Source organism: Panthera leo, chromosome A1 (assembly GCF_018350215.1).
Source record: "Panthera leo isolate Ple1 chromosome A1, P.leo_Ple1_pat1.1, whole genome shotgun sequence".
NCBI classification, from domain to species: domain Eukaryota; kingdom Metazoa; phylum Chordata; class Mammalia; order Carnivora; family Felidae; genus Panthera; species Panthera leo.
The window spans coordinates 234,039,848-234,111,051 of NC_056679.1; the positions used below are offsets into that span (position 1 = coordinate 234,039,848).

A 71,204-nucleotide genomic window follows, 5' to 3' on the forward strand; every position below is an offset into this window, starting at 1 on the left:
AAATAAACTTCAAAACATAGGAACCACCAAATGTCACTAAAATCTTGGTACTTAAATATTTTTGGAGATTCAAAGAGAGAAGTTCAAAGGGAGAGCCTCTGGTGGGAGAGCATCAAATCACCTGCCAACCCACAAGTCCCAGATCAGGCAGACTTCCGTCTGGAGGCTCTGAGGGACAATCCATCATATGCCTCCCTCCCAGGCTCTGTTTCTGTCTATCCTTGGTGCTCCCTGGTGTAGACTCATCCCTCCAATCTCTGCCTCCCTATTCACATCACCTTCCCTGTATCTCTGTGTTTCAATCTCCCTGTGCCTTTCTCCTGTAAGGATACGTGTCATTGGATTTGGGGCCCAGCCTGAATCCAGGACGATCTCATCTTAGGATCCTGGCCTAAATTACATCTGCAAAGACTTTTTGTTTTTCAAATAAGGTCGAGTTCACAGTTTCTGGGCTTAGGACTTGGACAGATTTTGGGGGGGACCACTATTCAACCCACTACTATGTATATATATATATATATATATAATTTTTTCCTTCACATTCTAAGATGGTCCTAGTTATTGGATGAATTATGTGCCATGTGCATATGTAGATATATTTTACACTCGTAAGGCAACATGACTAGAAGTAACAAGGCCCCCATCTCTGGTCCCAGATTTATAAGATACTGGATGAGGACCCTGGAGTCTGGATGTAACTTCCTGAGCTTTAAAACACCTCCTGAAAAAGGAGATCTCTGGGTTATAAAGAATTCTTTCACCATTTGAAGTTTTCTGAGTCACCTCGTTTGAAACCGTCTGTGTGCTGGGAAATGTTTGAACAGGCTCTGAGCTGAGGACCCAGCCTGGGACAGACGCAACCAAAGTAAATGACAGAGTTCTTTCCAGGGAGGCCCTTTCCAGTTCATTTGTTAAATAAACCTTTGGCATGAAAATTGGGAGTGGGGCCTTTGGTTTTATTGCCAACACTTTCTCCAGTCAACTTAGCCAACTCCAAGCTGTCATTTACTAGAAACAGCCTTTATTCCCACCGTTTGAACGTGGTGGGAAGGTCTGACCCTGGATGCCGTGGAGTCCAGGGGTCTGGGGACCAGGGACCGAGGACACAAGCTCAGTAGGTGACAGTAGGTACTCTAGTAGGGAGACTCTATTCACGGAAGAGGGAGGGAGGCAGCTTTGCCTGGAACTGTATCTTGTTTCGGAAGTTAATATGTTTTATGGGAAAGAAACAGCATAAAATGTAGAAACTACAGTAAAGTGGAAAGAAAACCCTCCAAACAATGAGAATAAGGCTGCATGAATCAGGCGTGTGTGTGTGTGTGTGTGTGTGTGTGTGTGTGTGTGTATGCATGCACGTGAATTTGGTAGTAGTTAAGAAGGACTGTCTAGTTAAGAGTGTTAAAAGGGGTAAACTTTGGAAAGTTGTAGCTAGAAATATTCCCTGGAGGTAGAGATCTAAAAGTTGGTTTAGGATTGACTTCATGTAATGTTTTAGTGACACAGGAAACTAATTGACCATGTTTAAGTGAAATCAGTTTAGAAAAATCAATTACACTTTTCACGCCCGTTTCCTGTCTCCAAGCCTGGTGCAGAAAGGCTGTTAAATCTATCTCACAGCGTTCCCTATGGAGAGGACGTGAGAACATAGTTCTAAAAGGTCTTTGAGAAATTAAAAGCTTTGCAAATGTAGACATAGAAAAAAAAAGGAATAGTTTCCTACGGAGAAGTTTATTATTATTTAGAATTATTTAATTGGATTTAAGCTTCAAAATTATTTATTAGAAAATCTTTCATGACCCTCCCCAAAATCTTTAAAAATTGCTCTGGGATAGGGGTGCCTGGGTGGCTCAGTCAGTTAAGCGTCCGACTTCAGCTCAGGTCATGATCTCACAGTTCATGGGTTCAAGCCCCTCATCGGGCTCTGTGCTGATGGCTCAGAGCCTGGAGCCTGCTTTGGATTCTGTGTCTCCCTCTCTCTCTGCCCCTCCCCTACTTGCACTTTCTCTCTCTCTCTCTCTCTCTCTCTCAAAAATGAATAAACATTTTAAAAAATGCTCTGGGATACATTTAAACCAAAAAAAAAAAAAAATTGTGGCTTCAAAATGCACTGTATCCTGACCCCGTTGCCTCTCTGCTGGCCAGTGCCTGCATGGCTGTCCCTACACCTGTAGGCTGAACAGACCAAGCTCCAGCCGTTTGACAAACAGACTGTGTGTACATCCACCTCATGGTCTCCTTCATGTCCCCGTGTCTAAGGCAAAATAACTTGTTTCCATTAACATGTCGCGTTCATTCTGGCAGGAACAGGGAGCTCTTTAAGACAAACAGACGAACAAAGCCGAGGTCCAGTGCACGCATCTTGTGCCTTTTGGCCACGCCCCTACCTACTGACTCAGAGCCCACACCTTAAATTCTTAGCGTCAAGGTCCAGGTGCAATCCTGTTGGGTCTTCAACTTGTGCCTTAAGAAACCTATGTCCCGGAACACAGACCACCCAATCTGCTGCAGTCAACTCTCCTACCCGGCTGGGCCCGAGTACGGTGCAGGGACAGTGTGCAATCTGTCCGACACTCACCTCCCTTGCCCCGGAGATATTCAGAGCCATCGCCCTGTGGAGGATGGATCTTCCACGCCTTCGCCCAAAAGGATGAAACTTCCAGGCCAGCCATGGACTTCATGCTTCCTATGTCATCACCTGCCTTGTCATAGCCACCCTCAACGGGACATAGTAATGTCCCAGGCTTAGTTAAGAAAATGGAGACTGAGGGGCGCTCGGGTGGCTCAGTCGGTTGAGCGTCCGACTTCGGCTCAGGTCATGATCTCACAGTCTGTGGGTTTGAGCCCCGTGTCGGGCTCTGTGCTGACAGCTCAGAGCCTGGAACCTGTTTCCAATCCTGTGTCTCCCTCTCTCTCTGCCCCTCCCCCACTCTCACTTTGTCTCACTCTGTCTCTCAAAAATAAATAAATATAAATAAAAAAAAGAAAGAAAGCGGAGACTAAGTGTCCAGGAGGGTACGATGCTCATCTGTACGCAAGAACATGGGGAGGATTCAGGGCTGTCTGATTCCACAGCCCTCGCCTACTACCTACCCAACACTAAAACGATAACATTTTCAGGTTTTAATAGAAATACGTGCTCTCGGTTGAAAAATGATTTCCAATATTGACACAAGTCCTGGGAAATTCCTCTGATAAATAGCTTAAAATAAAAACCGAAAGCCAATTTATATACTAGTGTGAAACATTAGCTATAGTCCCTTTTAAATAGATTGAACTTAGGGTGTGTGAAAATCGTCACTTTCTAGAATTGCTACTCTATAACAGTTTTCCAGAGACGTAGCTCTGCAATTCAGTATTAGTTTAGGCCACAGTGTTGTGCTAAGTACACAATTTCAACTTTAATGGGACTCTTTGGCAAACATGTTCAACAATCTTCATAATGCAAATGGAAGCTGAAGGAGAAATTTAAACCACAGTGAGGCTTAATTAGATTTGGTTCAGTTACATTTCATTGATTTTTATAGAGAATGCTCGTGATATGTTTCAGAGTTTTGATTTAGCAAAGCACAAAAGATCAGAGGCCACCACATGACAGGAAGCCATCTGCAATGGGCCACATTGGACGATGCATACGGAATCCCAGAGAAACCGCAAGAAATACTGAACATAGATAGACCACCCAAGGGCTCAACAAACATTCCATGCAAAGACATTTATTGGTTTTAGGGTCTTGCTTTCCTGAGTCATTGTTTTCCCCATTAGAACAGTGCCTCTAGATTATTTGACTCATACCTTCACCCTTTTCCAAAAGCCAACATTTCTTTCCTACTTCCTGTTTCCTCCCCCTCCTTTTGAGGACCACAGAATTGGACAACTTTTTTAGAAAGAGTATTCACCAATGGCTCAGTGTGAAGCGTGAGGACAGTCTGAAAGTTTGCAGGAGCCCAAGATGTGTAGATCAGAATCCTACCATGGTCAAAACGGAGACAATGTGCAGGAAACAAAGTCAGTTTGGTGGAACAGGCAAGCAGGAGTAAACCAAGCACACCCAGCTACAGTGGTTCTATTTTTGCTCATTTACTGACATTACCAGCGATTGCCCAAGATCTAGAGATACAAAGTGATTATATGTCTACAAACCAGACAGCCACTTAACTTACCTCCAGTAGGAGAAATGAGGACGCACTCTCCTTTACTGTTGTTATTATTATTAGTAGTAGTAGTATTTTTTTTTTAACTCTGTAGGAGAAACAGGCTTAGTATGCTGTGGGAAGCAGGGCAAGTATTTATTCTCTTAACACATAACTGCCTTACTGACCCAAGAGGATGACCTTGGAACCTGACTCTTCCCAGTGAATTCTGCCTTGAAATCAAACCTTCCTTCCCTTCATATCTACACTCTATTCAAGTACTCTGCCTTGGTTTTGTCTCTTTGGGCAGCACACTTTGCTCCTGTGTTTTTTCTGGAACCAAGGTAACATTGCTTATTGCCTTCCTGGATGTCAACAATGTTTGTTTGGCTTTTCCAGCTTGTTGGCCACATCCTGTAGGTCAGATGGGCCCTGGGGTTGAGTAATCCTCAATAGTATGTAAACTGGAGGCTGTAAAAATCAGAAAGATAAGGTGGAACTTGACATAAAGCTAAGGAGTGGAGCTGTATATTACAATAATGTCTCTGGAGAGAAAAAGTATTGATTATGATCACACCGGCTGAGTGCCAAGCCAGAGCTCCCCAGAGCACTCATGAGGGCAAACTGCCTTCTCACCAACTTGCTTTCATCGTGTAATGGATCATTCTGGGTGTTTCCCAGCCAACCTGGAAGGCCTGTGGCTCTGTTGAGCCAACAGCAAGCTAAAAAGTGTGGCTTGAATGTGGGCCATGCGAATTGCCTCGTGGTCCATGGGAGGCATCATGGAGAATCAGAAAGCACCAGAAATATGGCGGCCTTGGCTTCAGTCCTCCAGCTGACTTTGGAAGAGCCACACAACCTCTCTGGGCCTGTTTCCTCCACTGCAGAGAGTCCTAAGATAGACTAGGTGGCATCCCGGATTCAATGGCTCAATCCTCACTGCAGCTGGGAAGCAAGGAGTGTCCCTCTAGAAATGAATTCCATTAATATTTTGCATGGGGTTAGAAGTGTTCAGATAAAACATTGAATTAATGTCTGGGGTGCCTGGGTGGCTCAGTTGGTTAAGTGTCTGAGTCTTGGCCTCAACTCAGGTCATGACCTCACGGTTCACGAGTTCAAGCCCTGCGTTGGGCTCTGCACTGACTGTGCAATGCTTGCTTGGGATTCTCTCTCCCTTTCTTTCTTCCCCTCCTGCATTTCTCTCTCTCTTCAAATAAATTAAAAAACTAAAACTAAATTTAAAACTCACCGAAATACAATTCTTAGGGAAGGGGCCAGCCCCCCATGCCATGTTAGGCTATAAATTTAGTCTACATCTTGCTTCTTGAAATCAGATCTATAGAGAGGACCCCTCCAGGGCCAGTGTGGAAGAACATCATGTCCTCTACAAGGGCATGTTCAGCCCTCCCCAACTCTTACACCTGTCCTTCTTCCCTCTTGCTCAGCCATCACTCACCCCTGACTTCTCTGTGGAGTCTTCCCTGGAAACTTCTGGGCCCGTCTACAACTTCTGCAAGGCAGTGTAGCATGTAGCTGTGTCTGGTCTCTACTCATTTTTTGGTGACTTCTGCATGTTTTTCTTGTCTTATGAGTTCCTCTAGGGAAGGAGACACGTCTAACAGCTGTCCCTTGCCTACTATGTCTGAGTGAGTGGAGAGATGGCCGGTAATTTCGGTTGATTGATTGACTTCCAGTAGGAGACTGGGGACAGAAAACCAGATATGGTTACAAGTGAATTCTATTTGAATCATTGTAATTGTTCAATCTGAGCTTTTATCCAAGTATGTTCTAATTAAACCCAGTTGCTTAACACCAATTTCCCCACACTATCGAAGTGATACACAAAGTTCAGGTGACAGTTTCTGGTTTTTCCAAACACCTTCCCTCATGGCTTAGGTCAGTCCTCACAGTGACCCCATCGGAGTTTACAGCCCAGGAAACTGAGGCTCCAGCGGGTGGAATTATCTGCCAGCGTCAGTCACACCGACACGGGGGCCTCTGCCCTTCTGTTCCGGGTGTTTCTCATAGTCCTTAGATTTCCCTCTCAAAAAATAAGGTTGAATTTTGGTAGACAGAGTGAACTTGGGGAGCTAAAAATTGGGGTCTAAACCCTGTTTTTTCCCTGAGCAATGGATTTTAGAGACTGAGTCTTGTGGGGTATGTGTGCACGTGTGTCTGTGTGTGTGTGTGTGTGTGTGTGTGTGTGTGGAACCAGGGCAATGACCTTGCTCCTCACATGGAACTTCCTGAGGCATAAGTAATTCTTGATCTTGCAAACAGCCAGTAAACCGTGTGCAGGTCTAATCCACAGCCCGTGGCCTGTGGTGCAGGGGACCCCCAAGGCGAACGGCAGTCAGCCCAGGAAAACCGCTGGCTGGGCAGGAGGAGACGTACGTGTGAGCTCATACTTTTTCTTTGTCTCTGTGGCCTCCGGGGGACATGAATATCTGTACACCTGTCCAATCATCTCCCTGCTGTCTGTCTGAAGAGGGATTTCTTGGCCTGTGCGGAAGGGTGACCCCAGCCAGCCGCTCGCTGAGTCTCGAGAGAGCCTTCCTCCCACCTGGGACCTGGAGACAGGCATCAAGTTCAGAGGGGGGAGGCAGCCTGGTGGTGGCAGGCAGGACCCTCATGCGGGGTCAGCGGGGCACGGCCAGGCTCCCCCGTCTGGCCAACGCTGCCTGGTCTGCCTACGATGCCCCAGTCACTGCAAAGGGAGTTCTTCCAACTAAGAGTGAAAGCAATAGTCATGTTTTCAGTGACTCTCCACTGCTTTCAAACCACAAAGTCTTACCAATTTAAGTGAAAAATGGCATTTCTTTCACTAAAGAGTATTTCTTCCATAGCTTCCAGTTTCTAACACACCCAATGGAAATAACACGCAAAGGAAATAAAATTCAGGGTGTGCGGAGGGCTAGACGTTGGGCCAAGTGTCTCCACCCCCCACCGCCCCCTGGCCCCGGTCGCTATTGGCAGTGACTGAGGCCACCCTCGGGTGGGAACCAGCCTCCTGACCGCACTCGGCTGCAGTATATACCCTGAAACGCTGTGGACCCGTTCTTCAGTCAGTTAGCAAACAGCACGGAAGTGACAGGCTCTAGATATAGGTTACATACTGCATAGACACACATTACATACACTGTGTGTATATACACATTATACTCTATGTGTATCCAAATATATATACACAAGGTCTTAAAAGAAAGTTACCGTCCATGTCACATCAGAAGAGGAAAACATCTGGAAAGAAAGCGCGGGCACTTCCCCTGGCAAGCCGCTTCTGTCCCGCATCTGTGGTATCCACAGGTAATCCCATTACACAGGAGCCCAAAGGCTCAAGGCTGTGCGCTAAATGTCAGGTTTCCAGGACGGAGAATTCCCTGGAGAGGATCAGACGGAAGAACAGCTTCGGATCTTTGCCATCGCGTTTCGTGACTATGACTACTCAGAGGGAACATGAGCAGGCGGCCACGCATGCTCAACACAGTACCATCTTGGCCGGACAGAGGGCGCCGCGTGTGAATTACGGGCATAGGAGGAAGTGGCTTAAAAAAAAAACTAAGAGCAGCAAAAAGGGGGCGGATTTGGTGAACGGGCCAGTCGTGCTGGAAGCTGACCCTTGTCCTCTGAGGCCAGGTCTTTCAGACCCCTGACAACCCTGGACAAGTGAACAGGTCCCCGGGTTAGCCAAAACCGCCCACAGAATTTTAACCTAATCGGCAAAGATTTCTTGTCCTTCACACTGGTAAAATATAACTGGCAACACTCGAGTTTGGTCAAATCAACCCTTAATGCTTCCTGTTAGCTTCTAACTGCTTCTCCTTTTGCAAAGGCCGCGGGTCCCTAAGACTCATTTTTTTTTTTTTTTAACCTCACCGTAGAATGCCATCGTGGCATTTCAAATATTAAATTTTAAAAACAGATCAAATATTTTAAGTGGAAGGACAGCCCCCAATGATTGGATTCTTGAGGCAGGGCATCAGGTATGCATGATTTTATTTAAAATGTGTCCAATAAGATTTTTCCACCTGGAATGAACATTTTAACCTCTCCCCACGTATTGTTATAAACAGTATTTCCTCATTTCATGGAACTTCTTAGAAAGTTCTAAGGAACTTAACAGAAGAGAAAAATGAACTGTGGGAGATTAAATAACAGGAAGTTGATATCACAGCGAGGGTGCTCGCGCATCACGCAGCCCGGCCCCCCCTCCCCTCCCCGGGACACACAAGTGACTTGAAGGGTGAGGAAACAGACCCAGTCATGCAAGTCCTCGTATGGTCACTTGGTACCCTTGGCGGTTCTCGGATTCCCTGTCACTAGCACAGATAATAAAATGAGTCAGATGACTTCAGTGAATGGGAAATTGTCTTTTGCTTTTGGTGGTGGGTTGACGAGCTGAGAGAAGATAGGAGCACGATGCAGCGTTGGAGGAACGTTCCGGAATACTGAAGAGGCTGTCCCAACGTCGGAGCCCCGGGGAGCGTGCACCCGGCATCTGAACCGTTGTGCGCCCACGGTGGCCACAGCACCCCTGCCTCTCGTCTCGGGGCGCTGCGGACAGGTGCACACCACCGCGGAGGCAGAGAAAGCACATTCTCCCCGGGGGACATCTGTCATTTTCCATCTCTAGAACTTGGTGATATTAAGTTCGTGTTTTCAGGAGCCGAAGGTCATAGCACAAATGAGGTCTACATGTCGTCACACGGGGCCACAGAAAGACACGTCTCCAAGTTATGCTGACCTGTCGGGGAGAGAAACAGACACAGAGCACAGCGATGCGGGGCGTTCCTAGGAAACAAGAACGGTACCACGTACATGGAAGTGGGCGAGCAGCAGGCACTGGCTCTCCTGCCTGCTCTTCGGGGCCACTGTCTGGGAAGAAGCTAAGGGCAGTGCGAGGGGCAGGCACAGGGGCAGGCGGGCTGGGGGATGGCACCATCTCAACATGTGTTCTAAAGTGACTTCGAGATGGCCGCTCATTTACAATCGAAACCTAATCCCGAACAGCGTTCACTCCCTCGTTCTCCCTGTAAACACATCTGTTCATAAATAACTTAAACGTCTCCTTGGCATTCAGGATTCAGTTCCGGCTGCAGAGTAGAAAAGGGTGGGGGATGCTCGGCGTTGAGGAGGAGATGTCGGGAATTCGTGTGTGTGTGTGGACAGGTGGCTGAAGAGTCTACCGCACGTCGCCGGGGACATCAGCCGTCGGACACGGGCGGGGTGACCCAGCCGTACTTTTCATGCGTCTTCACCAAACTTTTAAAGGTAGCTTCGGCTTCCTTGCGGCTGAAGGACTTTTTTGATTTGCCGGCCTTTCTACAGATCCGTCCCTGCAAGAGAGGGAAAGGGAAACCAGGTTAGAACCCCTGCTCTGATCCCACAGGGGCTAACTTCTGCTGCCTTCACCTGTGGGACCCCCAGACAGGTGCCAAGCAAGCGGGGTGCTGGGCTTGCAGGGAAGGAGGGGTGCCGCCCAGCTCCCCCTGATGCCTCATTTCCAGGCCCGGAGAGCACCTGCTGGCTCCTCTCCACCCGGCTCCCCATGGCCCGGGAGGCCCCGGCCTGCACCAGACGAGCATCTGCAGAAGCCTTGGCTTGTCCCTCGGGCGAAAGGCAGCTCCCATGGCCTCTGCCTCCCACCGAGGACATGTTCCCTGTGACTTCCAGCCTCTCCTGTAACAGACTCATATTTGGATGTGTACACTTACGTATTCACACACACATTTTAAAACTCTGACTTTAAGGGGCACCTGGGTGGCTCAGTCAATTAAGCATCTGACTTTGGCTCAGGTCATGATATTGCGGATTGTGAGTTCAAGCCCCGTGTCGGGCTCTGTGCTGACAGCTCAGAGCCTGGAACCTGCTTCGGATTCTGTGTCTTCCTCTCTCTCTCTCTCTCTCTCTCTCTCTCCTGCCCCTCCCCCACTTTCACTCTGTCTCTCTCTCTCAAAAGTAAATAAACATTAGAAAAAATTTAAAAAATAAAATAAAATAAATGAAAAAAAAAAAAAAAAACTCTGACTCTTAAAAGTGAAGCCCAGGAACAATGAGTGAATTTCTTGTAATTCATGTCTCTTGGGAGCCATTTCAGGACAGGACGGTGGAGCCATTTTCCAGGAAGAGGAAGGCTGTCCTTGAGCCCCAAGAGGAGAATGATGAGAGGTAGGTGCCCCCTTACACAATCCCAGGGAGAGGCCCGACCCCTCACGGGGACCAGGTGTGTTCTGGCCGGAAAGGTGGGGCGTTGGCATCTGCAGTGGACAAGAAGGTCTAATCTACCTTAGAATGGGCACAGCAGGCTCTGGATCACGAGGGAGAAGGAACCCAAAGGCACTGCTGATGTGACCACCTCTCAGGTGGCCCCCTCCTTTCCAGAGAGCCCTGGGAGTGAGGTGTGCCTGGCATCATGGGGAATACTGAAGGGAAAGAGGAGCCTGGGCAACGGACCATCGGTCAGCAAGGCCTGTTGGGGCTCTTGTCCAGCTGCGCTGTCCTCCTTTACGCCTCACGGCCAGCAGGAACCCCCCTGAGCCTCTCCTGGAAGATCTACGTGTCTTCCTAAGCGTTGCGTGCGCACATTTTGCAGGTGGGGTGGAAGAGATACCTCGGAAAGACCTGGTTGAGTTTCACCCACCAACAAGAGCATGCACACTATTTCCAACAATCTCCTGATGTTTATAAACCTTTACTAACAAGCCCCTCTGAGTGGACCCTCGGACGAGGCATCCGGGGCGGCAGCCACCCTGGCCCATGTGGCCACAGGCAGGTCAGGTCCACCCAATCTTAGCTGTCTTAACCCACTAATCATTCTGGTGGGAAGACGGCTGCACCGGCCTCGTAATTCACAGGGAAAATGGCACCCAATCACCAGCCTCTGGGAATGGAAGACTATTCTGTGCACTTAAATTCAGAGCATACGGTTCAACATCTGTCTTTCCAATGGTGGAGATGGAAACCAAAGCCCAGAGAAGGAGCCAGAAATCCGGGTACAGCTGGGCTCTGCCCCCTCTGGACACCTCTCTGGCAGAACTTGCCCGTATGCCCACCAAGGGCAAGGCCACCTCATCCAATCTGCTGCTTGGTTCCCATCACACAAGCTGCTGAAAGGGCAGAGGAGGACAGGAGGAGAAGAAGGCGGGAAATTGCCACTGACTGACTTCCTGAAAGTTCCCCATGTCTCTCCGGGATGTGGCTCCTGGTTTTAATTTTGGAACTTCCCACTTTTCTTATGTGGCATAGTTATAGCTGATAAAAAGGGACTGTGAAAAGCTAATACATTTATAATCATCATCATGATGGGTTGAGATCAAAGTCCAAGGTTGTTTCATTAAACACAAGCAAATGCACCTTTGCAGAAATGTCAGCATCAATTTCTACATGGAGTGGGAGCAAACGTCAGGCTGTATTCTTTCGCACAACATGCAGATTCTAGCCATCTCGTATCATTCTTGTCTATAACACCAGAAGTCCATGGCAAGGTTTGAGAATTCTGAACCCAAAGCAGCCAAATACAAGCTCTCGAATATCTTGGAATATTCTGTCACTCTTGGCACGAACATAGACTTTGTCTATTCCCTGTGAAAAGTCCCAACTGTTACAAAAAACAACAGACAAAACCCCAAATGAACAGACCGCTCTTTGTTTCCTTTTCTTCCCAGGAAATATTATGAACATAGAGCCCCAGCACTCAGTCAATTCAGCAACCAGGAAACAGAGTCTGTTGTTGGCCAGCCGGAGGTTTCCGGACCTTCGCTGCCCTCAACGGAGACCTCTCCCCTGGTCCGCTGTTTCTCACATCTTAGTTTACAGTTAACAGATCTCTTCTCATAGATGGCCTGTCCCCTTCTGATTGGCTGTTTACATATCACCCAGCGAGATACCGAGCTTGAGAAACACCACTTACGTTGCCTGGCCCTGCCAGGGTGGCTGAGCTGTTTTGCTGAGATGCCCCTGCGATGCCCCCTGGATCAAGAAGGGGGGACATTCCACATGCCTGAGCCCCCGACAGTCTGATGTGGAGCCCCCTTCCATTTTCCACTCCCCCCACCCCAGGTACCATCTCCTAGAGGGTGGACTGTGGGAAAACCTTCAGCTCAACCGCTCTGACCCTCTGTATTTTCCTCGATAAAGTGGGAACAATATTCGCCACACAGCATCATTATGAATGTCAGAGAAGATCCTGCATTTGGAAGCACTTCAGAAAAATGTAAATTGTGTCTTACCATTACTTAAGAGCTGTTTTTCTTCTTGTTACAACATTCACATTTCTCCCTTGTCTGTTTCCATTTGCCTGATGACCAAAGAGTCCCTTCTGGAGAGTTTCCCTGAATAATTGTTGTTTCTCCTAAAATACCTCGACGTGTGTTTAGCTCAAAAAGACCTGGAGGGGAGTTTACGCAACCCAGTGTGATAGCTTTGCGCCATCATTAAGAGCTTAGGTACGTAACCTCCCTCTCTCCTGAGCCACAGACGGTAAATGCAGTTATGAGCAACCGTAGGATTTCCCCCCAACTGCCTTAAAAATCTCACCGTAACACGGATGTCGAGCAGTGCTAATGAGAATACAGTTCTCTGGGACTGTGTGTGTCAAACAAATCTATGATTTGATACTTTGGTTTGACTTTTTTTTTTTTGGCCACGGAGCTTTTGGGCTATCACAATCACAATAATTCAAAGTGAAAAATTCTATATGGCTACACATTTCTATCTAGCTAATAAGCAACTCCAAACTCGGGTCCTCAGTTCAATCCCCTGATCCTACATGGTTTCCATTACCCCAATGAGCATATTGAATTTCAGTGTGGCTTTTTCGCTTCTTTTTTCTAATTTTATTAATTTGATTTAGTTTTTAAATTTTTTTTGCTTGTTTTTGAGAGAGAGAGAGAGAGAAAGAGGGAAAGGGGCAGAAAGAGAGGGAGAGACAGAATCCAAAGCAGGCTCCAGGCTCTGAGCTGTCGGCACAGAACCCGAACCGTGAGATCATGACCTGAGCTGAAGTGGATGCCCAAACCAACTGAGCCACCCAGGCGTCCCTGTCACTTCTGCGTTTATTCCTTCATTATGTTGGGTGCAGGGCCTAAAAAGACAAAGTGATATGGCCCCTGCCTGTAGGGGCTGAGAGCCCATTATGGGGAGATAACGGGGGTGTGCTGTAGCTGCTGAGACAGAAGGCACACATCAGGGCTCCCAGCCTCAGTACCATCGGCATCAGGGGCCCGATCATTCTGCTGAGGGTGGCCCCGTGCACTGTAGGATGTTTAGTTTAGCTGCGTTGCAGCTGGATGCAGCGGTGGCCCCCAAGCAGATGACAGGCGAATCGTCTCCAGTCACTGCCAAATGTCCCCTCAGAGGTAGAATCACACCCTTTGAGCACAGCTGGAGTACAGAATAAAGACGGCCCGGACCAAGGAGTCTGTTCATTTTCTATCTGTTTAGCCAAGGATTGCTACAAGTCCTCCCCAAGTTAGCAACCGCTAGTCACTGGGATCGCACGACTTTCTAAGGTAGAGACGATTCTGGTCCTCGTAGGGGACCAGGTGGGGTGGGGGGCGGGGCGGAGGGGAGAGGGGGGTAGTGCCGCTTGTCTGTGCCTCGAGAAAGACTTCTGTGTTTGACAACAGTCGAGCTGACATATGGGTGGCAGGTGTTTTCCAGGCCATGGTGGCAAGGATAAGGGGTCCCACAGCAGAAGCTGAAACAGCCTGATGTATTCAGAGAACCGTGGAAAGACACTTGGTGAGTCTGGGGCATGGAGTGAGTGAGTCTGTGTGTGTGTGTGTGTGTGTATGTGTGTGTGTGTGTGTGTGCTGGGGTGAGGGTACACAATTCAACAGACCTGGCTTCAAATCCCTGCTCCAACACTTCCTGGCTGTGTAACCCTGGGCGACTTACTTAACCTCTCTGAATCTCAGTTTCCTCATCTGTAAAGTAAGCATACGAATAGTGTTACAGGACACTGGATTTTTCTCGGGGTTTCCTACGTTGAAACACGTGAAATGCTGGGCACAGTGCCAGGCACAGGTGGCCACAACAAACGGGGCTTTTGATTTTTGGAACTATCACAGAGGATCTTACCCCTTGACAATTACTTTCCTTCTGGCCTCTTGGAAAAACAAGACACACACAGGGGCGCCTGGGTGACTCAGTCGGTTAAGCGCGGCCCCTTGATTTTGACTCAGGTCATGATCTCACAGTTTGTGAGTTCGAGCCCCGCAATCGGGCTCTGTGCTGACAGTGTGGAGCCTGCTTGGCATTCTCATTCTCTCTCTCTCTGTCTCTCTCTCTCTGCCCCTCCCCTGCTCATGTGCATGCTCTCTCTCTCTAAGTAAACTTAAAAAAAAAATTAAAAAACAAAAGAACACACAAATTTCTGTCTTCCATACGGACATCACGATTTGGTTTCTTCTGTCACGGAATGTCTGTGGGCAAATCTAGTATTTCGCATTTATGTGGCTGATTTCCCAGCTTTTTTCAATATTGTCTGTTTTAACACCGTTGTCTCATGACAGTGCATGAGATAAATACACTCATTCTGCATTTCTCCCTTGATTAGGTTTTTCTTCTTACCGCTTTATTTTTCTTCACAAACCTACTTTCGTGGTATTCCTGTGTTTCATTTGCCCGTGAATTACAGGCTTCCGCTCTTTTAAAAATAGAGTTTCCAGACTCCTCATGTGAAGTTTTGAGGTTCTTTCACTCATTTCCTGGGCTGAATTACAGAGTGGCCACTTGTTTTCAAAGTCTTTGAACGTGTAATTGTTAGTCTGAGAGCGCTCACAACCCCTAACCCCTCCGGCGCGGGTTTCCAACCCATGGGTGGGGGGAAGACACGCTCCCCAGATCTTTGGAAGGAGGTCCACCCTGGAAGGCAGCCACGAGTCCACCGCTCTTTGGGGTCTAACGTGCAAAGCGGATCAACTCACAGAGTTCTAGAGCGCAGATAGGACCCTACAACAGACGAGGCAGCTTCAAAGACACGTTTTCAAATCGAAACAGTTACGCCAAGCCGCTGACCAGCGAGGGGGGGGACTTGAGCTGGATCCGGTCCAGCGAGGCGGCAAACAGCAGCTGGGGGCGGGGACACGCTGATGTGGTTCTGCAGCACTTTCCACGGGTCTGAGAGTGTGTGTGTGTGTGTGCGCGTGCCCGAGGGCACATGTGTGCCCGGGTGCACGTGTGTATGTGTGCACGAGCACGCACGCAGGTTCTCCCGTATGTGGCGTCTCCTGAGCGCGTGTGCATTTGTGTGTGCGACTGTGTGTGATGGTCAAGCTGCACGGAGAGATGTGTGGGTCCCTGAAGTGAAATGACCACCAAGGGGACCGACAGCAGCCCTGAGGGAAGCCTCCTGGCTGAGCTGGGGAAGCCCCAGGCTGCCTGAGCCAGTCCGGAGGGTGGTCAGTTTATGGTGGGAGACCCCCGCCTGTCGGGGAGTCTGCCCAGCGCCAGCCAAGGCAGGGAGGGGAGTCTGGTCTGGGGCGGAGGCAGTGTGGGTGGGGGAGAGCGGTTAAGTCCAGCAAAGGACAGGACAGCAGGGCTTGGGGAAGGATGGTTATGGTGGCGGAGGAGGCCCAGGGCGTTTCAGGCTTCCGACCCGGGAGGAAACAGGTTTCCGGGACCAGCCACTGAGTCCTCTGAGTCGGCGGGTTCGGAACACGCACCAGAAAAGCAGCTACGCAGGGCTGAAGGGGGCCGTCGGATGTACTGCGTGGGGCTCTCACATCGCGGGCTCCAAATCACAGACATGGGGAGAGTCCACGGCGGGGAGAGAGGAGGGAGGGGACACAGTCACTGGCTCTTGAGTGAACTGCCCTCCCTGCGCCTCAGCCTCCACACCCGAGTCCTACACACAGGGACACCTGCCACGGGGGTGAGTGAGCCTTTGGGGAAGGATAAAGGGGAACTGGTCCTTGTGCAGTGGCAAGATGTCTGACGGCGACTGGGGCACGGTGATGGCAGAGCCGATGGCACCGTCTTGGGAAGGGAGTGGGGAGGGGGCGGGCGTCAGGCAAGGGGGCATCGGGAAGCCACGGCTGGCGCTCAGGTGGCAGGTGAGCGCCGGGAGAGCACCCGCAGTGTGTGAGATGCTTCCTTGATTTGTCATCAGATCGGAGCTTGAAAAACTCCTTTTGGCCTCATGCTTTAGCAATCTCTGCACACGAAAACCCAACGAGCCTGGTTGTTAAGGACAGCTCAGCTATAAAAAAAGTTCCAAGAAAGCAACCTGTATTTCCCAAAGATTTATTAAGTGCCTGCCCCCCCAACAGATCTCGTGCAGGTTGCTGGAGATCCCAGACGGGGCCAGGTGAGCGAGAGGCACAAGGCTTAACCCAGGAGCCTGGCGGGCACAGCCAGGACCACTGACTAGCTTTCCTGCGGAATTGACTCTCACCGGGGCCAAGTTTGAGAACACCGCCCAGGATACAAAGCCACTTCACTCAAGGAGGACTGTTTACTTCGTGGAACATTCTAGAATTTTCCACTGAGAAAGCTCAGGTAACCTATGCTCTATTACAGTTTCTAAACTATTTTCCCAATGGCTAGGTAACGAATGTCCTCAGATATCTTCTCTTAAATTTGTAAACACCTCAGGATATCAGAGCCAGGCGGCTTTTATATAAACTTGGGTAACATTCAGTAGCCATGAAACTGAAGCTACCTTATTTAACGTTATCATAAAATATCCTCAAGCCACTGGCAGCACCGAAGGCACAGCTTGCAAAACACAAGCATCTCCACATCCTCTACACTTTAAAGAAAGTTCTAGCAATTATTGAATCTTTTTTCTTTTTTGAGACAGATGGTATTTTCCTGGAAGAAGCAAGCAGAGAAAAATAATTTTTTTTCCTAAAAATTTAAATTATTTCAGATAATCATTTCAAAAAAAATTTTTTTTTGGCAATTCCACGAATGCTGATACTTCTGCTCAAGCAGCTGGGTCCCCGTGGGTTTCATTAGCGGCACTGGAACACAGGAAGTGACAGCTCGACATACTTATTGAAGGCGGTCACGGCGGCTGTGTGCCCGGCATCGTTCTCGGGATGGGGTCTGAACGCACGCATCAAACCCTCCCCGAAAGCCCACCAGGTAGGCTTCGCTATAATCAACTCTGATTTACAGATGAATAAGCAGACACGGCGAGGTCACGTAATGTGGTCAGAGTCACAGAAGATTCCAGGGCCGTGCCGGAGGCCATGCTCTCAAGCCCAAGGCCAGGCCGGCCCGCAGGCACATGGAGGAGGGTTGCAGATACAGGAGAAAGGAAACACGACACTGACCATCTACTCCACGAAACGCCGCCCAGCCTGCCTTCTCCCGTGGGACTCAGGACGCGCCGAGGTCACTGAACGCCGCCACCGCCCTGCACCCTCTCTGTCGCATGGGGCTCCACCTCTGCCATCTCGCACGTACCAGACTTTTAAGCCCTGAGCTGGCCAGTGACCTAGACCCGTCTGGTCTTCCGGCCACAGCGCTGTGGACCCTGGTGCCCTCCTCGACTCCGGTCTGTGTGTGACCCGAGCAGGCAGGTCTTCCTTCGTGAGACACCTGCTTACTCACAGTTCCTGCTCCTCAAGACGACTGGCCACCGTAGCGTCCGCTGCTCCTGGACACCGAATGCAAACGGAGCCCGTGGACAGGCCAAGCCGAGGACCCCGTGTTCCGTTTGCAGCCGCTTCGTCAGCGTCTTCTACTTATGAGCTAAGCCCAGCTGCCTACGTGTGGGGTTCTGGGCCAGCCCCACAGCACATCTCTGTCTCTGGTATCAGGGTCAGACTCCCTGGATCTCCACACACTGGCCTGTCTCGGTTCACGGAAACCTTCCTCCCTGGGACCGGCTCCACTGGGACGAACAGGTGCGTGTTAACTCCATTAGCCTCGGCCACCTTCTTGCGCCGCATCCGTTCTGTGCTGAGTGACCGGCTGGCAGGAAAGGTGGCATTTTCCTGCGCAACTTGACCTCTCACGCCGGAATCCAGGCGCCCATCATCCCTACACACTGGGCCTTCCTTAGGGCACCGTATTTGCCCTTCTTCTTGGAGACACATTTAAAGAGGATGAGGGTCGAGGTTCTCGCCCACAGCGCCCACCGGTGCTTTCGTCTATCTGCTCGTTCTCGGTGGCTCGATCCTCGCTGCAGCCCTCCGTTTCGGGGCTGGGACTCCACTCACTCCGACTTGGGGCCACCCACCCAGTGCATGCACCCCGATGCCCGAGGCTGCTTCTGTCTGCCCCACGGCCCTGATTTAAGGACCGCGTGCTGGGCACACGGAGCTTCTCTGCTGCTGTACGACGTGGGGTTGGGGGGCGCTTGGTGGGAGAGGCCGGGTCATCCTCTTCTCCAGGGAGGCGGGGCCCGTGGGCATTCGGGAACCAGCCGACGGCTGCCAGCGTGGCGAGGCGCCCCATCTGCCCGCCTTGTGCCCTCTGCCCCACAGAAGGCAGGTCTGCTGGCAGGGGTCACTCACCCGCCTCTGGCCAGGGGTCTGCCTGATGTCATGACCCTCCGTAACCAGCTCCACCCCCCACCCGCCCCCATCGATCAGGGTCACGTGAAGAGTTCTGTCTTAGCACGGACGATAACAACGGCGATGCCACCGACGGGGACTCCAAAGACACAGAGGAGCCCGAGAACGTCACTGGAAAAACGTGACAGGAACTGTCACTGGGGATTAACCTGTCAAAACAGGGGGCGGCCGTGCTCCGCTCTCTGCACCTGCTGGCAGGGGCTCCGTGAGTCTCACAAAACCATCCCAAACTGGGCTCTACTGGACAAATGACGTCAAGAAGTAACCCAAGGCTGTCACAGGCAACCAAGGTAACTTACGCCTTGACTCGGGAGACGGTCTCCGGCTTCAGGAGGCACGTGTGTGTCTGCGGTTTATGGTGGCACGTCACAGCCTCACCACCCCCCCAGGCAGCGTAACTTGTGACGGCAGAGACCGCTCCTGCCCCATAACACAGGCGCCGCGGGACCTTCCCAGCTCGGAAGGAAATTCTGCCACGTGGACTAAATAAAGCCAACGAGACTTTGAAATCATTGGGAATCTTGAGATACAGTTTCTGGAAAAATTAAAGTGTGCAAAGGCCATGACTTGGGCTCCAATTCTCTAAACTGTCCGTGAGGACGGGCGGGGGCGGCGGGCATTTCCGAGTCCCCGGAGCTGGGGTCACTGGACTCCGGGGGAAGGGACTTGCTACCTGTCCCTAGAGGGGGCCACTCCTGCCCTGCGAACGGCACGTCCTCACCGGGGGCGACCAGCAGGCAGTGAAGACAGCTGTGGTTTGCCTTTACAATCCAAAGTACGTTTTCCTGCCGGGGAAATAGCTGGCACATAGGTATTGCTGATGTGGGAGCGGGTTTGGCCTCCGTGACTCAGGCTGCCCACCCCCCAGAGTCCCTGTCTCATGGGACCACCATGACGACCCAGCGCATCGAGGCCCCGCATGCAGGGGGCCCTACGACAGCAATGCCCGCTGGGCATCTCGGAGACCCAGAAGGATCCCTGATGTCGTCTTAAAATGGGCTGCTTTCCCCTGTGGGAATGTCAGCCCTCCAAGGGCTGAAGACCTTCTTTTAAAAATACTCATTTAAGGGGCGCCTGGGTGGCTCAGTCGGTTAAGCGGCCGACTTCGGCTCAGGTCATGATCTCGCGGTCCGTGAGTTCAAGCCCCGAGTCGGGCTCTGTGCTGACAGCTCAGAGCCTGGAGCCTGTTTTGGATTCTGTGTCTCCCTCTCTCTGACCCTCCCCCGTTCATGCTCTGTCTCTCTCTGTCTCAAAAATAAACGTTAAAAAAAAAATTTATAAAAAATACTCATTTATCTTTGGGAGAGCGCAGGCAAGGCAGGGGCAGGGAGAAGGGGACAGAGGACCCGAAGCGGGCTCTGCGCCGACAGGCTGACAGCAGTGCGTCCGACGCGGGGCTCGAACTCATGAACCTCGAGATCATGACCTGAGGCGAAGTCAGATGTGCAACCCACGGAGCCACCCAGACGCCCCAAAGTGCTGGAGGACTTTTAACATCCACACACCTTAGAGTAGGCTTGAACCAGACTTGCTACATTTGCCCTGAGAACACAATTTTGATTGTTTCGTGCGCCGGTTGTTAATGAGGCGCTAATGAGGTGCTCCCCTCCCACCGCCATTATTAGACGACCTGCTGCTGGAAAGAAGAGGAGGGTGAGGGAGACCGGCCCCCCTGAGATCTCCAGACGCTCAGCCACCTGACTCCAGGCCCCTGGGGTGTTCCGACCACTGCCAATCGATGGCGGGTGATGAACTCATCCCCTAACTCAAGCACTCCTCATGCACTTACTTCAAAAACGAAGAGTATTTTCATCAACCACACTTTTTGGAGGGGCTTGGTGAAATCCAGCACCCAGACCAGAGGCAGGCTCCGGAAAGCCTGTGCGTTTCCCGCGCCGTGGACACAAACCCGGCACACGTCAGCATTCTGTCCCCACGGCTGGACTCTACTGTTCCCTGTATTCCAGTCTCTCCCCCACCCCTGGCCTCCTGAGGCTCCCCGCCGGCTCCCACCCCTCATTACCTGACCCTGCCTTCCTACCCCCCACCTTCCACCGAACACTGGTCTCTCGTTCAGTTCAGCGCGCTCAGCATTCAGAGTCCGCTGGCAGGGTGCGACGCAGAACTGGATAGAAGGATTCCAACCATTCCAGGCCTGCACACCATTGTCCCACCTTCCCTGACTTGCCGGTGTTATGCAGGTGATGGCCCCAGTGTAGATGAGACCCAGCACACACGTTTTCTGTTTGCAAGAACACACAGGGCAAAGATATGGCATAAAATACCTTAGCGTTGAGAAAGCAAGGAGCAGGGATCTTTCTGGAAAATGCAGTGTTCCGTTATCATAAAATAGTCTCAAGCCTGCAATCAAGAACGGAAGTTGGTCCTAAATTCCAATTTCTAGGCTCTGACTCAACCGCGTAGAAAACCGAGGGACTGATTTTGGTTGACCTAATAAAAATTAAAAAGTGATGCTCTATAAGCAACTGGGATGGCTATTATTACTTTTAGGTCATTACTTTGGGGATGTTCTGATTTCCACTTTTATTGGTATAGTGGTGTTGTCACAGGATCTTCTCTTTCTGATAAAGTAAAAGTTACAATGAGTAAAGAATTCAATCAGTGATTTTTACATACCGTACATCACTGGGGATCTTCAAACAGTACATACTTTATTATTTTTTTTAATGTTTATTTTGGGAGAGAGAGGAAGAGAAAGAGAGAGAGGGCGCACATGGCGGAGGAGGGGCAGAGAGAGGGAGATAGAGGATCTGAAGCGGGCTCTGTGCTGAGAGCAGAGAGCCCAATGCGGGACTTGAACCCATGAACGGCTAGATCACGACCACGGTGGAAACCAAGAGTCAGACGCTTACCCGACCGAGCCGCCCGGGTGCCCCTACGTACTTTGTACTACAATATAAGTAAAGTTTGTGCCAGCCACTGTTCTGAGGGCTTTACGTGTATAAAATCACTCAGTCCTCGCTAGAGAGGAACTGCGAGGGCTTCCCTTATGGTGGGGAAACCGAGGCAGAGTTCAACTGCCAAGGGCACACAGCAGGTAGGTGGTCAAACAGGAACTTGAACTCACAAGGTTGGTCCCCAGTGTCCATGCTCCTAGCCGCTCTGCCAACAGGTGACGGAAATATAAATACGGGGTGCCCCCTGAAGCAGCCCACACCCCAAACGTGCCCAGATCGTGCGTAGGTTTGCACGATATGGGTGCAGCTGAGCATTTCATAATCGTATTTAAATACTAAATAGATTTTTAGGCAATATATCCGTTTTCCCTTTTGGAAAAACAAAGGTCACGTTATTTATCTACACCGGACTATCAAGTCCTTTCTTAGATCCACCCCACGCCCCACCCAATTGGGATTACGTTTGCCTCATTTCCTCTTTTCCCCAAACAAATTTTCTTCCTCTGTACCAGGGCACTGAGCTTTGGGGAAGAAAGAGACAGACCCTTCCGTGATGACGTGAACTCACCACGTGGGGGTTGGTAGGTCTTGCCTTTAATCGAAACCCACAGGAATGCTGAGACCAGCAGCCACAGAGGACGCAACGCATCCTTGCTGCGGAACGAGCACCTTAAAGCACCAGCGGCAGGGGTTGCAACGGAGGCGGAATCGCCAGGCTCACCCGGGCAGCACCCGCGGTTGCTTCCACCCTACAGCGCCAGGCGAGGCAATTCTGCTTACAGCCCGAGGGCCGTCCCTGCAAAGCCTGCAACAGTCTCTACGTCCTTTTCAAATGACCTTTCTTCTCCTCTGCATCTGGCCCTGTGGTGAGGCAGGGCAGAGTAAGCATTGCCTTCCCTGACACGGGAGCGGAAACAGGCTGGCTGGGGCGGGGGCGGGGAGCATGGTCACCCCACTAGCAAGTGCCGGGACACGACGGTTCCTACACACCCCTTCCGCATTATCCAACACGTGAAGCAGCAGCTTCCCAGATCCAACCAAACCCCGCCGGACTTTTAGGAACGGGACCAACGTGAACCTCTAATTTACACACGTCTGAATTTAGGGCATCAAGTTGAGCTGTGCAAACCACCTGCTGCTACGGGTCATGACGAAGACCTGAGGCTGTGGCAGCTCCCCCGTCATGTCGGGTGCCTGCGTCCTCATCCGCAAGGGTCGCGCCGCTATGCACCCAGCACCCCGTGGGTGCTCACGCACGCTTCCAGAGGAGCGAACGACCAAGCATGCGGAATTACCGACATCGACCTCAAGGCTGCTTTGTGTCCCAGCTAGAATTCCAAAGCAGAGGTAGTACCCACGTGTCGCCATTTCCCCAAAACGTGTCCCACTCAGTATTTTATACACGTTAGCTCATCTCCGCCTCACCCAGGAGGTGCCCTTGTTCCAACTTTGCAAGTGATCGGGTGGAGAACGAAGGGGCAAAGGACTTCTCCATGGCAGTAGCTGCAGTAAATGACAGGGTCCCCCAACAAGGCCAGCCTATTTCTGGAATTAGAGTTAGAACCCCATGATGCGAAATGTTGGGAAATGGTGCGCTCTGTAAACTATGACTGGATATTCCCAAGACATACCAGCATCCGGTCGGCTCCAAGGATTGTAATAACTCCGCGTAAGCCAGGACATGCCAACCTTACCCGACGTGGATACCCCGTTCCCACCACAACACCCCTTGCCCACACTAGTCGTTAAGAACAGCCCAAGAACCAGTGCTCTGTGCTGGACAGGTGACCTTCATGAAGTCACAGACTGTGGCGGTGGGTGGTGGCTAGAAACATCAGTGAGCACTCAACTTCCATCACAGCTGTCCAATAAGTGTCTTTAATAAGGTGAATGTGTTCAGAAAACCGGAATCTCAAGGTAAAGTCTCTCATGTTCACTGAAAACACCCCTTGCAACACGTTGTCCTGTTTGCGGTCAAAACTTTCGTGGGGGCCTGTCACGGAGCATGCTAACTAGATGTCAGGGGAGTTCGGAGCAAACCATCGATGCGCCCTTTCCCCGCGACACAACGTTGACCCCAGGCATGTTCGCAGTGATGTTTCAAATGGCAGAAGGACAATTTTTTCAACTGAATTTTCCCGGATTTGTTATTTGGGATTTACATTGGCTGGTGTTAAGATCTAAATATACAAATATCAAGCTTATCGTACCTTCATATTTGAGGTGGTAAAAATAATAGTTTGGCTCTGGTTTTGTCTGTCTGCTCTCACGATATTGTTAAGCTTTTCTGTGCCACCAGGATGCAGTGTTCTGCTGACCTCCTTATTTGTAGATGATACAACAGCCTACATAGAAAATCCTAAAGGCTTAGCTGTTTTTTAAACCACTTTATTGACGTATGATTGACATACAAAAAGCCATACATATTTAACGTGCACAATTTGGTGGGTTTCGGATGTGGCTGTTTTTGATGAACCTGATGTGGTAGACAGGTCAGTGCTTTGCAAGCACAAGTGTGCTTCCCAGCTCCCACCACCAGCCCTCGGCCCTGTGGCCAGTGCCAGCCAGTGGACCGGGAGGAGAGGTAAAGCGTGTCCTTCCAGGTGGGGGCAGTTAGGAGCTGATGTGCTGGCCCATACTCGCCCCCTGTCCCTGTGACCTCTGGGGCCACATGCTCTAGACAGACACACTACAAGAAAGGGGGGGCCAAGCCACCCGAGACCGTGTGCAGGAAATGCACGTTCACTGTGTCATGGTGAGATTTCAGGGGATGCTCTGTTGCAGAAAGTAAATCACCACGATGACAAAAACTCTTGACAAATCATTGAAAAAACTTACATGGGACGTTAATGATTCACCAAGAGCAAAGACGAGTAACGAAGAGGTGTTGTCCTCTCTGATATTAGAGTAGGAGGCGGTTCGTAAAGATACTATAGTACCTACACAGGAGCAGGAAGATAAGTGAGTCATGGGGACCTGTTGCAGGATAAAAGGAATAATAAAAGGCAGCAGAAGAGGGCCAGGTGGGTCAGTAGATGGGGCCAAGGAAACATGTTCATGACGCGGAGGGGAATGAAGGTGGACTTCTACGGAAAACAGAGAGAATTCCTGTAAGTTGACAAGAAAAAGCCAGGTAACCAGAAAGCCCAGACAAGGGTAGGGAAAAAATATGAAGAGGTTATTCGAAGAAAAAATCTGAACGGCTGACGAGTTCAGGAGGCAATGTCCAAATGTATTAGCGAGAACTGTACTTTATCATTATTTTTTTTTAATGTTTATTTTTGAGAGAGAGAGAGAGACAGAGTGTGAACAGGGGAGGGGCAGAGAGAGAAGGAGACACAGAATCCAAAGCAGGCTCCAGGCTCCGAGCTGTCAGCACAGAGCCTGACGCAGAACCGCGAGATCATGACCTGAGCTGAAGTTGGATGTTTAACGGACTGAGCTGCCCAGGTGCCCCAAGAACTGTACTTTAAAACAGAGATAAGAAACCACCCAAAACTCAGGATGGAGGATATTGCTGAGGGTGTTTGAGGAGGTGCATGGACTGGTCGGGGAAGCCATTCTGGAAGATTCTGGCAATACCCAGAAAAAGTCAGAATGCTTAGGTTTTATGCCAACAAGACACGCCTGGGCACAGCTCCCAGGAGAATCTGAAAACTCATTCCTAAGACGGCCAGTCTGAGGAGGTGAACTGCAGCATTTACATGAGGATAAGAGCCAGAGAAGCCTGGGGTCTTCCCCCGAGAGGGGATGAGTAAAAGCGGTCGATCACACTGTGCATACAATGTGCGCAGCAGCAAATACAGGCGTGAGAGCAATGAGGAAAAATATAAAGGGTTACATCGGCGGCTCACTAAACCACCGAAAACACATATATGCCCAGAACGTTACACACTTTACAAGGATCCAAGCATCTTAAAGAACATCTACTAAAAGCTGAGGGGTTTCCACAGATTGGGGGGCTGTGGGGAACCCACCTCTCTGCATCTGAGACAAAAGGAAAGTCAATAAAGATGAGGTAGGAGTTCACGTACCTATGTGAACATATACGTACGTACAAGAGTTTGATCGTTTTCCCATCTATCGATAGTAACAGGTTAGAAAACGTGAGGAAAGCAAGGCCCGTTGACACTATCAGCAAATACTCCATGACCCTGGGGCGGGCTGCCTCTACCAATGCCACCACAGTCCCCATCCCTGGCGTTCACGTCCTTTCCCTCGAGGGTGGACGGGACCTGTGACTTATGTCTAAGGAACAGCATAGGGTGAAGTGCTGGGATTCTGTCTAGGCCCCTCTCCTTCTCTCATGAGCTGCCATATTGTGAGCTGCCCCAGGAAGAGGCCTCCGGTCAACTGCCATCAAGGAACCCAACCCTGGCAGCACCACACGAAAGACCTTGGAAGCTGAGCTCCGCCACCTTTTGGCAGCCGCTCGAGGGGAGACCAGAGCCAGACGCGCCCGACCACAGAAACGGTGAGACAAGCACGCGCTTGTTGTCTCAGGCCACCAAATCTCGGGTTGATTTGTTTGGTAGCAATAGACCCCTGACAAAGATTGCTAGGACTCAGTTTGACGGCCAAGTTCCTAAGGAAAATAAGGCAGATTGCAATCCAAGTACAAATGGGCAAAGGACAAAATAAAAAATTCAAACGGCAAAGAAAAAGATCACGTGAAAGATGTGTTACGAACTGAATTTCATTCCCCTCCAATCCGTACATTGAAGCCTTTGTCTCTGCTGTGATTGTATTTGGAGACGGGGTCTGCAAGGAGGCGAGGAAGCTTTAACGAGGTCGCTAGGGTGGGTCCCCAAGCCGGGACGACTCACGTCCTTCTAGGAAGAGGAACAGACTCCAGAGCTGTGAGAAAATACATTGTTTTTTTTTTTAAAATAATTTTTTTAATGTTTATTTATTTTTGAGAGAGACAGAATGTGAGCAGGGGAGGGGCAGAGAGGGAGACACAGAATGTGAAGCAGTCTCCAGGCTCCGAGCTGTCAGCGCAGAGCCTGACGCGAGGCTCGAACTCATGAGCTGCAACATCATGACCTGAGCCGAAGTCAGACGCTTGACAGACTGAGCCACCCAGGTGCCCCAGAAAATACATTGTTGAAGCCGCCCGGGCTGTGGTGTCTGCTTTGGCCACCCAAGCAGTGCTGGTGCACAGAAGCAGACCTATAACTCAGTCCCCAACTAGGACAGCTCGCTCCTCACTGGTGCTATTGTCCTACGATGGCCACTGACCAATGCAGGGCTCACCGGAGTGTCCATGTGCAACGTCTCTCGTGTTCACTTTCACTGCCGAAGGGCATTTGACTCCTACTCAATAAATGCTGCTTAATTGAACCGCATTAGAGCAATCTACTTCCCTAAAAAATCATTATAATCGAGAAGGCAGATCAAAGTCGACAGACACAGAGAAAATCAGTTTCTTTTTCATTTAATTGCTTTTTTTCCCCATCAAATGCACGTAGTGGAAGAAAAAACCCTACAGACCATTTTAATTACAATACCGTGAGAGTCAGAGATAGCCTCCCGAAATTAAAACGTGAACATCTAAGGGTACAGTATGTGAATAAGAAAATTATATAAACACTTTGAATATGCCTTTTTATTTTATAAAAACCCTTGGAATACATATAATAAAGCACCTAGTCTTTTGGTATTTTGGGGGGCCCTGATGTTTGTGAAGTTTACGGAAAAGCCCTCTCATCACGGGACCTCCGGGGTGGGTGGGCATCTGTGGTCGGGCGTGGGCAAGATGCCGAAAGCCAGTGCCAGCTTTGAGTCTGGACGCACGGACATAAGGCGCTCATGACCGGGGAGCCGCAGGGAAGGCTCGGACCACACTGCCACCCTCTGTCAGTGCTGGTGACCCAGCCAGGCTGTTTGCTCCAGAGTCTACACTTCTGGGAAGACAAGGCAGGAGGGGTTAAGGGCGGACCGTAGCTGCACAAGAGGAGAGGCCACGTCTCCACACATCAAGTCTGTTATCTCTGCCAGGAGCCTTCCTGTGGGGGGGACCCCTGCCTGTTCCAGCGTCCTGGATGCAGACAACTGGAGGTATTTGGGCATATTTTAATGGATTCCTCTGCTCTGCAAAGTGCAAACGGCCCTCCCCCAAAACTCCGTGACGGATGTGGTGGACCACCAAAACCCGTGGCACCCTGGTTTCCACCAGTGATCGATAAAATTTACAACTAAGACTTGTTTTCTGACGGAACTGTAAATTCAATGAGTCAAATTACCGTACAAGTGAAACTGAGGGTTTTTGGAAAGCATCCTACATCGAAATCTGATAAGGATATCTAAAATGACAAAAGCAGCTTAAATTTTTTTTAATGTTTACTTATTTATTTATTTGTTTATTTTTGAAAGAGAGAGAGAGAGACAGAGTGCGAGTTGGGGAGGGGCAGAGAGAGAGGGAGACACAGAATCCGAAGCAGGCTCCGGGCTCTGAGCTATCAGCACAGAGCCCAACACGGGGCTCGAACCCACAAACCATGGGATCATGACCTGAGCCGAAGTCGGATGTTCAACCGACTGAGCCACTCAGGTGCCCCATAACTTCTTTTTTTAAAGTTTATTTTGAGAGAGGGAGAGAGAGGAGAGCATGAGCAGGGGAGGGGAAGAGACAGAGAGGGAGAGAGAGAGGGACAGAAGGAGAGAGAGAATCCCAAGCAGTCAGCACAGAGCACAATGTGGGGCTTGAACTCATGAACCATGAGATCATGACCTGAGCCAAAACCAGGAGTCTGACACTTAACTGTCTGAGCCACCCAGGTGCCCCAAAAGTAACTTTTGATCTTAAAAAATGCATCGACTTGGGTGTTCCGCCATAAAAACCAATTGGATTAAAACATATTCACTATCCTTTCGACCTTAGGCTGCCCACTACTGCTGAATTCTAGGACCACCGACCCTCCAGCGGGTGTTGGAAAAAAACCATCAACGGTCTGGTCCTCCTGGATTAGCCACACCACCGATGCCAGCCCCTGCATACCCGGTGTCCTCTCTCTCTGCGGCCCCAGGCAAATGCACGTTCTGGGCCTGGAAGTCCATAGCACAGTCTACACCGACACCCGCTTTGAAAGAAAGGCTCTGTCTGGGGCTCAACTGTGTCCCCAATATGTATGCTGATGTTCTCGCCCCCAGGAGCTCCGAATCTGACTGTATTTGGAGACGGAATCTTTCCCGAAGCGATTAAGGTAAAATGAAGCCATCCGGGTGGGCCCTCGTCCAAGGTGACAGGTGTCCTTGTAAGAAGAGATCAGGACACAGACCGCACAGAGGGACGCCCATGTGAGGACACGGGGAGAAGAGGGCTTTGACAGTCTAGGAGAGGCCTCAGGGGAAACCAAACTCGCCCACACGTAGAGCTCAGAGGTCCGGCCTCCCGAACTGTGAGGAAATAAATGTCTGCTGTTTAAGCCACCTGTCTGTGGTGCCTTGTGATCCCAGCATCCTCTGAATAATAATATAGCCGAATACAGCTCCGACCAGAAAAGTCACAGCTGAATGGAAGGGAGTGGGGAGGGGGGGGGGGAGAGAGAGAAGAGAGGAGAAGGGAAGGAGAGAGGGAGAGAAAGCAGAGAGAGAGGGAGGGAGGGAGAAAGGAGGAAGGGGGAGAGAGGAGGGAGAGAAGGAAGGACAGAGAGGGAGGGAGGGAGAGAGGGAGAGGAGAGACGGGGAAGAGGAGAGAGAGGGAAGGAGAGAGAGGGAGAGGAGAGAGGGGAAGGGAAGGAGAGCGAGAGAGAGGGAAGGAGAGAGAGGGAAGGACAGAGAGGGAGAGGAGAGAGGGGAAGGGAAGGAGAGAGGGAAAGAAGAGAGAGAGGGAGGGAGGGAGAGAGGAAGAGAAAGGAGGAAGGGGGAGAGAGAGGAGGGAGAGAGGGAAGGACAGAGAGGGAGGGAGGGAGAGAGGGAGAAGAGTGCTGGGGGAGAGAGAGAGGGAGAGAGAGGGAAGGAGAGAGAGGGAGAGGAGAGAGGGGGAGAGAGGAGAGAGAGGGAGAGAGAGGGAGTGAATTTACAGTGGCTCGGAAACTTCCAACAGGGACAAGGCCACGAAGAAATGAAGGAAAAGGTGTTTGCGGACAAGTATTCAAATCACACCCTTCACGCTAAAACTGTGTAAAAACCGAACCCCAAACCGGGACACCATCAGTCGGCTGGGAAGTGGAACGGGGTCCCTCCCTCACCGTCTCTTGGAGCCCAGATTCGGCCTCTGTCAGGCGTCTGCCTCGTGCTTTCTGGCAAGTAGGAGGGTGACATTTCAAGGGCACATGATTAAAAACAAAAACAATAAATCTAGTTCTCGTTTGCTAAAACACCGTGACCGGTAGATTTCGCGTTTAGAGAAAAAGAGAAAACACAAGTCATGTGGGATCCACACGGTGCTGGGGGTGAAATTATTTGGGTGCTTAGTGTCAACCGGCAATCGCCTTTTCGATCGAGTGTCGTTTTGTTGCTAAAAACGTCCACTGTCCCGACATTTACAGAGCACTCGACACCTGTAGTCTCTTTGATGATTCAGGATCCTGCAGTACCTGAAGGTCACCGCCTCAGTTATTCTGCCACAGTTGCGGGCTGACAGCCAGCTGCGAGGGCAGGGCTACCTTCGTGGGCCCCACGCGCCCCCACGGAGCCCCACCAAAATGCTCCCCCTGTGGGGAGGTGCTCCCCCTGTGGGGAGGCGCTCCCTTTATGGGGAGATGGTCCCCCTGAGGGGAGGCGCTCCCTTTATGGGGAGATGGTCCCCCTGAGGGGAGGCGCTCCCTTTATGGGGAGATGGTCCCCCTGTGGGGAGGCGCTCCCTTTATGGGGAGATGCTCCCCCTGTGGGGAGGCGCTCCCTTTATGGGGAGATGGTCCCCCTGAGGGGAGGCGCTCCCTTTATGGGGAGATGCTCCCCCTGTGGGGAGGCGCTCCCTTTATGGGGAGATGCTCCCCCTGTGGGGATCACATGGTTCTCCAGGCTGGGAGACAGCAGGGACCCGTGAGGAAGCATGTGCCCCACGAGCGGGGAGCAGGAAGCTCTGGGCTTGCGCAGGGAAGGGAGCTGCTCAGCCAGAGTGCGGGGCAGGGGGAGAGCAGAGGCTGCAAGGAGGAGGTGAGGCGGAGAGGGGCCTGCATGGATGCTGGGATTCCCATGGGGCACTTGGCCTTGGGGTGCTAAGGGGCAAGGCAGCTCCTCCCGGGGCAGCTCGCTGAGTCCTCCCAGGGATGCCGAATGGACTCCTGTTCCAGCGTGTGAGGAGGGGGTGGGGGGCTGAAGGGACCCGCAGACTCACTGCTGAGACACTGAGCCCAGTCTCCCTAGAGTCAGGTGCTCACCGCCCTCCGGCCTCCCTGCTGTCCTGGGGCCTGAGCAGGTGGGGAGCAGAGGGAAGACGGGGGAGCGGAGGGGAGGGCGGGGGGTAGTGGGGAGGACAGGGGAGTGGAGGGAGGGCTACGCTAGGGCCTGAACTGCAGAGGGAGGCCAGTGGTAGTGAGTGGGGAGGTGATAACACAAGAGGCGTGTTAGATAAATGTTCCGCACAGGAGAAACAAAAGAGTTTGAAAACGGGGAAATGATGAGTGGAGACTCCGTTTCCTCTGACGCCCGGTACGGGCTAACTCTGGAAGCGTGTGTAGGTGGCCCATGGTGTGCTGGGAGCTGGTGTTGGGAGACGGGGTCTTGGCCCCCCACGCTGACCCCCAAGCAGGAAGTGAGCTGGCTCCTGTCCTCCGGCTGTGCCGCCCCCCCCCCCCCACCTCTGACTCTGACCTGACTCTGAGACGCTGTGTCCTGGGTCCTTGAGCAGGGCGGGGGGTGGGCACGGAGAAGCATCACAGAGCGCCCCACAGAGCGGGACTGTAGGGGGTGCAGGGTCTCCCATGGGCTTCCCTAGCACCTTCTCCTCCTGGACAGTGGCGGCCAAGGCTGACACCGGTCACGGGACAGCAATTTGGTGAGTTATATCCTGCTAATTTCCCGGTTTTCTGCTATGACGTTAAAATAGCCACTCTTATTTAGACAGAACCTAAGTACTGTCTGCTACTCCGCTTTGCTCTGAAATTTCAGTGTCTTTGTTACGAGTCGAAGAAAACTAAGAAGGCGGTCACGTTTACTGAGTGCCGGATTCTGGCATTGCCCCTCATGGGTCCTGCGTGAGGATGATGTCATTGATCCCTCGGAGGGGTGGCTTCTCCTCAGGACACCAGCACAGGTGGCCCTCAGAGCTCCGAATGCTTCTGGCTGTACCACATAAAAATATCCAGCACAGGCAACAGCCGCCCTCCAGTCCAAATAATCAACGTCCCAAATGTCATTGAGACATTTGACATCCGAAGGGGGGGGACACCTGACGCCTCTGTGTGCACCTGGTGCAGTGCTGTGCAGCCCGCCAGGGAGCCCGGGCCGGAGGCGGCCTTTCCGGACCCGCGGCTGCCAGGAGGGTGCCCGCTCTGAGCTCGGCGGGCGAGCGCGGGCAGGCTGAGCCTGCCTCTTTCCCGGGGACCTGCACACAGTGGCCCTGGCCCAGCTCTACCCGAGAAGGGCGGCCAGCAGTGGCGAGAACCACACGTTCGCGGATGCAACAGTGAAATCAGGTGCTTCCAACGAGGACTCTACGAACAGACAGACAGACAGCGAGTACGTGTGCTGGAAAGTTCTATGGGAATGGGCTGGAAACTACTTCTCATCTTTTTCCATTGACGGGAAAACAACTCACGCCTCTGACCTAGGACTTTTGGAATTTTGTCTGGTGCAGGATTTTCAATCTCCTGTAGCTTTGTTGTTCCCACCGAGGAATTTAAAACCATAATACACGCGAAGAGAATTTGCTTTAAATGGCAAAGAAATGCCAATGTTATCAAAGCTCAAGAAACGTCACTGACATCTTGGTGAGCTCATTCACTACGTCTACTTTTCCCAACCCTGCTTAATTATGTGATTCAACGAATTAAAAAAAAAAAATACCTTAGACTATTCTGGAAAAAGAGTCAGTGTAAAATCACAGCACAAATGTTACGCATAAACCTGGGCTTTGGGAAACCTGTGGATCAAGGCCCAGCTCCTGGCCCCTTGTGGCCTAAGGCCTGAAGCCCACGGACTGTGGGAGGGGGTACTGGCCACACAACAAGCCCACAAGCTTTACAACGTACACCAGCAAGGAGATAGGGTTTGCCTGCGCCGAGCAAACCCCACACTCCTCTTCATCCAAGTGGCTCTTTCTTTTCTCTGCAGTCATTCCCAAACCCGCATTCTTTCCCCAGACTTTCTTCACATTACCGTGTGATAAATTTAACATATGGTACGTGCGTAAGGTTTGCAAGAAATGGGTTTTAAAAGGTTTTAGTCCTCCAACCTCAGCGATGCTTTCTAGAATATTCTGAAATATTTTCTAGGATGCTACCTACCCGTAAGTGTTGTGACTTACTGGCTTCGAAGAACCGCAGAAACTAGCGAGATGCAGGTGATCCCCGCAGGAGATGGGAGAGAAGAAGATGGGATACAAAGTAGCGATATTCATGGGAACAACATAACGGGGAACAGGAAAGGAAGATACTCACTGGCCGGCGACGACTGACCGGCCGACGACGACTGACCGGATGATTCAGAGAATCCTATGTCTGAAAGCAAAGATCGCCTATGAAAAATTCTCCCTTCGGGGCACCTGGGTGGCTTAGTCAGTTAAGTGTCTGTTGATTTCAGCTCTGGTCGTGATCTCATGGTTTGTTAGTTCGAGCCCCACGTCAGCAAGCTCTGCAAGGACAGCGTGGAGCCTGCTTGGGATTTCCCCTCTCTCTCGTTCTCTCTCTCTCTGCCCCACCCCTGCTCATGCTCTCTGTCTCTCAAAATAAATAAATACGTAACTTTAAAAAATTTTTTAAAAAGAAAAATTCTCCTTTCTTATCACTCAAACTATACCTGCCTTATCAGACCAGGTAGCATTACTGAATTATTTTTCTTAAGACCAAACGCATTAGAAAATAATAGCCTTTCCGGGTAGGTGTAGGAGCCTGAATTTTCCTCAACCCTTTAGGCAACTTAATTTAATAGTCCAGTATGGAAGTTTCCACTGAATCTACGGGGCCGGGCCCACCGGGAGGAGGCCCATCGTGTCCTGAGTGCGTGCTGAGTGAGGGCACAGTCCTTTGTCCCTCAAGTCCTAGAGCCACTGCTTTGTGCCGGACCGTCTTCTAATAGTGGCCTCTCACACCCGGATCTTTGACAAGACCTACATGATGATGCTACAAAATGAGACCACACGGAGGGAAGAAGATGCACCTCAGAATTCGAAGTCCCTAGTTCCCGCTGGAGAAGCAGAGGTCTGGTTCAATCCCGTCACGGACGGGCGCCCCAGAAAACAGACACCCGCCTCGCCCCTGCTGGCTGCCAGCCGAGCCCATTGTGCTCCTCGCGCCCGAAGCCCTGCCTGTCTTGGACCTCCGAAAAGCACGCACGTGAATGTGCTCTGACGTGGCAAAGCCACGTGCAAACCACGCTCTGGGCTGGGGGCGCCTGGCCCCCACCGGCCCACCCTGCATCTGCCGGCACCTACTGGTGCCCTCCCGCCCTCCTCCTGCACTCATGCCTCTTAGAGACGGCTGCACCCTTCGTGTACCTCCTCCTGTGTCCGGGTTTGAGGGTCTCTCCCGATTGGGTGCTGATGCACACCCACTTCTGAGGTGGCACCACGGATCCCTTCGTCCACAGGCCTTAAAAGTTCAACAGTGTGGCCTGCCCTTGTGCCGTTTATGGCCTCGTCAAGGGCGATGACGTCGAGGGCTGCCTGACAGCAGGCGCACAGCCCGCTGGGCTCGACCTTCCCAGCAAAGCCTGCAGAGCCCAAGGCTTATCTGAACAGGGGACCAGCAAGCCCCAGAGACTCAGGGCTGTGCGGTCAGGGTCAAGGTGCAGACTGAAGTCCTTTAATATTTTTCTTAGGCTAGGGTGACTGAAATGATGTCAACCAAAAGATCTGATAACAGCTAGATAGTCTGCAGGAGAGAAAAAGAGACTCAAATGCGAAAACTCAGTCTGAGCAACGGTGAGTAGAACTGTTTCTTTTCTTTTTTAATATTTTTGTATATTTTTGAGAGACAGAGAGAGAGTGAGGGAGGGGCAGAGAGAGAGGGAGACACAGAATCCGAAGCAGGCTCCAGGCTCTGAGCTGTCAGCACAGAGCCCCATGCAGAGTTCGAACCCACAGACGGTGAGATCATGACCTGAGCCGAAGTCGGACGCTTAACCGACTGAGCCACCCAGACGCCCCAGAACTGTTTCCATTTGCTGGCTATGATGCTGAAAACATCACCCACCGGAAGAGGCAGCTATGGCCCCAGCCACTGACGCCGGTCAACCGATTTAGATGTTACAAACTCCAACTTCACGTACAAGAGAACACCCCTCCCTAGGCTGCTGGGCCCAACGGGCTGAGAAACACGAGGGCAGAGGATGCTTGAGCCTCTCATGACCTCAGAGGTTGAGTTTCAGATTTCAGTATGGCTCAACTGTGGGAAAATCACCACTCAGCCTATACACGCCAGAGGATCAGTGAACTCTAGGCCACCCCCTCTCCTCGTGGGAATGTTGCTCCCACCCACCCGAGTCTTAGGATTTGCACGGACCCTGGAGGCATCCAGGCACTCTCCAAGCAAACGCGGGAAGACCGGCCCTAGGTGTGGGGCCTGAGCTCAGGGTCCTAATGGAATGTGAGGCAGGAGCTGGTGTTCACTTTGATTAGCCTCCAATTGTCACAACGTCACGTATCAGCTCCCAGGTGTTCCTGAGAAAATGAAGGAAGTCCTACAGGTTGGAGCTTTCAACTAGATCTCCCTTGAATTCCACTCAAGGAAAGGACTTTCCTGGAGGTACTAGAAAGGCAATACCCGGGGCGTCTGGGTGGCTCAGTCGGTTAAGCGTCTGACTTCGGCTCAGGTCACGATCTCACGGTCTGTGAGTTCGAGCCCCGCGTCGGGCTCTGTGCTGACAGCTCAGAGCCTGGAGCCTGTTTCAGATTCTGTGTCTCCCTCTCTCTCTCTGACCCTCCCCCGTTCATGCTCTGTCTCTCTCTGTCTCAAAAATAAATAAACATTAAAAAAAAAAAAAAAAAAAAAGAAAGGCAATACCCGACCACAGTGAAATTCTCTTGACACTGGACTGAGACAATCCGGGTGATTATTTGGTTTCTAAGCCAGGTCTTCATCTTAAAAGAAAATGGTAACCCCAAAGTGTCCCAGTTATCATATTCCATAATGAATCAAAGCATCTCAGCCATAGTTAATGGCTAAACAAAGCCATTTGGTGTGCGCGGAGATAGGGTAAAAGTAAACATATTCAGTAACAATATTCTCACACGTAATTTTCTGACTTAGCAGCAGCAAAGAAAATTAAGCTAATGTAAAGATACGCTAACAAATAGGATTCCTGAGAGAGCAAAGTTGTAAAGGTGAAAAATAGCCTCTGATCTGTGGCTGGACTATACAGAGTCACGGTTACTATCAGAAACCAGATCCTGGCAAAGTACAAGGACTTGACAATGCAAAGCCAACAGAGGCAGTGACACAGTAAGAGGCAACGGCTCCGAGGGGAAAAAAGACAGGCTACCCTGAGACTTTTGTGAGTATTTGTAAAATCGTGGTCAGATATGAAAAAATTCGAGCCAACTGGATGTCAACATAGCCCTGAAATGCTAACAGCTATGAAAGCTTATCCCTTCGTGTAATGGATTTAAACGTGAGTCAGTTCTGGGTCTTTGGTGACAGTTTCCTTGTGTGTTTATTTCACTGCCTACTCTACTTCTTCGAAAGAAGGAACATCTATTGATGGCCCCCTCTGTGCGTGGCACTTGGAACATCACTTCCTTTGGGTCACGATTCACCTGTGGAATGGGATTACACTTTCCATCTTCGGGTGAGGTCCCTGAGGCTCAAGGAGGTGGCCACCTGCCCAGCAGGGAAGGAGGTTCCGGAAGACGGATGGTATCAGAGCCCTTCCCTCACCTTGATGTCCACGGCTTTATCCCAACAGGACGATGGGAGAGCTGACTGTATGTTGGGACTTCTAAGCCTCATTCCCAGTGGTTCTGGCCACGAGCTGCATGATACACCTGTAGAGCTTTCCCAAGACAGCCGTCAACACTGACAGCCACGAACTACCTGGAGTTCTTAACTGGGGCCACGTATCCATGAGGGTACAAGGGTACAGAAGCTTGGATGGAAAACATGCCTTTATTTTCACTACCTCCTAACTGCCACTCAGGACATCGTTTAATTAGGATGGGAGGTAACAAACCACAGCCTTGACTCTGTCACCAACAGAAATTGAGATAAAAAAACCAAAATCACGTTACCTTTGGAATAGATATCTTGAAATGCCGTTAGTTACTACCTCCAATTAGAGGAGTCATCAGATCTGTCTTTAGATTTCCATATTAAACATGTTCATAAAGAGGTGCTTCTTAATTTCTATTTTAGTCCATCACTTTTAAAAATGTGGTAATTGTACTTAAATGTAATTGATTTCCTTTGAAATCCTATGAATTTTCTTTTGTGCATTAAAAAAATTGCCCCGAGGAGGGGTCCACAGGCCTCCCCAGATGCCAAGGGACCGTGCAGTCCTCAAGGTGGCCTTGTCAGGGTCAGAGGTGGCAGAAAGGGCTCCTGGGGGCTCCAGTTCTTCTCCGATGGATCTGGGAGAATAACCAATCTCTCCTAACCACAGAAAGGCAGATGCCAGGATCCCCCTTTAAATAAAATAACTTAAAAAAAAATCATCCTAATTCAATCCAGCAGAGTTCAAACTCACGTTTTGTTTTTTTTTTTAGATTAGTTTGATTTATGAATTATAATAATTTCCTTTAAGCTTTAAATAATTTTACTGGTTGATCCTACTGTTGGAGAAACTGTTTTCGAAGAGCTCAGATTATGATGTTTCCTAATATACACTGCACACGTGATCAAAGAATAAACGAGCAGATCTGTGAGCCGGGGGATCTCTGCGGCCACTCTGGGCGGCTTCCTTCTGGGCTGGTGGAGGCCACTTCCCCAGGACCCTAACCCGTGTGATATGCTTCCCACCCCCGTCCCCGCCCCAGAGGGCCTGGAGGGGGCTCTCAGCCCAGGGACGTGTTCTCTGCATGCAAAGAAGCTTCCCTGAGAAACAGCCCCCTTGCACAAAGTGAGATTAAAGAAATGATTAATTTAGTAGTTTGATAACTTTTTAAAAAGTTTTACATTTTAAAGGCTTGTAATATTCCACTAGTTACAATTAATTTAAGCTTGTAACAAGATTCAGTTCCCAGTTTCTTCCATAATATTTCTCCTTTTCCCTGGCCTGGAAATAGAGTGAATTAGTGGATGTCATTATTGTGAAGGACCTCAACCCAGATTACTCCTTGCAGCAATTAATATTTATTTTGTACATTTACAACCAATTCCTGACTGGTGTCTCCTGGGGAGCAAAATGGGCACCCAGCCTGACACTCAAAATTCACCCTAATTCATATGTGTCAACAAGGTAAAAATAATTGTTTTAATAATTACGTGCGCGAAATGTCCCAATTTGTAAAATGGTAAAGGCTGCTTTTTATTATAACCCACAAATAATCAATTCTGCTACTCCATATTCTGATTTCTGGAAATGTATGATCTTCAAGATCAAAAGACAGAAAGCACCACCTTGATATTTTTCTGGAAATGTTTGCTTCGATTTCCAAGTAAGCTGAACACATTTCAATCCAAAGTGCAGTCGAATCCATTATAAGATAGTATTTCCTTACCTCTCTCATCAAAGAACTTTTAATTAAAAAAACATCTTGGGACTGCTTGCCAAATATTGTGATGGAGAAATGGCATTTTCCAGAACTTATTTTTAAAGTGGTAATTTTTTGGGGCGCCTGGGTGGCTCAGTCGGTTAAGCGGCCGACTTCAGCTCAGGTCATGATCTCACGGTCTGTGAGTTCAAGCCCTGCATCGGGCTCTGTGCTGACAGCTCAGAGCCCAGAGCCCATTTCAGATTCTGTGTCTCCCTCTCTCTCTGACCCTCCCCTGTTCATGCTCTGTCTCTCTCTGTCTCAAAAATAAATAAACGTTAAAAAAAAAATTAAAAAAAAAATAAAAATAAAGTGGTAATTTTTTAAACCGGAGTGGCAATTATGTTCCAAAAGCATTTCTTTCTCGGGTTTTTCAGAAATTTTAAAATGCCTTTCCTTTTTCTGTGTAGAAGGAAGGCAACAAAGATGGTCTTTCTCCTACAGTTTTGAAAGATGTAAAACATTCTCCTATTTCAGACAATTCGTACCGTGAGCGTATTTGGACCAACTTTGCTGGTAATTCAGTAGATTGGATACGTTATCCCTCCCTCGTGGATCAATTCTGAGCGTTGTAGCAAAACCAAGCTTGGTATCATTGCAAAAGCGTCTCTAAAAGGTGCACAGGGACCCATGGGGGACGACCAAACTGCACGTGTCACTTGGCCGGGATGGCTCCCACTTGCCAACCCAACAGCTCACTGAAAGCTGGCGGTCCTGGCACTGGACTACCTGATGCCAACTCAGCTTTCCCCTTCACTCGCCATCTGCCTTAGGCACAGGTTCAACCTCAGCGAGCCTCAGTCTCCTCCTCTGTAAAATGGGAAGAACAAATAGCACCTGACTCATGGGCTGTTGCAAGGATTTAATCCGATGGCCAACACAAGGCATCTGCACGGCAGCCTGTCCATGGTAAGCAGCCAACACACGTTCACCTCCTGTTGTGTTGCAAACAGGGGCAAAGCGAAAGGACTGTGATGTCTGCTGAGATAAGCACGTTGCGTGATGAACGATTTATTTGGCGCGCACGATGTGTCTGGTATCGTGCAATGGGAGTAATACGTAAATGCAGTCTAGCAGGATAAGAACAGAAATGAGTGCCTTCCAGAAAGTGTGAGTGCCTCGGAAGAGGGTTTTTTGCAGAGGAATTGGAGCATCGGGGTCGGCTGGACCTCACCTGGTGAATGTCGGGGGGGGAGGGGGGGCGCGGCCCAGGAGCCAAGCAAGGATGTATAGGACCAGCAGCTGGGGCTGGGAGAGGCTGGTGGAGGACAGACCTCTAGGAGGCCACAGCAGGTGGGGAGGGTTTGAGGGGTATTCCGTAAGGGGCGTCATGAAGGGCGCGGGAGACAGGCCTACATCTTGGGGGAGCCAGGGAGGCGGCAGCAGGGAGGAAGGACGGGGACAGAGAGGCTGGACGGAGCATTGCAGGGGTCCAAGCAGGAGATGACAAGCATCTAATGAGGCAGGAGCGCAGGGAGGAGAAGAAAAGGCAGGCGGGAAAACACGAAAGGCAGAGTCCCAGCTCTCTGCTCCCTGCCCACGCCCAAGCCTGCGGCTGGGGAAGGGGCTCGTCAGGTGACTTCTCGGCTCCCACAGCCACGCCCTGCTCTCCATTTCCCATCCTTTGCCACCTGTTAGGTCCCAAATCTGCTTCTTCCCCCGACTTTCTCAGTCTGGGGTCCTGGGTCCCCCGACACTGCTTTCTCCCTCCTAGACTCACTGAAGTGGCCGGCCAGGAGGAGGACCAGGGATGACATGAAGAATGGGGAAGGGAAGCCTTGGGGACACCAAGAGTGACGTAGCTGCCATGGCCAAGTCAAGGTAGACCCTCAGTAGGTGGGTGCTGAGTGAACAAATGAATGAAGTATGATGATGAAAAATGAGCAAACAGTCCTTTTAGCTTGCTGACTTACTGGGTAGGGAAGCGTAGACGTTACTGGAAACATTTCTGCCGTTACAACGACTCCTTTGTGTGTTTTGGGAATGCCTGATTGTCCCATTTACGGGCAATGAAACAGCATTCAGGAAAGCAGCGAGCCTGAGTGTTAGAGTCCCACCCACCTGTAGGGGACAATGCTCCTTCTGAGAACATCACACAGAACGTTCGAAGATCCCACTGACCCCAGGACCCCACCTCTCCCACATCCCCAGGGCACACATGGGCCACTGCCAGATGTCAGGGCCATGGATACACAACAAAGGGGCGCTTATCCAAACAGCAACCAAGGTATGACTGTGGGGCTGCCTGACACGCCAAAGGCCAACGTGAATGGGTTTGTCATTGTCCCCACTGGGTACTTCTCCGTGGCAGGCACTCGACGCGTGTCTTAGGCACCACTGTATGCCCGGTAACTGTCTAGTACATAGTAGGCACTCAATACCTGTGTCATGGGAACTGGTTGATTCCTACTAGTTACTTCTGGGTAGTCCGAGTGCCTGAGCCCTCACGGCTGTGTCTAATGGGTCAGTGAACTCTCTCGAGCACACTTCCTTTTCCAGGGGCCATGTTCCCCTCGGTTTAGGGAGGAAGGACGTGGTTTTATGATGGCCTCCTCTACAAGAGGAGGGCTCCCAGGGGGCTCAGCCAGGGCGGACACAGGACAGTGAGTCCAACAAGGCAGGAGGGGAGAAGGTAAGACAGTTACCTCCACGGCCACGGACACTCCTGCTGTGGCCACTGGTAGGGAAATGCACGTGGACAAGGTGAGCAACTCGTGGCCCAGGGTGGCTTTTTCAATCCTGGCCACATATTAGAATCACCTTGGAGTTTTTCCAAGCCGTCCCCAGGGCCTGATCCTGAGGGGAGGGCTCCGGCACCAGAATCCTTGAAAGCCTCCCAGGGCATCCAATTTACCGAGGGAGCTGAGAACCACTGGCAGAGAAGAATGAAGCCCCACCTGCCCCCCTCCCTCTTTCTCGCCTCCCCATTACCTTATCAACCTGGCAAAGATCTCAGGTTCACGAGATCGGAAATGTGGCTCAAAGGACCCACTCTTAGTGGCTGCTTTAAAAACCAAACAAAACATGGAAGCCCTCTCGGAGGGTTTGTTAGCTGTCCCCAACGTACTGCTACCGAGGCCGCCTTACTTCTAAGCGTGGATTCTCACACGCCTGTCCCTAGGGATGAAAAAGGGCAGAGCTCTGGGTTGTGGGCCTCCGGCTTCAAAACAAACTTCGAATTGTTGTTACTTGTTGGCATTTTCCATCAACGAACGAAACCCCCCCAAAATTATCCTGTCCCTTAACGAGAAACACAGACCTGTCACATCCCTTCCCACAAGTCAGAAGCGTGCACAGAAACGCATTTACATTCTCTTCCTGCAAATTCAGATTCTCAAAAGTCCACAACTCAGGGTAAAGTGAGTCACTACTATTCTTAACTGCACCATCAGCCACGGCGCTGTGCACTCGCCAGGGATCCAGCTATGGGAGCCCGCCAACTTGGCATAGGGCTATTTTTAGGATACAGAGTCCCGTCTGTGTCCTCCTGCCCGTCCTACTTGATATCGGAACAAGCTATTTTTTCTTCAAACGGCCAAGCACATGGCTACCTCAAGCTGCAGAGTCATCCTGGGTGGGCAATTATCTCCGTCACCTACACTCGGCACAGGACAAAACGACAGAGTGACTCATTAGCACTCCCCACCAATCCATGCTGCTCGTGAACCCGTGGCTTTACCCGCCCCCTGGTTATCACTGTTTACACTCTACATACATACCCCCCCCCAGCCCCCACTACTTCCCCCTATAAGGGCTACTGGCTCTATCCCAAGGTGGCCCTCCCGGGCCCTCCTCAGTGTGGCCTTGCGTTCACAGGAATCGGCCTCACCTACATTACTCTGCAAACCAGTAAAAGCCTCTAGAGACACGAGGTTGAACTGGTTATAAAATCCCCATTTGGGCTTGTTCTGGGTTGCTATCATGACCCTACACAATTCCCATACTGACTCCTAATCCCAGGCACCTCGGAATGTGACTGTGTTTGGAGACAGGGTCTTTACAGAGGCAATCAAAGCCATCTGATGTCGTTAGGGTGGGCTCTCAGCCAATGTGACTGGTGTCCTTACGAAACGAGGACACAGATGTACACGGTGGGAGGAGCACGTGAAGACATAGGGAGAAGTCCGAGAGCCACGGAGAGCGGCCTGGAAAGTCTCCCACGCGGCCCCAGGAGAACCCCACCCTGCTCACACCTGATTTCAGACGTCTGCCTTCCAGAACGGCCAATGTCTGTTGTTCAGCGCCACCCTGCCCCCCCCCCCCCACCGCCCCGCAGTCCACGGTGCTTCCTGACAGCTGCCTGGCCAACAGTATAGGGCTTCAAACCCCGTGTGTTGATTACACCAGCTTAGAAACCACAGCACTTTAGGACCCAAAGAAACGGTGGTTGATCTTTATCACTCTTTCTGAGAAGACCTGGAGATTTTGCGGCCATACGTCAAACGCTATTCCAAGACTCCGCACTTCAGAAGAAGTTCTGAAGAAGGCTGTATTTGTGTGCGTGTGTGCGTGCACACACACAATTCGCAGTGGCACGATGCAGAGAGCTTTAAGTCCTAAGGTCGAGCTCAGAGATGCCCTGGATCATCGAACCGCTGAATTGCAGGGCGCTTTACTGTATTCACCACGTTCCGACAAGTGGAGACACCTGCCAGCTTCCTTTGTTCGAAGAGCCCAGAAACTAACTCTGTTAGGCAAACATCACTGTCCTGGAATCGCTTCCCAGCTTGTGGTTCAAACACGAAGATCTGAGGCCGTGTCAGTCCCGCTGTTCTCATTCTTCTGCGGACGCCTGCCTGGGTATTCTGTTCTCTGCGGCCACAAACGATTATCACGCGGGTCACACCCAGCAGACCGCTGCCTGGAGGAGACGGCCAGGTGCTTAGACGGCCCCCAGTCGGACTCTGCCAGTCGTGACAGCCTTCACTACCGAGGATCCTCGGTTTCCAGAGCTTTGCCAATCATCGCGAGAATTGGAACAGGAGGTATCGACTTCCCCCGACTGTGCCGAGCTACGGTCTCCTCACCTGTACGGGGACCATGGAAACACTAGTGCCAACTGAGGTGACGCAGCCTAAGTGTGAGCTGGCCCGGGGCTTAGCACAGAGCACCCCGTGAGGTTAGCTGCTGCTATTATCCTGAGCATCGCCTGCACGTTGGGCTGAGCTGTGTGGTTGGCTCTGGGAAAACAGAGGAGGAGTAAGGAACAGTCTTTGAAGTGCCATCTGGTTCCCTGCCCCTGGCAATGTCGAAGTGACTGGAAAAGGGGACACTCGGGAGGCAAAGTGATGTGCAAGCAGAACGCTGAGTTAGAGCCTCCTCAAACGGCTTTTGGGGACCCTTCTGCCCCAACGACTGCCAGGAGAGGGTCTCTATCGATCATTTAGTGATCCCAGGCTCCAAACCTGGTGTGTGAGCCAGGGAACTCCGAGTCGCTTCCCGACCAGGGCCCTCCAACGCTGGTGCTAGTGAGCCTAGGTCTCCAGAGTCTGTACTCGGAAAGCTTGGCAAGGGGAGTCTTGTGTGTGAGGCCACCTGCTAGGTCTCACGCGGCAATGAACTTCCGGACCGTCTTACAGCTTCTGAAGGTCACAAATCCTACCCTGGAGCCAGGGAGCGTCTCTTTTGGTTCGGTAAATGATAAAGGATATAAATTATGATCCAACATTTTCATCCGTTCACTTTAAAAGTTTGGAAATTTTCCACTTCATTGCGGAAAACCAAAAGAATTACTGAAAATGTCTCCATTCGGTCAGAACAAGGCTTAGTTATAGACAATAAGCAAGCAGGGCATGTGTCTCACTGTGTCTGCATAGAACACATCCTACAAGAAATGCACATCGATTTCACTTAAAACCACCACAATCCATAAAGCAGCACGCAAGACATCGGATAACGCGGGCCAACTAGGTAGAGGTCTCGTGACACGACTGAATTTATCGTATCCTGGGATAACCCCGAGCTTTTTATTTTATGCTCAAAACCGTTCAGCAAACCTTTTCTTCACACTCCCGATGGAACCTTTAAAAGTGTCTTACGGTTTCTCCAAAGGTGCAGAAACAAAGCCAACTTAGTACACCCTCGATTTGGAAAGTTAAGCTGAGCAGTTATGCAAGTGGGAAAAAAGCCTTTCTTAACTTTGTCTCTTAAGACACACGAATCCAAAAAAGGAATGGCAACAGAGAGGAGGATTTAACTAGAGTAGAACGGTCCTTTCCTCTAAACTAATTATTGGTTCGGCCGTCCTGGCTGTCTTCGAATACCTCATCAGGTGTTTTGATGGCTTTGCCAAAGCCTGTTACCTTTCACCACGGAAAGAGTATTTGCACCGAGCAGTCTGTAAGCAGGGACCTCGAAACGGAAAGGCACACTAATGTTCAGGTCCCTGAAACACTGTTAGAATCCTTTTCCGCACAGGATCTTGAAACATCATGGCTTCATTTCTCCTATTTGTATGTTGCATTCTGAATAGCTGAAGTGAATCCCCCTTTGGTGTCTTTTCGGGTGTTGAAGCCAGCACAGACAAGGCAAAGGTGTTGAGCTGGTGATTTGATACATTGCCGTGTTCTTGCCTTTAGTTCAGGTATTTTACACACTAGAACTTAGAATGGATAGGAATACAACAGGTTTGGTGGAGGGCCCTGACTTCAATTAAGTGAGGTTTGAAATTAATCAGTAAAAATGTTGACAATTATTTTCAACAATGAAAGCAATAATCTTGCAACTTGCAAACTGTGTGTAAGGCTCAATTTGGTCATGAAGGGAAGGAACGTATACCCAAGGAACTTTAAGAGAAGTGCACGGGCATCGATGCAATTATTATGCACAACATTAATTTAAACGTGGAAACCACTTAATTTACAAAGATGTATCTCTTTTTAAGAAACGTCCTCACTTCCCATTTGAAATCTTTATTTTCTTGCACCTTTCAAAATGCAGGCTGTGGTCCAAGGGACCTCTAGGATCTCTTCCAAACCTAAAATGTCATGATTCTGTGGCTCTATAAGATGACATTCCTCTTCCCCTGATCCCCAAAGTCATCTCACCGTGGAGAATGAAAGTAAAGACTTCCAGAAAGTTCTGATTCACAATGATTTAAGAAACAGATAACAAAGGCCTTTTTTTTTTTTTTTTTTTTGCAGAATATTCTTCCACATCATTTGTATAAATTCTGTTGGAAAAATAAACTAAGGTGACCCCTCCCCCCACCCGCCCCACTCCTGTGGCTTGTATTTAAATCCCAGGCACCTTACATCAGAGCCAGCGCTGAACGGAAAGGAGTCAGTATGAACCTCTGACACGAAAGCATTACACCTCTCTCAGTTAAAGATGTCTCTCCAGAGCTGTCATATGCATCCTTTTCCTAACTCAGGAAATAAGTGGAACCGAATGAATCCCAGAAAAGACAGACCGGCAGGATGGTTACTTGGTAACAACAGACTAGGGGCAAGCAGGAAGTGCTCCTCCACTGGAGTCAGGACGCTATTTGAGTAGACTCCCAGGGGCTCTACCTCTGGTGAACTTGGCAGTGAACAAGCATTATTTGATTAGTGTGAAAAGATCCTGCCGTGAAAGGGACAGAGGCAGGTGACAGAGGACTGATGGTTTCTGATATGCTGGCTGTAGAATGAGCAAATCGAGGTCATTCGGGGTCTTCTAAACGAAACAACGATTCTCCATAATCTACAACTGCCCATACAAAAATACGGTCTTATCAACTGCTTCATATTGATTCGGGAAAATATCAATCAACTCGAGCATCATCAAGAGCATGCAGGGTGGCAAGATAAAACCATCATGCCCCTGTCTGGAGCCAGGTGGGAACACAGTTCAGAGAAGACGCATTCATTCTTTGCTCTGGGGTCCTCAGGCATGGAGCTGCCCGCCCCTACCCGCTGGGGGAGTTCACTACTTAGTTAAAAATCTTTAGCCCTGAGAAAGGATTGAACTTGCAGAGGCACGAGGAAACCCAGGGAAGAAACAGGTCTCGGAGAGACCCGGACCTTGAACACCTGCCCCAGAGGTGATGGTTCCGGGAAGGGGCAGGTAGGTGCCAGGCATTTCCTTGACAGAGTCTGGCCTTGGCACTTAAGGAACCACTCAAACCACACCTCGGCTGCTCCAGTGAAATTTCTCAAGAGCAGTATTTTCACCTCTGCTCTAGATGCCTGTCAGAAGGAGCCGGCAGAGCAGGGCTATAGGTTCACCAGCAGGCCAGCCCTCTGCAGGGCACCCCACACCCCTGCGGAGCACCCACCTGAGATGCTGCTGAGAAGATGTGTGTGTGTGTGTGTGTGTGTGTGTGTGTGTGTTGGGGGCAGAGCAGGGCGTTCAGGTCGTGAGGTACCCCTAAAGTTCCACCTTCAGGAGATTATGGGGTTTCCGAGAAGGGGAGAAACAGATGGGGGGAAGGGAGTGAGAGGGGTCAGGGAGATGGAGGGGGGCTGGGAAGGAGGAAAGGGGGAGAAGGAGTAGGAGATGCGGCCTATGCACCGGGGCAAAGGGGGCAGGAGAGAGGTGGATGCGGAGTGGAGAAGGCCGCCAAGGGCAGGGGGCGGAGGGGTGGGGCGCGAGGGGCGACGGGGAGGGGTGAGGCGCAGCAGAAACGGGGTGGGGGGTGGACGGAGAAAGGGAGCCGAGCCCCGGGCACGGGGGCGGGGGCGGGGAAGCGGGACGCAGGACGAACGGTGGTGGCGAGACGCGCAGAGCGAGCGAGCGAACGAGCGCGCGCGAGCGCCCGCGGAGACCGGAGACCCGGAGGGACGGCGCTGGGCCCCCGCAGCGTCGCCCCGTCGGAGGCGGGTCTGGAAGCGGCCGCCCGGCGCCCCGCGCCCCCGCCCTCCCCGCCGGCCCGCCCGCCTTACCTGGCCCTTGACCAGGCTGGCGGCGAACTGGCGCATGACGGCCTCCACGGTGTAGGCGCTGGACCAGCCGCGCGGCGTGAGCAGCTCCATGCAGATGGCGCCGCCGTCCAGCACGTAGCCGTTCTCCAGGCGCGGGCTGAGCACCCGCATGAAGGGCGGCGAGAAGGGGAAGTTGTCGGGGAAGGTGAGGTTGAGCAGGATGAACTCGGTGTTGGTCTCCTTCATGTCCTGCCACAGCACCGAGTCCTTGTCTACCTGGTGCAGCTTCACGTTCCAGTCGAAGAGGCTCTCGTCCACCAGCTCCACCGAGATGAAGCGGTCGCTGAGGCGCGCGATGTCCTGCAGCTCCTTCATGAGCCGCCGGCTGCGCACCTGCGTGCAGTGCTGCTGGCGCGCCGCGGGCACCAGGCTGCCGCCCGCCGTCGCCGCCGCCGCCGCCGCCGCCGCCGCCGGGCCCGGCCCCGCCCTGGCGCCCGCCGCCCGCTCCCGGGGGCCCCCGGCGCCCGCCGCCCCCGCCGCCCCCGCGGCCGGCTGCGGCGGCTTGTCGCGCGGGGCCGGCTCCGCCGCGCGCTTGCCCTTGCCCTTGCCGGGCCCGGGGCTCGCGTCGCCCGCGCCCCCGGGGTGCTGCTGCTGCTGCTGCTGCTGCTGCTGCTGCTTGTGGCCGCCGCTCTTGGCGCCGCCCTTGCCGCGCAGCGACGCGCTCTGCTGGCCGCCGCCGCCGCCGCGGTGGTTGTGGTGGTGCTTGGGGTCCTCGGTGTCCCGGTTGTGCAGGCGGATGAGCCCGATTTTGCGGAGCAGCGTGGCCATTTTAGGCTCGGCGCCGGCGGGGGGCTCCCCTCGGCTCCTGCCCCCGGGGCCGGAGAGTCGGGGCGCGGGGGGCGCGGGGCGGCGGCGACGGACGAGCGCTCAGCGGGGCGCGGCGCGGGCCACCCCCGGCGCCGGCGGCCGTGGCGCAGCCGAGTGGGCAGCACGCGCGCTCGCCGGCCGCGGTGTCGCCGCTGTCATATGACGGGGCCCGCTCCGGCTCGGGCTCCGGCCGCCAGGCGAGGGGAGGCGTGGAGGGGACGCGGCAGCGGCTGGTCGTCCCCCCCGCCCCCTTCCCCGGCCGGTCCCTGGGCGCAGCCCCCGGGAGCCCGGCGTCCGCGGTCCTTTGTGCGCGGCCGCGGCCGGACCGGCCTGGAGTCCGAGCGCCGCGCCGGGGCGCGCAGAGCCGGCCGCAGCGCCCCGGAGGCAGCTAGGTGGCCGCGGGCTCGCGCCGTGCGCGCCCGCCGGACCGTGCCGCGCTGGCGGCTACCGCGGGGCCCCGGCCGTTGCCGCTCGCGTCGCCGCCGCCGCTGCGGCTGCTGACATTGCAGAGGCGGCTGCTCGGTCTGAGCCGAGCGCGGCGCGGAGGGGGCGGCCCTGCCGGCCGGGGGGGGGGGGGGGGCGCGCGGGGCGGAGCCGCGGGCTTGCCTGCGCCGAGCCGCCCCCGCCGCCCGCCCGCCGCCCGGCTCCCGCGGCGACACGCCACGGCCGCTGGGGGGAGACAGCGGCGCGCGGCGGGCTGGCCGGGCGCCGGGCGGCGGGGCAGCGGCGCGGGGCCGAGCGGCCCGCGGAAGCCGGGCGACGGCGGACAGCGGCGGGAGAGGGGACGCGCGCGCGCGCCCGCGGGGGTCGCGGGGGGGTGGGGGCGGGGGCTCAGGGGCCTTCGGCCCGGGATGCGGGCTCGCCGCCGCCGCCCCCCGGGCGCGAGCCCCCGACCTCGCTTAACCTCGTTAGCGCAATCCGGAGGGGAAGGGGTGTCGGGGAAGGGTAGAAAGCAACCTGTTTTATTGGTCGCCTCGGACCAGATGGAGCCCAGTGTCCCACACAGCAGTCCCCGGCCGGCGGAGGCGGAGACTGGGGGACAGGCGGCGGGGACGCTTTCATGCAGACTGACCGAATGAAGGATCGGGGCCTGGCGGGGACGATGCGGGAAGCGTGCCCGCCGCAACCCCCCTAAAGACTAGCCCCCCTCCCCCGCGCCCCGAGTCACGACTTTAAAGGGTGAACGTTACGCAGAGTCACCCCCACCGGCCGGCCTGGCCTCCCTCCTGTCCGCCACTCCAGAGGGTTCTGAGTTCAGAAAGGAGGAGGAGGGGACTGCCGAGCACTGCCTTTCGAGTCGTCCCCCAAACTGGGCGGGGGTGGGGGAGGCATCCAGCGCCGCGCCCGCGGGTGCTGGAGACGCACGGCGCGCCCCTCTCCGCTCCGCCGCCCCGGGGTCCCTGGTAGCCGCCGCGGACCTCAGGTCCGCCCGCGGAAGGGAAGGGGATCCTCCTTCAATCTGGACACCTCCATCCCTCTTTTCCCTTTCTGCCTTTCACCCACTGAAACTTATAATTTTTATCGGGGGGAATTTCAAGCAAAAAGCTTGTTCGGTGCTCCAGAAGCTGGAAGAGCCCGAGAGCCCGGGAAGCCTGGAGATTTGCAGGGAGCGCGCTGCCGCTCGCGTTCCAGTGTGTGCGGCCGGACTGCGCAGTGGTGAGAGGCGCGCCCATCTCCTTGAAATGGGGGAGAAATTACCCCCTAAACCTCAATCAGTGGCCAAGGACTCTAAACCGCACCTCTTTTCCCGACGTGACTTTCAACTTGGGCGTCTCTAAGTTCATCAGCAGGGCGCGTTCATTCTGGTGCCACAGTATTGTTTTGTTTTTTAAAGCATCTTTATCATTTTCATTTCATTTTTTCATTTCCAAATCATTAAAGGTTTTCATGGCATGAAAGAACTCTTCAGGCCTCAGGCCACCTGCGGAGACCAGTTGACACTGAATGGGTGTGGGGTTGGGCTTTCCGGGGTGGTCTCCGGGGAAAGGGAGGTGTTAGCGTAGTCCTCACCAGTTTGTGGCAGTGAGCAGTGGACACCTGCTCCCTGGGGCACAGACCCCCACCCCGGAGAGATGACGATAGGAAAGTGCATTTCTGGGAGGCTGTGTTCAGGTGGGTGGAACTGAGGGCAGTGCAGCGTGGCCCAGGCGAGACCAGTGACGGTGACCAAATGTCAGCCAGAACTGATGAAGGGTCTGTTGGTCCGGGTCTCACGGGCTTTTCTGCTGACCTCGTTTTGTCCAGCTGTGTTTTGTAAGGATAGGCCGAAAAGCAGGATGACGATGTCTGTTTGCAAAGTACCGTGTGTTCACTTCATCTACACGCGAGGGGTACACGCTGGATGGTAACGTTGGTGGGGATGGGCAGGCATTACAGGTTTTATCGTTTTGTGGCTTCTGAGCCCTCTCAGGTTTTACCTGACCCCTGGTGCCGGTGAAGAAACGGACTTTCAAAGAGGTTCAGTCCTGTGCTCTGACCTACCCCCTGGTCCTGTGCCTCCCAGCCCCAAGCTGCGGGTTGACCAGCTGCCCCTGACAGCACAGGGCACTGTCAGGACTCTGGGTTCGGTATCAGCCCCAACCCCCACCAGGAGGGGTGTGACCGTCAGTGCCACAGCCACCTGGCCTTGGGTGTGGCCTCAGAGAAATATCGGTGGCAACAATAGTGACCAGTTCTCCCTGAAGCAAGGAGGTCATCCAGTGTGATTTGGGAATGATGTAGCTGAAATCCTAGGTACCTATTGTAAAACTATGTTCAGGTGGAATTATTACTGGGGTGGTCACATGACTTATTGTCTGGATGCAGATACTTTTTGAGAGTGTGTTGCTGGGACAAGAGGGCCGGTGAAGAACCCAGAGACACGCAGGGTGGAAGTCATCTTACTTATGACCTCTCCCACAGACTTACCACGTCTCTGATCCACTCTTGAAAGCGCTGAAGTCAAATGTTGGTGAAAAAATGGAAACAACTTAGATTTACAATAAGAGGGGACGTGGTAAGTAAGTTATACCTAATCCACTTGAGGGTGTATTGGGCAGCAATAACACTTGCTATGCGGATTATATAGCAAAATGAAAATACTTGTGATCTACGTAATAGTTGTAAGCGAGAAAGCAGAATCCAAAATTATATCCACGCTGTAGCTACAACTACGTAAAACTATGCGTAGGAAAAAAGACACGACGGAGAAAAATAATTTTAATGGTAACAATTATGATGTTAGCAGAGGTAGGTGTTCTCAACTTCTTGTATCCTGGGTCCTCCAGTCCATGGATCCAAACATTCACGTCGGCGACGGGAAGGTAGGGGCAGAAGTGAGAAGAAAGACCCGTATGGTCTGTAAACCTCCCTCATTCTTTCATCCCAGAAGATTCTAGAAAGTTCTACGTCCCCAGAGAAACAAATGGATACCTACCGAGCCCAGCAATATAGAGAGGTTACCTTTCATTGATATAGTTTTTCTTTTTTTAAATTTGATTTTCAAATATTCTGAAAAGGACTCTATTGCAGCTATAGTGAAAATAAATGGTCAGCAAATTTGAAAATTAGCTGATTGAAGATTAAGTTTACATTGGGACAGTTGCATTGAGAGCATTTGGTGAAATAAAATAATCTCTAAGGACAGGAGTGCCCAGGTGGCTCAGTCTGTTGAACGTCTGACTCTTGATTTCGGCTCAGGTCACGATCCCAGTGTCATGGGATCGAGCCCCACATCAGGCTCCACACTGCGCATGAATCCTGCATAAGATTCCCTCTCTCCCTCCCTCTGTACTTCTTCCCTGCTCTCTCTCTTTTTCTCTAAGAATTAAAAAAAAAACAAAAAACAAAAAACTAAGGAAAAAAAAAGAATTAAAAAAAAAAAAAACTTGCTCCTCTGTCCTCAAGTAGTGATGGGGTGGGGAGGCAGCTGGTTAGGGAATGTCTTCAGAGAGAGCCTTGCCAATCTACCCTGAAAGGAAGGGGAGGGAGGGAGGGAAGCTGGTTATCACAGTCCTTGATCGTCTGGGAACTGCACTCGACCTGCCATCGACTCTCCCATGAGCATTGGAATCAACGGTCCGAGAGGCCAGCGGTCTCCAGTCGCAGATTTTATAAAGATTCGGAAGTGGGGTTTGCTCATTTATCCTCTGCCTCAGATGACTACATCCCAGTTTTTCTAGTTGGTCCAATTTCTTCAGGAGCTCCAATCTTGCAGTCACCAAGGTTTCAACCAGACCACCTCAAAGTACCTGCCCCCAACTCATACATGTTATTCATTCTCTCGAGTGAAGCTGTTAAGATTACTATCAAAATTCAAAACCATTTCCTGCCAGACGAATACACTCTAAGTCGGCATAGCGGGGACCTCTGATGTCACCACGTCACGCGACAAGTTATGCCGTTCATTTATTGAGCGTCAAAGCTAACACTTTGATGGCACTTGCCACATCTCAGGTGCCACCCAAGCACTATATACATTCACTTAATTTTCATTAAGTTGGTACCTCCTAAGTAGGTGCTACAATTATCTTCACTATAGATGAGTAAGCTGAGGCATAGACGAATGAAGATGTCAGCCCATCTGACGTAACAGCAGAACTGGGGGTTAGAAGGTGGAGACCAAGGAGGGTTCATCCCGGGGAGGGGTGGGGAGCCGTCCAACCTTCAGAGAGGGCAGCAGCCACTCCTGGGGGGCTTCGGAGCTGAGAATCGATGGCTCCATTTTCATGGTTGTACGTTGGCTGGAGCAGAAGGGTCGCCCTTGGGATGGTTCAGTGATTTAAGTTGGGGGTCACTCAGGCTCTGTAGCCTCCAAAACAAATTCCTGACCATCCTGGAGACTCTTCGCGTGACATCTGCACATTCCTTTCTGGTTGATCAACTCTCCTGTTGCTAAGCAAGGACTCTGACTTGCACGCTTGTGTCCGATGGTGACCGACCTTGCTTGGGGGTGTGTCCCCACAGAGCACATGTTCCGTGAGCATTCTTTACGATTTGCTGTCCTAGACTCATGGGGCCTCTCTTCAATGACCAACCCAGTCTGCTGTTTCCCATCCAAACCTAAGTCAGGACGGCAAGTGGGTTTTATGTCCTCGCCAACTTGGATCAGTTGGTAGAAGCTGCCAGCAGTGCTGTGGTGAGGACTCGAGTTGGGCTCAGACAGCACGGTCATCAATAAAGGTCGTCTGCCGTTAAGTGCCGGGCGGGTGGCATTCCAAGTACCAGGCTGTCAGACTCAACTACAAGGGCTCTGGAAGAAAACACCTTGGTTAAACGAATTCATGTGAAATGTTAAGTCACGTATAGTTCCCTAAGAGTATTTATATTTTAAAAGAATATGTCTTGCATTAGAACACTGGTTGAAGTTGCTGTGACAAAAAGTAATCCAGAGGCTCAAATAAGAAGCTTATTTCTCTTGCATGCAATGGGACGCGGCTTCCTTGGTGGCTTCAGTTGCTGCCTTTTCCTGGCTCTGGAAGTGACTGTCATTAAAGGTCCTGGAGGTTAGATACACCGCCTTCACGCATATCCCCCCTTCCACCTGACTTCCACGCACTGGAAGGAGACGGGGAGGTCTGAACTCTGGGAGCCACTTCGAAGTCTTTAACCACAGGCACCTTCCTAGTTGGATTTTTAACAGCTCAGTTTTTGGAGAGTGAAACTGTAGAATGGAGATTTCGGATCACGTGTGCCTGCAACCCTCTTGGATCCGACCGACATGGTGTCTGTCCCCTTGGTGTGAGCCGGGCCCGGTTTGGTAGCAGCAGGAAGTGGGGGGTGAGTGTTGAGGACAAACTCTCTCATAAGGCAACTTGCTGGGGCAAGACTATTATGGGTCTTTGGGCAAAGGGAAGCTGATGTTCTCAACCAGGTGAGGAGACACCACGTCTGGCAAGGCGTCCTCAAGACCTGTAGCTTCTCGAAGCTTTCCGAGTCAACCCAATGGGCACATTTCAGTGCTCGGGGTGCTCGTCACCCCCCAGTCGATGCCCTAACTCTCCCATCAGAGGACTGGCAAGGCTGTGGGTTCAAAGTACTAGGTAATTCTGCAACTCCGCGAACGAATTTGGGGATTGATTTTTGGTACCAGTCTTGCGGCCGTGAGACTTCCGGTAGCCCTCGAGGGCCATCGTGGAGTGTCCTGCCCGCTCTGACTCTTCTCGACCTCAGAGTTCCGATCCCCGAGCTTGCTGTTTTCCTTGTAGGACCTTTCCCAGGCAGTCAGGCGCAGCCGTCCCGCGCCCCCACCGCGTCTGCGTTCCTGCCCCGATGGCCAAGCGCACACCAGCTTGCTGGCTTCCTTCTCAATGTGTCCTTCGTCCCAGGCCACGCGGGGTGCGATTACAGAACTGTGATCCCGCCGCTCTGCATAGCGACCAGTTTGCCAATTTCCACGGCGTCGAGCCCGTCCCTGTGCTCAAGCCCAAAGCCGCTGATGGTCTGCCCAGTCTTCGAACCTGCTTCTGGTCCTCAGCTGTGTACTAATCGGGCTTTGATCAGGAACACAGAGCCACACTGTGTGTTTCCATGCAAGAGGGTCAATCTAGACAATCAGTGACAGGGGTGCTGAAGTCTTTGGGAACCAAAAGAAGAAAGGGGGTGCCGAAGGAGCCAAAAGAGACAGGGGGATTACCCTAAGGTGTCAGCCGCTCGCCTCCTGGAGCAGGAACGCAGGGGCCCCAAGTGAAGCCTCTGCTGGTGCAGAGGCGCCCCCCACCTCGCCCCCAACCAGGGCTCTCGGTCCACAGCTGCTCGGCCTCTGCTGTCACTGCAGAGGGGTGGGGGGCTAGCGCAACACCCCGACCCCTGGGTTAATTCGGGATCTCCCAACATCAGGTGGTCTGGCCCAAAGGCGGTCAGTGGGCGCATCACCTGGAAGACCCGTCAGCACCATCACCGTGCCGATCTCTGCAGGGCTCCTCCTGGGCTCCGCTCGGCTTCCTGGGCAGGGGAGGGAGGGTCCGAGGGAGGGTTTGTAATTACCAAATGTAGATTCCTCTCCCTGGCCGTTGAAGGAATGCTTGAGTGGTGACGCGAGCCATGCACTCTTTTCTGAAGAGGAAGCGGCTTCGTGGTGAAGAGATTTCCAGAGATAATAATCTCATTTCTCCCGTCCTTTTCATCTTCGCTCGAGGCAAAGGCAGTTACTTTCTGGTTGTGTGCACGCGTGAGATGGCAGCTGGTATTGCGTGTCAAGGTGGCGTCTCTATTCAATGTTACCTTAAATATTAGGTCTAAATATAGGTCCGAATATAGTATTCTCAGAAAGGAAAGGCAGTGCTGTTTCCTGGCACAGCTGAGGGGTGGTGAGTGGAATATTATAATTAGCTGAAACTGAGAACATGTATTATATTTATCTTATGCGTTTTCGAAGCAATAGGATGTAATGGGATCTTTTGAACCTCTTTACTGTTTATCTTACCAGCGGTGTGAGACAGCAAGTAAATGTCTTCTTGCCTCCTGTCAGCTTTAAAAAATACGATTAAAAATAAACCTTGCATATTTCATGCTCGAAAATAGCCTCTTATTTTGAAAATTATTTTATTTTATTTTTTCTTTATTCTTTTAAATTTGTTTAAATGTTTTTATTTATTTTTGAAGGAGAGAGAGAGAGAGAGACAGAGCATGAGCGGGGGAGGAACAGAGAGAGAGGGAGACACAGAATCCGAAGCAGGATCCAGGCTCCGAGCTGTCAGCACAGAGCCCGATGTGGGGCTTGAACCCACAAACCACGAGATCATGACCTGAGCTGAAGGTGGACGCTTCACTGACTGAGCCACCCAGGCGCCCCTGAAAATTATTTTAAATGGAAGATTGATTTACATACAGTGAAGGGCACGGATCTTAACCGCACAACTCAGCATACGTTTGAAAAACGTATGCACCTGTGTAACTTACACGCCAGTCAAGACATGGAATCATTCCGTCCCTCCAGAAAGTTCCTTTCTGGTCAAGTCCACCCCACCCCTCCACCAGAGGCACCCTCTGTTGTGCTTGTTTTTTTTTTTTTAATCACCATAAAGCAGTTTTACTTGCTTTTGAACTTCACATAAATGGAATTATACAGTATGCACCCTTTATATCTGGCTTCTGTAAATCAATGTAAAATCAATATATGATCTCATGGTGAAATTCGTCCATGTGGTGTGTGTGTGTTGGTAGTCTGTTGGTTTTTTTTTTTTTCCCAGATTCTTTCTTTTTTTTTTTTAATTTACATCCAAGTTAGGTAGCATATAGTGCCACAATGATTTCAGGAGTAGATTCCTTAATGCCCCTTACCCTTTTAGCCCATCTCCCCTCCCACAACCCCTCCAGGAACCCTCTGTTTGCTTTCCATATTTAAGAGTCTCTTATGTTCTGTCCCCCTCCCTGTTTTTATATTATTTTTGCTTCCCTTCCCTTGTGTTCATCTGTTCTGTGTCTTACAGACCTCATGTGAGTGAAGTCATACGATATTTGTCTTTCTCTGACTAATTTCACTTAACATAATACCCTCTAGTTCCATCCACGGGGTTACAAATGGCAAGATCTCATTCTTTTTGATTGCTGAGTAATACTCCATTGTATATATATTCCACATCTTCTTTATACATTCATCCATCGATGAACATCTGGGCTCTTCCCATAATTTGGTATTGTTGACGGTGCTGCTATAAACATTGGGGTGCATGTGCCCCTTCGAAACAGCACACCTGTATCCCTTGGATAAATACCTAGTAGTGCCATTGCTGGGGTTGATAGTCTCTTTTTATTGGTGGGTAGTGATAGTTTGTTTTATTGATACTCATTGTGTGAATATACCACAGTCTGTCTGTCTGTCTTCCTGCGGAAGGACATTTTGGTTGATTCCAGTTTTGAGTATGGTGCGTATAGCTTCCAAGCACACTCACGTACACGTCTTTTGGGGCACGTATTTTCACTTCTTCCGGGACTATGACAAGAATGGAATGGCCGTGTCAAAGGCTAGGCATGTGTTTAACTTCACAAGAATCCTCTGAACGTTTTCCCAAGATGACTGTACCACTTAACACTCCCGCCTGTGTCACTGCCAGAAAACAAGAAAGAGGCTCATCTGTGGACATGAAATTTGGGGGAGCCCTTGAAAGGCGATAGCGGATTGGAGCAGATTGTGGGAGAAAATAGACCAGAGAATCCACAGCACAGAAACCCTTCCACCAAGGCCGGAGCTGTTTCTGAGCGAGCGGAGACACAGAACAGGAAGCAGATTCCGGCAGTCACCAAGCTGATCCTGGCTGTGTCAACAGCAGGCAACGTTGGAAGATGTGTGCAAACGTAGGACAAAGTGTGGCTATAGCTAGAGACCCCACAACTGGTGGGAAACTGCTCACCTGGATGACCAGGACGAGTTCACTCCCTCTGGAGGTTACTCCTCACCCTCAATCATGGCAGACAAGAAATGCAGAATCAGCCTCCCCCAGGACTTAGGCAGGAATTCCTGAGCAGACGCATATTCACAGTGAATAGAACACCACCAAAGGTTTGAGAGAAAGCAACCCTAAACAAAGAACGGACATCTGAAACAATGCTCAAAGAGCAAACCTGGAGATTTTAATATATGCAACGAGTATCCTCAAAAGCAGTGTGAGATAAAATTTAGTGTGCTCTCTTTCAGTGGGTAGCCTTTCTGAATGCACTCTTGCTCAATGACTGGTATGTGTGCGGACGAATTAATCCAGGAATGAGTATTTAAAGAGAAAAGCCTGTGTCTGGATCACAGCAATCCCCACAGGTGATGCTGCCTCACCGGAAATGTATTTTTGCAGCTTTCCTTGTATAGAAACCCAGGCCCTAGGGGCAGGGAGGGGTGAGGGTCCCCCTTGAGATGCCATTTAATGGTTGTTGTCATAATGATACATGCCCCCCCCCCACTGTCTGTTGTATTTGCTTTTTGAAAGCAAGAGTATTGATTTTCAATGGGGTTCCGTGGGCAGCCAGCCTCTGAGAGCCCTCACCTTGCTTGGAGGGGTGTGACTTCACAAACTGTCACCTGATTCCACCACACTGGAACGTGATGTTGCTGGAATGCATTGTCGAGATCGCTGTTGAACAGCCAAGACCAAGGCAAGGCCACGGGATCACCGGGCTCAGCTCTGCTCCCAGAATCCCTGGCAGGTTTAGGGGAATGGTTGTATCTGTAGTGTGTGACAAGAGCCGGTGACAGACACATCAGCTGACTGACGGCCCTGTCAGGGAAGTCTTTCCACCTCGGGGAAAGGGCTGAGGGTGGAGAGCAACACACTAGGTTCTAACTTAATTCAGACCAAGTGTGAACGAGGGACAAAGAGACGGGAAAAGCCAGCGTCCAGCGTCAGGGCGGCTTTGGTGGAAGACAAGAGGCTGTGACTAAGGCATATGGCGATTGCTGTCCCATCGTGATTCTAGAATCCTGATCCCACTACGATCCCATAGTATCCCAAAGTGCAAGAGTGTTTTTAGCCGGATGAAAGCAAGACATCCGGGGGGATGGTGCTGGTGGTTTGAGACTTCGTACATTTATTTCGGGAGCAAATGATAATTTTGGATTTCTGCTGCTGACTCTGAGCTGCCTCTACGCGGCTAAACCCGTGTTTGGATTTCCTTTTGTCCTTCATCTTGTTAAAAATGGAAATTTTAATTATAAGCATTTCTGCAGGAAATGCATGTGTTTTGGACACAGGGGATACGTGGGTGGGCTGTAACATACCCGGGCACACTGACAGACAAATCTATAGGAATCCGTTAGAAGCAGGTGGACCCTGTTAAGAAATGTCTACAATGTCCCATGTTCGTGTTTTGAAGGAGGGTGGTGGATTTTAGCGCATGATGATCTTGGGACGACCCTGTTCTCTTCGCCTGAGACTAAACCAGCTCCTGAGTCAACAGACAAGGCAAGACCAGCCCGTTCGGTGTTCTGGGGACAGGCGAGCGAGCAAGCCCAGGTAGCCGGGCTTTTCTGCGTGAGTGTGGGCGCCGCGTCTAAGTGGCCTTCCATGCCTTCCAACGCCTTTGGTTTGGGCCTGGATGGCTCCGGGACAGCTAACCCTTCGTGCCCAGAAGGTGGGTGACCGGTGAGGGTACACCCAGATGGAATTGGCATTTAACTCTGGAAGCGTTAAAGGCTTACCAAATAGCGCTTGCCCTCGGTGCAAGCCCTACGTGCATCTGGTCTAATCTAGTCTCTCCTTTTCATTTTTCAGCAAATGCTAAATTGACTTCACTTCTATCTAATCAGCTTTGACCTACAGTGTTAAAATTCTGCCCTACATCGTCCTCCGCTAACGAAAGGTAACCCCCACTCTCCACCACAATATTTGTCTCCACGGAACGTTTCATTGGCAGGAAAGCATTATTCTGGGCTATGGCTGGGGCCCTCGATGTGAAGCCATCTTTTAAAGAAAGGGAATGATCCTGGAAGTCCTTGGGCGTAACCAATACTTGGCTATCCCGAAGATGGCTGGAAGTCTCCCCTGCCTCCCTGCCTCCTCCTGGGACGAGGCCGAGCCTGGAGGCCACCTCCTTCCCAACATGCCTGGCGTGCCTGTGGGCAGAAGAGCCAAGACAATCACTATTGCCCTCTGCGTTCACAGGGGGCAGCGGGCAGAGACCTATACCCCCTCCCTCTGAAGCCATCGCTCTGCAATCTCATCATTTCTGAGACTATATCCTTTTCTCCTAGTGCTGCTTTTTCATTAAGCGCTAATATGTTTCTCGAAAAGAGATTTTAGTCAGAGTTAGCCTCTGCAGAATAAAAAATTAGGCAATTTAAGAAGATAGATATTACTTCCCCCAAACAGATAACTTAAACAGATAAGCCACGAGTTGTACACATATATATGTATTATTTTAAAAAGCAACTACCATCTGCCTGATAGAGAAGAATAACTCTGTTGGAATGGAGGCTTATTGTGTTGCTTTATAATTAGGATGCCTCTGTACAGAATAACACCCTTATCAGAATTCATGAAGGACGCCGTCTAATATTTCCCTTTTGTTTTCAAACTCATTATGTAAACAACATTGTGGTTTGGGGACAGAAGAATGTAGAATGTTGTCTTGAAGGGCAGGGCATTTCTGTGAATATACTTGTATTTTCTGAGGAAGCGCTCAAGCTGAGGCGGGGACCCTGTTCCACGGGTATCATTTTATTCACATCAGATGTGAATAAACTACCTGCCTCGTCCGACGACCGCGGGGCCAGTCCTGGGCTAACGGAGAGGCAGGCGGGGGCCAGCCCTGGTGTCCACCTGTGGCCCCCAGCGCCCCCGCCCTCCTGCAGAATTCCTCTACGTACTCGCCTTCGTCCGTCTCCCCATCACCCCCTGCTCCTCTCTAACTACCCCCCCCACCGCCCACTCATGTTCTCTATGCTGGAAAATGACCTCCCCTTCACCCCGAGGGGCTCACTCCTCCCTGAGATGCCCTTAGCTCCCCTTCCTCAGTTACCTGTGGCCCCGCAGGAGTGCTAGTTATTTGAATTATTCAGCCACGTGTACGTGAGTGTGGGTCGGAGAAGAGCGAAGGCCATGTCCCTCCTCACCCCGAGACACACGTTCACAGATTTCCCCTGTACTTGGATAAATAAACCGTGTCCTCCCCTCCCAAATTCACAGGTCGAAGCGCTAACGAACCCCCAGGACCTCAGAAGGTGACTGTATTTGGAGCTGGGGCCTTTATAGAGGGAATTAAGGTAAAATGAGGTCATTCGGGTGGGTCCTCCTCCAGTACAACGGTGCCCTTACCAGGAGAGGAGATTAGGACTCAGACCCCACCCACCGAGGGAAGACCCCCGGGAAGACAAAAGAGAAGAAGACGGCCGTCCACAAGCCGAAGAGAGAAGCCTCAGAAGAAATCAACCCTGCTGACATCTCCGTCTTGGACTTCTATCCTCGGGAACTGTGACAAGATGGCACTTTGTTACGGCAGGACCTAGTGAACCAGCACGGCCTGCTGAAGGAGCCCACCCGGATGAGCCCGCGTCTGTGCGGTGCACGGGGAGGCATCGTTGCGTACGGGTCCCTTGTCTAGTCTGCATGGCTCTGCCTTCTGCTTCCCACCTTCGTCTCCGGCCAGTTTGGGAAGCGCTGTGTCGTCAAGGCTTGCTTTTCAGCCGGCTAGAGCACAGACTGGAGCTGTCCTTAGAACACTATCATGCACAGCGAGTAGGTGCCCAGCGGCCTTTGAGACGTGTGCATGTGGAGCGATTTCCTGGCCATTCTTTCTGCGCTTTATCTCAGGATCCCTCAGGCAGACACACGCTCGCACGCATGCACGCACGCACTTAACCTCGACCCCCAGAGGGCTCGCTTGCTGTTTGTTTTGCTGGTACCACGGGTAACTTCCCTTTCGCTTGTCCCACCCAGGACGTGGTGCTGGAGTTCCGGGTGAGACCCCAGGTGGGACCTGGGACAGAAGGGGCAGGAGAGGGGAGCCGAGTCCTTCATCACTCTGTTTGAAAGCACATCATTTTAATAGGTGGATTTGCTTATTCTTTTCTCCAACTGGGTTAAGAACTGCCCGGGAGCAGGGACCCCACCTCTTCTATAGCCCTCAACACCCAGCAGAGCACCCGGAACCATAGCGGCTCACGAAGGACCTCGGGATTGTGCTGGGAGAGGCTGTGTCCTTAGTGGAAAGTGTGAGGGGCAGAGACCTTCCTTCCCCTCCCTTCCCTGCCCTTCCCTCCACGCCCCTCCTTTGCCCTCCCTCCCTTCTCTCCCGAATACAGGCAATGCATCCAGTGAGATAAAAGAATTTTTGTTTCTTCCTTGTCCCTTCACACTGCTGTTGAGAGGTGCAAGGGCCAGGCCCCGAGGGCTCTGTCAGGGAAGGAAGTGGGGAGGACGTGGCCCAGCTGAGCCTGCGGGCACCTGTCAGGGTGGACAGGCTGGCATGTACGGGGCTCCTTGCTGGATGAGCCCCGGAGACACATCTAGTCCAACCCCCGATTTCAGAGACAGCCTCCTAAATGGCAAGGCCTCTTGGAAAGGCTTCGGAGGTGGGAACAAAAGCCATCCGGTGGGCCTCCGGTTAGCTGCCCCCCCCCAGCCGTCCCCCGCCCCAGCCATCCCCTCCACCCCCCCCCCCCCCCCCCCCCCCCCCCCCCCCCCCCCCCCCCCCCCGGCTTCCACACATCTCCACAGACCCTCCAGCCTGGGAATCTCTCCAAGCCAATGCAGAAGGAAACAAGGAGCCAGCGCTGGCACGCGACCAGAGGGGGCTATTTTTAAAAGTAATACACAAAAGCTATGCCTGTGACATAGAACTAGTCCGCGTGCAAAGCGGAAAATGTGACCCGTCTCCTGACGATACGCGGACGTCACAAAGTCTGAGGTCAGGGAGACGCGTGAAAGCTACTTATTTAAAGGTCGAAGATCTGCCGAATTTTGTAAAAGAGCAAAATTTAAAAAGATTCAGATTTGGAACTAGTATTAATATATCCAGATTTGAAAATTGTGTTAAAATAGAAATACAGGAGTGGAGAAATCTGGAAACTATGCCTGAATACATTATCCCGTCTTCAAGGAGATTTCCCTGAACTGGTGGTTGAGGTGTGTTGATGTGTTCTTAAATTTTTTTTTTCTATTTATTTTTGGTAGAGAGAGACAGAGCACAAGTGGGGGGGGGGGGGGCGGGCAGAGAGAGAAGGAGACACAGAATCCGAAACAGGCTCCAGGCTCCAGGCTGTAAGCACAGAGCCCAACGTGGGGCTCGAACTCACAAACTGAGATCCTGACCTGAGCCAAAGTCGGACACTCAACCGACTGAGCCACCCAGGCGCCCCATTTTTTTTTAATAGGTATGTTGATGTGTTCGTAATGTAACCACCCAAAGTCCTGTCCCTTCCTGAGCTGGCTTCATCTACTATGGGTTGAATCCATCCCCCTCCCCCCTCTCTCCTTCTCCCTCCCCCCTCTCTCTTTCTCCCTCTCCTTCCTTCCTTCCCCCCTCCTTCCCCCACCCCTTCCTATCTCCCCCCCTTGCCCCTACCCTCTCTTGCCTCCCTTCCTCCCTCCTTCCTCTCTTTCTTTCTCTTAGCTAAGAACATCTAAATTTACAAATTGTAATTTTGACCCATTCAGTTTAATTTTGTCTTTGACCAGAGCAACAAGAATTTCAGATTAATTTGACAAGTGATTATTGAGTGATTATTGAGCAAGAGACACAGGATTAGGCCTAGTCTTAAGGTTGTTTCTAGAAAGATAGTACTCTCCTTTCTTTTTAAAATAATTTTTTTAATGCTTATTTATCTTTGAGTGAGAAAGAGAGCACAAGCAGGAGAGGGGCAGAGAAAGAGGGAGACACAGAATCCGAAGCAGGCTCCAGGCCCTGAGCTGTCAGCCCAGAGCCCGACGCAGGGCTCGAACCCACAAACTGTGAGATCATGACCTGGGCCAAAGTCAGAAGTATAACTGACTAAGCCACCCAGGTGCCCCAGGACTGTCCTTTCTAATGTCAGTTTCAGAAACCACCAACAGCCTGCTTTCCCATGAGGGCACTTGTTGGGGTGAGCACTGGGTGTTATATAAGCTTATTTGACAATAAATTATATTAACAAAAAGAATGCCATTAATAATGTTATGAATGCATTTCTACAGCATCTTCTGGAGCTATATTTACTCTTAGCTTGTACTAAATTTTGTGAGTATTGAATTCTGTATATTTGATCCTGACCGTGTGAGGCCATCCCTCCTTCTTTCGGCCTTAAACTTGCATCTTTCATGCTTTGGGAAGGCCTTTTGATTTGATAAGCAGAAGTGTTTTGGTGGGTCGTCTGTTGGTTTGGGTCTATGGGCACCATCATAATTTAGGGCACATTATTTAACTTCTGTGAAACTTAACTTTCCTCTTCAATAGAATCAGGGCAGCTCCCTGCCCCCCAGTGACTGCCATGGGTATTAGATGTAACAAATTTTCCCAAACGGCTGGCACGTATCAGGCACACAGTAAGTATCTGTGGCCCTCCCGGAGTGGTCCGAAGGATATTGGTAATGCTCCCCGTTAGCTTTATTTTCATTTCGGGTGTCTCAGGCGTCATCGATTCAACCCAGGGTTTTTCAACTGTGATACGATTAACTTTCTGGGTCAAATCAGTCTTCGTCAGGGGGCCATCCTGTGCGTTCTGGGGAGTCAAGCGGCATCCCTGGCCTCTGCCCACCAGCTGCCCGTGGCATCCTCATGACTCGGTTGTGAGAATGAGAAAGGTCTCTGGATGTTGCCAGATGTCCCCTGGGGGCAAAAGCTTCTATATTAAAGCTTCTATATTAAAATGTCATTTGATTCAAGATAGAGGCCTGTATATCAATAAATCCCTCCCTCCATCCATGCATTCGTCTGTCTGTCAAGGACCTTTAGGGGCAAGCTATCTAAAAAGGCAAAAGGCTAATTGTGTCTTAGTCAGGTTCAGAGAGATTTTAGGGTCTCCAATATAACATACTTAAAAAAATTTTTTTTTTATTGTTTATTTATTTATTTATGAGAGAGAGAGAGAGAGAGAGAGAGAGCAGGGGAGGGGCAGAGAGAGAGGGAGACACAGAATCCGAATCAGGCTCCAGACTTTGAGCTGTCAGCACAGAGTCCAACGTGGGGTCTGAACTCACGAACCACAAGACCTGAGCCAAATTCGGACGCTTAACCGACTGAGCCACCTAGGCGCCCCTATAATATGCTTTTAAAGATTTATATTTATGTGGTTATAAATACAATCGATTATATAATAATTAGAATAAAAAATTCCATTTTAGTGCAGTTATAATATGCAGATATGATGTATATCATACAATATAATTTATATATCACATACATCCATACATGAATATGTTGTCGCAAGTGACATAATTAGCATAAGATGCTCTAGGCATATGTTCCCCAGTAGAAGGGCATTAGGCACAGCACCGGCACATGTTAGGAAGAAGGAAAACATAATTCCTGTTCTCAAGGACATTTAACATTTTTTTAAATGTTTATTTACTTTTAAGAGTGAGAGTGACAGACTGCGAGCAGGGGAGGGGCAGAGAGAGAGGGAGACACAGAATCCGAAGCAGGCTCCAGGCCCTGAGCTGTCAGCACAGAGCCCGACACAGGGCTCGAACCCGTAGACTGTAAGATCGTGACCTGAGCTGAAGTTGGACGCTCAACCGACTGAGCCACCCAGGTGCCCCAGTGATAGTGAAAGTCGTCCTACACGGTAACCCTCCTCTCTCTTGTCTCCCGCACAGCACTCACGACGGTTCTCTAAGGTAAGTGCCGGTCAAAATGTTTTTCTTTATGTTTTGTATTTTGTTTATTTTGTGTTGTATGACAGCATTGTAATCATTTTTATATGACTAGTTTGGGGTTGTGGAACGAATCATCTGAGTTTCCATTATTTCTTATGGGGAAATTCACTTTGATATACAAGTGCTTTGGATTACAAGCATGCTTCCGGAATGAATTATGCTCGCAAACCAAGGTTTTAGTGTATCTTTTGGGGGCACAATTCAACCCGTAACAGGTGAGAAAATAAAAATGGCACGCTTGTATGGAAGGTGTCAAACCCTGAATGAAACAGCAAGAGAGGACGGTACTGAGAGTGAGCGTGGTCTCGGGCCACCACGAGGGGACTCTGTTCTGTTAACTCGCTGGCGATCGCCAGCCTCTCCGTGTGCCATTTCTGTCCCATGAAATACAGTCCAACTCCCACGAGAGTGGTTTTCCACTTGTCAGTATGCCGTGAAGTCATGGACATAATTAAAATGGGCAGAATACGCGTGTCCCGATTTGTGGGGCAAAGCACACAGTCCGTCTCCCAAGTGGAGTTTTGGCGAGACTGGGAAGCGGGAAGGGGTCAAGGTGAGCAAGCCAAAATGATGAGAGAGAGAGAGAGAGGGAGAGATGACTTCATCTGGAGTTCTGACTCAGCCACATGCTCCCGAGTCAGAGTCTGGGCCGCGTGCGGTCCTGCGGAAGCCCGTTCCCCTGAGGTTCGTGTGACGTTGCTCTTGCCCTGGCAGTTGTCGTCACCGAGATGACAGAGTCAGTTTGCCCGCAGGAGTTGTGCAGGGTCACTGCTCGCTTCAAAGGCAAGAAGTCCCTTATTTAGAAAAAAAAAAAAAAAAAAATGGAAAGCAATCAGATACAGGATCTCCAAGAGCATAACAACGAGACTCAGAAAAATCACTACGGAGCCGACGGGCCGCGCTTGTCCCCTAAGTCGACAACACAAAATCATGGAAGCCAGTTTCCCAATGACACGTTTGTGACACACCAGGGCTTTCCGGTGTTCTCTAGGGTAGCGGTAGGGCTCTTAGATAGAAAAGCTAAATGAACGCCCATTTACTTTAATTACAAGGATAAGGAGAGGCGGCTGGAGGCCGCAGGCCGGCCTGGGAAAGTGCGTGGCCTTGGGAACGGGTCAGACCCCCAGCACCGAGCTGCGTGAGCCGCTTGTTTAAATGTCCTGTCCGCTACTTCCTCCAAGTGGGAGGAAATTCAGCCTGTTATTTGGCTGCGGAGAGATTACGTCGGAGGGTGTGGACAGACAGCTGTGCCGCAGCCTCATGACTGAAGCATCTCCGGAGGCCTCAGCTCCTCACATCCTCGGTGGGGGTTTCGTCTGTAACCTAGGAGTTTGCGGGAGGGGGCAGGCTCTGATCCAGTACACTTGTCCTCATAAAAGGGGGAAACGTGGACACCTGGCCGGGCACAGAGGGACACGCCGTGGGGAGCAGCCTGGACCAGACTCTTCCCTAGCGCCTCCAATGGGAGCATGGCCCCGCCGACACCTTGACCTCGGACTAATGACCTGCAGAGGCGGGAGCAGTGGGTTTCTGCCGTCTCAGCTTCCCAGTTGCTGGCACTTTGCGGTGGCAGCCCCGGGAAACGAACGCACAGGGGCCGGAGAAAGCAGGGAAGGGGGCGCGGGTTTGGCCCCCGTTACGAAGACGCGGGCTGTTTCCCCGGCTCGAGCCACATGGCGCCCCGCGCAAGCCAAGCGTCACTTCCCTGAACGCCACGGTCCTCGAGCCCCACTGAAGGCAGGGGCGGTCCACGCAAAGGGGCGCTTTTTAGCAGCTGCCTTGTTATTTCTCTATTAGTTAAATCTATAAAAAGACTAGAACATCTTGAAGATTGGGAAAGCGTCTGGGTGCAGCATAGCCAAGGGGCCCCACCCCCCAAAGAAGCGTTCTGAACGCATCTCTGACATCACAGCCTGTAACAGTGTATAATTATACGAGATATTATTAAATTGTAAAAGGCGGAGCAGGAAAAGCATGGGTTTGGGAAGCTTGGTCTCCTGCGGCCGTAACCACAAGCCTCTCGGATGACTGACACTGTGTTTACAGAGAGAATGTCGCGGGGGGCTCTCTCCTGCCATCACCGTAATGTGAGACCCGTCGGAAAACATGCCGAGGTGACAAGCTGGCATCGAAAAGAACATCATCTTATCTGGTAGCTAATGTTTTATTTGCATTAGGATGTGATAAGATTAATTGTTCGGTTTTAATAAAGCTCACTGGAAACTCATATGATTCCTTCCTTCCTTCCCATTTTCTTCCATGACTCTCTTCTGGTGTCTGTAATATAATTATTCACAGGCTTCAGCTAATGATGGGTTTAGTTGAGCGAATCTGGGGTTTGAAAACATTGTGACTATGCAGAACCTGAACCTGTGGAATGAGAGCCGGTTTCTCGTCCTATTCTTGGGGGCAGGGTCACTGTGCGTGGACCTGGGCTGAGGGGGCTGTCCTGTGCATCTAGTGGCATCCCTGTCCCCATCCACCAGAAGCCAGCAGCGACGTGCCCTTGGTTGGGACAACCAGGTATTGCCAAGTTACCCTTGCTTCGTAGGGGACAAGGTTGCCCCCGGTTGAGAACCCCTGGTTATAGGGAGGGGATAAAGGATTGTACAAAAACAAGGCGTTGAGGTCCAGTGTGAGTGAAATCCTAACACCCAGAGCCGGAGGGCCAGGGAAACCAACGTGCCTGGGTAGTCCCACTCTCCCAAGTCAGCCCTCTTGCCGATTGTCCCAGGTTTACTGGATAAAATCAGACAGGTGGCTGTTGATAAGGCAGATATGAATGCTGAGTCGGTCTGCTCAGGCCGCCCTAACAGTTTCACAGACAAGGGCAGGGTCAGCCACAAAGGTTTATGTTCTTGCTGTTCTGGAGGCTGCAAGTCTGAGGTCCAAGCTGGTTTCTGCAGAGCCGTCTTTCCTCAGCTTGCGGACGGCCACTGCCCTGCTGTGTCCTCACGCGGCCTTGCCTCCGTGTGCGGGGAGAGAGCTCTGGGGTCTCTTCCTCCTCCTGTAAGGACACAGTCTTATTGGATTCGGCTCGCACCCTTACGACCTCATGTAACCTTAATCACCTCCGTGAAAGCCCCGTCTCCAAATGCAGTCACGCTGGGGATTAGGGCAGCAACATATGAATTTGGGGAGACACAACTCAGTCCATACCAAATGCTAAGATTGTAATTCTGTCCAGAAAATTTCCGAGATGCAATCAACCACAGGCAATCAGGGGAAAGAGCCCCACCCTCTTTAAAGAAGGTCTGCTCCTTCTAACCCCCCACCCCACCATGGTAGCATTTATTAAGATCTCGTTGGGGGATTTCTGACCCCTTCAACTGTGGCACGTTCCCTGCTTTGTGTTTGACCCTCTGGAGCAAAAAGAATCCAAAATGGAACAAACCAGCCTCGACTAGCCCCACGCATGCTGTGCAGCCAGCGCTCCTGAAAGGCAGCATCCCTTCCAGGGCCTGTGGGTGTCGAATTGCCCACCTTTCCGGAGAAGGCTGCGAAGGCGAGAGAAGGGATACACGCTCTGCTCTTTGCAGTAGGAGGAAATCACTGCTCATTCGAGGTCTGTGTCAGCTGCTGGGCCAAGCCCTGGGGGTACAAGAGGGGGCCACCTCGCTGGCTGAGTCCTCACCGGACAGAGAGGAACTAAAGCGCCCAGGAGTCAACGGCTGCAGACTCTTGAGTGACAAGGAGAAAAGTTCTATGGAGCCAGAAGGCCCTTGACCAGGGGTTTCGTTTCCCTTGGGGGAGGTCACAGAGGGCTTCCTGGAGGAAGGGACACAGTTGAGCTGAGATCCTTTTAAGTAAGATTTTGCACACTTGCTTTAGAAATGTAAATGGAGGCCTTGATTTCCTCTGGGTGATTCATATTTACCAGGGCATTTTAATTACAGTGAAACAGGCTACAGTAAAATGTAATTTGGGATTATTTATTTTAAAGATTTAATAAAATTGCCCTAATTATGAATGCCCCTGAATACAAACAGGGAACATTAAAAGGGAAAAGATGATACTTCTCCTCTTTATAGAAGCACGATACCACCACGGAATGAGATTTGCAGAGAGGTCGAGCCAGCGGCTGACATCGGGAAGGCGTTGCTCACAGGGGTCTTTGGTTTGCTGTGAACCCAAAGTCCCAGGAGAGGTGTAAGAAGCATCATTCAGGAAGGGTGGTCTGTGCACGGCAAAGAACCAAGCCATCCCAAAGTACTGGGAAGAGTGAACTCACCTTTAACCCTGGACTGAATTCCCAGCTGACAATTCTGGTCACCAATTCCAATGTGTGAAGGTTCCCCACCACCAAGCAATCTGGGACACCAGCTGGGTGTCCTGCAACTCAGTTCTGACACTGTTGACCTGGAGACACCAATCACAAGGGGAAATTGTCTCCTGGGCTTCTGATGGCCCCGCTGCGGATTGCAGACTCCCACGACTGCCTCCTTGGGTTCCCCTTCTAGAGAGGCTCGCAGAACTCAGAGAAACATTTTTCTTACTAGACGACTGGTTTATTATAAAAAACACCTAACTCTGAACAGCCAGCTATGCTTAAGAGATGCAGAGGACAGGTGAAGGGAAAGGACGGAGAGCTTCCCTGCCCTCTCCAGGTGTGCCCCTCTCTCTAGACCTCCACATGTTCACCAATCCGGAAACCCCCTGAACCCCATCCTTTTGGGTTTTTATGGAGGCTTCAGTGCACAGGCAGGATTCATTAGGTCATTGGCCGTTGGTGACTGAACTTGGTCTCCAGCCTCTTTCCCCTCCCCAGAGGTCAGGGGATGGGACTGAAAGTTCCAACCCTAGAATCATAGGGTTGGCTCTATTGACCACGGGGGGCCCCATCCCTCTGGTGCTTTCCAGAAGGCACATCATTAACATAACAAAAGACACCTTAATTGCTCTCAGCCTTTCAGGAAATTCCAAGGGTTTTAGGAGCTCTATGCCAGGAAAAGAGAAAAGACCAAAAACTTATTTCCTGTTATAAAAATTACAATATCACCCCACCCCAATCCCATCTGTGAGATCATTCAGTGCTTTGTTGGAGAGCAGCCCTGCCCAAATAAGAATGGAGTGTGGCTTCTTACCCCTTAATTCTTCACTTGGGTTGAACATTAGAATTACCTGAGAAATAATAATAATAATAATAATAATAATAATAAAATTAAAAAGCAATTTAGCAAGAATCTTGGAGACCTCACTAAATGATTCAGTGTGCAGCCAGAGCAGTGAACCCTGCTCTAGACTGATGCTCAGAGACCAGCGAGTGTTTTGCACCTGCAAGACAGAGTGTTCCCCTAGTGCACGGAGTCGAAGAAAGACCGAGGCTCAGAGCTTCTGGATTGTTGTCACCCTTCACAGTCACCTGGAGGAGTGCTGAAAATCCCAGTGTCCGAGCCATATCCCACATTAACGGAATTATAACCTCTGGTGATAAAATGTGTTTTTGTTTTTGTTTTTTAACAGACAGCCCATTTGAGAACCAAGGTTGTAGACTAGGGATTCCTGAACTTGATCAGGTCATTGTCACGGTCCCCACTCCTGAGTTCCGGTTCTCTGAGTCTGGGGGAGGGGCAAGAATGTGCATTTCTAGTGAATCCCAGATGCCCCGGATGCCCTTGCATGACCTTGGAGAACTAAGTTCCGGGTCAAGCTAGACCTCCTGGTCTCTTCAGCCCGGCTTTGAGCTGGTTCTGATTGGCCCCGACCAAGGAGCCCATAACCATCCAAGTGGGCAGGTGTCCACAGTACCTCAGACTGGGTGGATGTATGGCCACCTGTGGACCCTGGTTAGTAGCTCCTCAGTGGTTTCAATCTGTCTTATCTGACATCAGTCGTGGGCTGTGACTGATGAGTGGCCAGAACCAACAG

At 51.2% G+C, this 71,204-nt stretch overlaps 1 protein-coding gene across 1 annotated transcript; it reads right to left on the bottom strand.

Annotated features, from left to right (window-relative positions):
- Window positions 1-8,115: 8,115 nt before the first annotated feature.
- UBE2QL1 (ubiquitin conjugating enzyme E2 Q family like 1) lies at window positions 8,116-48,061 on the bottom strand. The gene is made up of 2 exons (XM_042908383.1): window positions 47,236-48,061; window positions 8,116-9,466 (listed from the first exon to the last, which is right to left on the bottom strand). The coding sequence occupies exons 1-2, from the start codon at window positions 48,040-48,042 to the stop codon at window positions 9,335-9,337; spliced, it is 939 nt and encodes a 312-aa protein (XP_042764317.1). The 5' UTR covers window positions 48,043-48,061; the 3' UTR covers window positions 8,116-9,334.
- Window positions 48,062-71,204: the final 23,143 nt, after the last annotated feature.

What these genes read in the sequence shown, in the direction of transcription:
- UBE2QL1 (XM_042908383.1), bottom strand. Translation starts at nt 48,042, where the DNA reads ATGGCCACGCTGCTCCGCAAAATCGGGCTCATCCGCCTGCACAACCGG. An exon ending in CCAGCCTGGTCAAGGGCCAG is followed by an intron (nt 9,467 to 47,235) that starts GTAAGGCGGGCG and finishes CCTCTCTTGCAG; the next exon opens with GGACGGATCTGTAGAAAGGC.